A 72,089-nucleotide genomic window follows, 5' to 3' on the forward strand; every position below is an offset into this window, starting at 1 on the left:
GTTTGCGTAGTCATGAAAAAGCATCTCAAAACTATGAACTGCTGCTTGTGCATGGCAAGAAGCGAAATTTGCAGTATTTCAGAACACCTAGAAACATAAACTATCAAAGCAACCCAAACGCTTTACTTGTATGCGTAACCTTTCGTAGAACTCAATTTTCAGAACTATTCAAATTATAGTTTAACAATCAAAAGTGAGCGAAAATAATAATAAGACAGCACAATTATTTTGTTTTTGTATTTTTTAGAACGATTTTCGCTGAAATTTGTTTCTACAATTTTAGCGATTGCTACTTGTTTATTGTTGCGCATATCATACATAATCGATTTCTTCTTACATTTCATTTCAAATTTATTTTTTATATTTATTTATTTTGTGTTTTTTTTGTTTTTGTTTTTTTTTCGCACATTATGCTTATGCTTACAATTGATTATAAGTACAAATACGTGCGTATATTAATTGATTAAAAAATAAAAATAAAAACCAAGTGAAGGAAAAAGTAGTGAATGAGAACTATAATTAAAAAAAAAGAAAAAAGAGCAAAAAGGCGGGGGAAAAAACAAGAAAACGAAAACAATGTTACGCATTGTATTTTGTTAGTATATAAATATTTTGTTTTCTTTGCTTTAACATTAAAACTAATAATTAATTGTTTTCGTTTATTCGTCTTTACATTCTCTGCTATCAAGCTCTGTGTGTGTGTTGTTGCACTTACAAAAACATCATTTTTAACTTTATTCTCCTTAATTATAAAAAATTCAAATATCCTTTCTTCCTTACTTCCTTCTTTAAAACACATCATTTATCATAATCATCATCAAATAAAAAGTGAACTTTAAAGTCAAAAACGAGTTGGCGTTCATTGTCAATGTTAAAGAGTTGTTGTTGTTTTTGTTGTTGGTGTTGTTATTTATATTTCCGCTGTTACAGTTGAAGGTTGATGTAGAAAAGTGTTTTTGGGTGTGTGCGTGTGTGTATGTGTCTGTGTGTTTTAGCGTGCGTGGAAGTACTATTAACAAAGCGCTGACACACATATACACACACACGCGCGCGCGGGACTCACTGTCATGTCCAACAGTTGCGGCGGTTGGAGGAAGAAGAAAAAGCGACAAGCGCGTAGCAAAAGGGTTAGTAAAAATTCCAATCAAGAGCAGAGAAATAGTACAGAAAGGCGTAGTAAGTAGTCGGCGCAAAGTGGCCGAGCGCGCTTTTAGCGATGTTTTGCGCGCCCATTTGTATGCTACAAATTCAAAGCTATCTGCTGCTGTTGCTGTTGCTCTGGTGTTTTTACTGTTGCTGTTAACTCTCAATGGCTCAGTGGCTCATAACTGGCTAACCGAATTCATATTTATATGGTTTAATTGGTTGAATGTTTGCGCTGCTGCCGGCAAGCGGAGAGTTGCGGCGCAGTTACTATTTTCCTCGTTGCTGTTGTTGTGGTTTTTGTTCTTTTTCCGCTGCTTGCTGGTACATATTCTGCTGCTTACTGCCATTAAATGAATTGAATTTATTGCTGATTAGTTGCTGTATTGCATTGTTGCTGTTGCTGGTTGCTGTTTGATGTTGCTGTTGCTGTTGCTGTTGTTTTCATTTATGTATATTTTCACATTTGTTGGTTTTAACTTTTGTTTTGTTTTTCTTCTTTAAAAATGAACACTTTTCATCTGGTGGGAATTTATATGGTTTCGGAAAATCTATTGCACGCAACATGAATTCTTGTGGCCATTTTTGTGCTTTAGCCTTGCCTTGGGCTTATACCGTTCCAAGAATGATAGTTGTTTGGCATTAATGGCGCCTCGTCGTTTGCTGAAAATAAAAATTAAAGAAGTTTAAGTTAATAAGAAATTTACGATATATAAACTGTGCGTCTATAAATATGTATGCATGTATATGCCATTAGAGGTGCCACCTACATATACAGGGTGGCACATACGAGTACAATGTATGTTTTTTAGTCATATGCTATTTTGACAGTTCAGGAAAGGGTTGACCTGCTGGAAATCTTGACAGAAATTCAGCATCATATCTCCACGGTACGAGATGACTTGCTTTACGCTTGAAAAATGCTGAAAAAAATTGCAAACTTAGTTCGGTAGCCAATGTTGGGTGGCCCAAATGCAGTGGAAACTCTCCTAATGGCTTTAGGTTTGAAAAATATTGGAAACAAACGTAAAACATTTCACTGCTGCTTACAGTTAAGGAGAAAAATCAAAATTCAGTAGATATATACGGCTACGGTAATGGTTACGGGGTTATGGGGGGGAATCTATAATCGATTACAGAGATGCCCATATGTTTTATCAGAACAGCTGATTGCTATGGTTACGGTAATGGCTAAGGTACGACACCACTAATCGTAGCTTTGAGCATTTAAAAAAGTACGTATAGCAGTGCAGGTATTCCGCCTTGGCTAAAGCGGTGTAGCAGCAGAGGTAGTACACAACACTATTCACCTACTCCTCGTTGCTGCTGTTATTGTAACAGTATAAATGTTTGGGGAATGCTGCTGGCGGCGTGACAAGTTTTGGCCGGATAAAAATCCGAGTCATTCCGGCAACGTAGAACCGACTGCCGTGGGAACGACTTTCGTTTTTGTTGTTGTAGTAGGTTGCCCAGGGAATGAACACACTTGGACGAAGAAAGATTCGTCCTTTGTGATACCATTATGAAGGAGATGAGGTGAAAGGGAAAGACTGATGGGATGCAGGGAGAGGGCGGGGAGAGGTGGTGCTGGGATGGTTAAGAGCATGAGGATTACGAACGATGACTATGTGTGCGTCAACCGCTTTGTGCTGCTGATGAAATTCATCAGATTTTTAATGTCAGCGCCAGCTATATCAGCAGGCGTGGCAGAGAATTAAGAGCCAAGATGCCTGAATCTTAGCTCCGCCAGAGCAGGGCAGTTAAGGAGGAGGTGCTGAGATGATTCCACCCCATCCTCCATACATCCAGCGCAAAAAGGACTCGAGGTGATTCCAAGTCTCACAGCATGCATTCCTCGCGCATTGTGTCCTGTGAGAGAACCCACTAGATTAGAGAGCTGATATTTTGTCAGCTTCAGAAGCTCGCCCGAGCGCCTCCGGTTCACACGTGGCCAGAAGGATTTCACGACCTTACACGTTTGTGTACTTGCCCAGCGCTCGCTGACTTGGCGCGATGCCCATCTTTCCAGGAGCAGACCGCAGGTAGTCAGGGGGATCCCAATTCTCTCCCTTCGCGGGGAAATCACCTCACATGTCCCTTGTCTGGCTAGCTCATCCGCCTCACAGTTTCCCGCAATGTCGCTGTGACCAGGAACCCAGATGAGGCTGATGTCAAAGAATTCGGACACAGTCGAAAGTGAGGTCAAGCATTCCTTGACCGATTTCGAATGCACCATCATAGACCCGAGGGCCCTTATTGCCGCTTGGCTGCCGGAGTAAATATTTACTTTCTTGACTGTTCGTACGCATTTGAGCAGCCAATCAGCTGCCTCCTTGATTGCAGTAGCTTACTACGACTTTCATATTTGCAGCTGCTGCAGAAATCATTGCATAAAAACCCCTTTATCTTACTGTGTGTATCACTCAGACTCTGCACTACTGATAAAATTTCTACTACCAGCCAAGGAAGTTAGAGTAACGCTCAAGATGTATTCGCGTTTGGGACGCTTTTTCATCAACTTTAATACCCTTAAAATGTAAAGAAATTAAATTTTATTTTAAATGCTATTAAACTTACTCTCTTATCATTTCTACAGCTGCCTCATACTTGAGTCCCAATTCAATCAACGCCAATGCGACCAAAACTGGGGCTCGTCCCAAGCCGGCAACACAGTGTACAGCAACGCAAGCTTCCGGATTTTGTTGGTACCTGCGATGGATGCGAAAAGTTATTTATTTAAATAATAAAAATAAATCAAATGGAATATTAAAAAAAAAAAAAAATTATTTTTTAGTTCGAAAATGTCAATAACTCAAAATAAATTGTGTCCAATTGTGTTTTGCGTTTGCCAAGCGCAGCGCGAATGCTTGCGATAAGTTTTTTTTTCTTCCAAAATTCTTTGCAAATTTTCATGTATGTATGTGTGCATATGTATGTGTATGTATGTATGTATGTTTGTTTGTTTGAGTGTAAAGGCACCTTACCTACAAGTGGCATTTTCATTATCGCATTCATCATTATTAGCATTGGCATTTGCATCGCCTGTCGTAACGGTATCATTATCGTTGGTATTGTTGTTCATTGCATAACAATTATCTAAGTTCTCATAATCATTTCTATGCTTTTGTTTGAGTGAAAACCTCTTATTCTTATAAAATGAAACCGATGCGGATCTAAGCGCCGAAGTACTTGACGAGGGAGTTGCAGTGTTGTTATTGCTAAACCTACACCAGACCATGACCATGTTGTTTTTAGTTGTTGTTGTTGTAGGCGAATATTTTTGTTGATGAATGGAGGGTTACGGATGTGTTTAGCAGATGTGTTTTTCAGTAGTTTATTATTTTTTTTTTTTTTTGATTTTTATTATTTCAAAATTTATGTTTTCAACGTTTCCATGCAATTTTTGCAAATTAAAAAAAAAAGAACGAGAGAAAAAGAAGAAGAACTAGAGTCAACAAAATTGCAACAACTTTTAGTATTTAGTTTGTTAGAGACGCACAACTTAGAGTTGAGAAGTTAGGCAGTTAAGAACACAACGTCATTTTATTGGTAAGAAATAATTGCAGGTAAATTTTTTTTTCTACATAAATACATACAAATGCAGTAATCGTATTAGAGAGTATAAGAAAGTCCAGACAAAAAGCATTTTATAGTATTAAATAATTTCGGGAGCGTAAAGTGTAGCGTGAAATGTTGTTTGCTTGTTATCTTTTGAAATCCAAAATTAAATTCCAAACATTTACCGGATTTTTTTCGATTTCGGACAAATACTGCATCTGCCCCTTTTTGGTTTATGGAACCAGTAAAGAAATAAAATGTGGTTAGTAGAATTGTATTGTGGAAAATTTCATTAAATCGCAAATTCTTTACAAGCGTAGGTTTAGTAGTAGAAGCATTTTTAAGCAAATAAAAGGACGAAGGGGCAACATGCTTTTTTATAAGAATTTGAAATATTAAGCATAAATCGGCTTTATATTTGTGAGAAACGATGAATTTTAAATGAAAATTGTTTTCATGCAAGCTATAGCTGTGTTTTTGTATGAATGAATTGATTAATGTGTTGTGTTTTATTATTTTTTTTTTAATTTTTCTATGAACGAAGGCCGTAGAGTAGTGGAAACTCTATGCGGTTTTAGATGCTAATTGATATGATTATTATAACGTGTGATTTTTTAGCTATTATCTTTTTAAACAGTTGGTTTACACAGCTGACGCACGTTTCGTGTTTTCTTTCACTGTCAAAAATCTTCAGTTTGGTCTATAATTTAACCATGAATCGTCTTACTGACGAACAACTATTGCAAATCATTGAATTTTGTGATAAAAATGCGTGTTCTGTTAAGAAAGTTTATCGCGCGCTTCTTCCATTTTATGGTCAGTTTAATCGACCCACTGAAGCGGCTATTCGAGGAGCTATTGTGACTAAATTTAGAACCAAATTTACATTATTGGACATCAAACCACCAACACGCTTACGTAGAGTGCGTAAGTGCGAACTGAAGAAAATATCGCAGCTGTATCGGCCAGTGTTAATGATGACCATCAATTATCGATTCGTCGCCGTTCGCAGCAATTGGGCCTCTGTTACTCAACAACGTGGAAAATATTGCGAACGGATTTAGGTGTGAAACCTTTCAAAATGCAGTTGGTGCAACAATTGAAGCCGAACGACTTATCGCAACGCAGAATTTTTGGTGAATGGGCTCTTGGAAAGTTGGCCGAAGATCCACTTTTTTATCGAAAAATTGTGTTCAGCGACGAAGCTCATTTATGGTTCAATAGGTACGTAAATAAGCAGAATTGTCGATTTTGGAGTGAAGATCAGCCAGAAGAATTCCAAGAGCTATCAATGTATCCAGAAAAGGTCACAGTTTGGTGCGGTTTATGGGCTGGAGGTATCATTGGACCGTACTTCTTCAAAGATGCTGCGAATCGTAACGTAACTGTGAATGGTGAGCGCTACTGTGAAATGATATCCCACATTTTTTTGCCCAAAATACAAGAGCTTGACATGCATGACATGTGCTTTCAGCAAGACGGTGTCACATGCCACACAGCACGCGTAACAATGGACTTGTGTTCGAGGCGAGTTCGGTGAACATTTTATTTCACGTTCGGGACCTGCCAATTGGCCACCCAGATCGTGCGATATAACGCCTTTAGATTATTTTTTGTGGGGCTATGTTAAAGCTCATGTCTATTCAGACAAGCCTGCTTCAATTAACGCATTGGAAGACAACATTAAAGGATTTATATGTGAGATACCGGCCGAAACATTGGAAAGAGTATGCCAAAATTGGACTAAGCGGATGGACCATTTGAAGCGCAGTCGCGGTCGACATTTGCATGAAATAATCTTCAAACATTAAATTATATAAGGACTGTACTATCGATTTAAATAAAAATTTCATGCATTTTTCTGAATTTTACGTGCGGTTTTTTTGAAAAACTTTCCTATAGCTATTAAAAAATCACCCTTTATATATAAAAGTATGTAATGTGAGAGCGTTTTGTGTTACTTACAGGCACTTGAACAAAAAAAGAAAGTGTGTGGTAGTTCACGGAACCCGCACGATTGAAGTGAAACTTCTTTTATCAACAAATCAATAATTTAATTATTATTTCAATATAATGCATGCAGAAGTCATGGAAAGCATGGAATGGAATTTTATTAAACAGAATTATTTATTTATTTTAATATAAAAAGAAATGAATTTATTGTACTCAATTACATTTGGTTCTCGGCATTGTCATTATCATTATTGGATTCGTTTTCCAAAAATGAAACAAGGGCTTTATGGTAACTGAAATACGTAAAAAATGATCTACATTCTAATCTATCAAGGTATCGATGAAATACTGCATCAATGGTAGTTCCGCATCTTGTTGTTGGTACTACAAATTATCACTTATCGTACAACCGGAGGATTCACTGTCACGGTGTTCAACAGTAGCTCTTAATTTTTTACGCTCCAAATACTCACGTTGCCGTTCAGCACCTGTTTTCGGTTTCCGTTTTTGTTGATTTGATGCCATATTTAACAGAAATCAATCAACAAAACAAAATATGTTTGTAAGATTTGCTCAAAACTACACACACACTCTATGACGCGTCTCGCGTTACTAATAATATTGTGTTTGGGATAACTGTCAACTGTTTCCACCGAAATGCGTTCGCAAAGTGTATGGTCTTTGGTATGGTAAACAGATTTATGATACATTATTTTGCGGCGACAGCACAGCGCGATAGCCCAGCGGCTAGCAATGTGGGCTTCCGATCCGAAATCCTTGGTTCGAATCACAAGAAAATTTTTTTTTTTTTTTTTTTATACATTTATTTCAATTTGTTTTATGATATGTTTATGAGCAGATTTTTTTCATGGCAGAAATACACTCGGAGGTTTGCCATTGCCTGCCGAGGGGCGACCGCTATTAGAAAAATGTTTTCATTAATTTTGCTTTCACCGAGATTCGAACCAACGACCTCTCTGTGAATTCCGAATGGTGATCACGCACCAACCCACTCGGCTACGGCGGCCATCAATCAAATGTCATATTTACAAATTACATTCGATAAGACGACACGCCACGCCAGTCTTTTAACAGATGGCGCTGGCATAGCGTGAGTTTTACGTAGTTTAGCGTAGTTTTACTCCTCACAGCGTTTCATCCACGCCACGCTTTTAACAGATGGCGCTGGCGTAGCGTCACATATCGATGAAACGCTATGGTTTTACTCCTCACAGCGTTTCATCCTTCGAGACAAAAGAAGTTTCACTTCAAAAAAAATCATTATTATTCATATCGAGAATGCGCACAATTCATTTTACTAACTATTTGAAGGAATCAAAATGAAGGCACTAAAGATGACCGAAAAATCGTGATCGGCGAGTCTCTCACAGCGATGGGAAATACTAAATTGCCTTCGTAAACGAAACGAACCGGGTTTTTGTTCGGCCAAGGACTGTGACTTCAGCAAATTTCCCTGTATATATGTATATGGGTAATGTTTATGACACTACGACAACAACAAGAACAACAACTAAATGGCCTTTTCTGAGGTTTACTCAATCTACCTAATGAATCAATACTTGTAAACAATTCTCCCGCAATGTTTTAAATTAAAATCTTCCTAAAGGTGGTGGCCGCCGTAGCCGAATGGGTTGGTGCGTGACTACCATTCGGAATTCACAGAGAAAACGTAGGTTCGAATCTCGGTGAAACACCAAAATTAAGAAAAAGATTTTTCTAATAGCGGTCGCCCCTCGGCAGGCAATGGCAAACCTCCGAGTGTATTTCTGCCATGAAAAAGCTTCTCATAAAAATATCCGCCGTTCGGAGTCGGCTTGAAACTGTAGGTCCCTCCATTTGTGCAATAACACCAAGACGCACGCCACAAATAGGAGGAGGAGCTCGGCAAAACACCCAAAAAGGGTGTACGCGCCAATTATATTATATATAAAGTAGTTCTACATGTTACGTAAAAGTAGTTCTACATGTTACGTATTGGCGTCTGTAGATATTCACTTTTTGCATATCGAAGGCAGTAAACATTGTGTCACAAGGAACAACTACGTCGGAAACAATTATAGAGATGCATAGATATTCGGAAAATAAGAATAATTTCTAGAAAATCGAATTCTCTCCATTAATAACGTGAAATGGTTTAAGTTTTAGTTTGTGACGTAAAACTCAGTGATCTTTGCATGGTGAAAATATGTTTAAAGGTGTCTAATTTAGCAGACCATTATTCGGCTCTCAGCGAATTTGACAGAGACAGCTGATGGGTTGACGTCACTTGGGGTTGGTTTACAAAAAAACTGAGATTAAATTGGTGATATATGAAAAAAATCAACCAATGACATCCCCTGAGTTGCGTTTACAAAAAAACTGAGATTAAATTGGTGATATGAAAAAAATCAACCAATAACAGTTCGATGTCGTCTGAACAACGACTGATTGGACGAGTATGTGAATACATGTGAAATGATCATGTAGTATTCGGCTGAATACCCCTAAGTGACGTGACGCCGAAGTTCCCCTCACACTTCGTTTTCACCATAGTTAAAGAGCAAACCTGGAAAATCTCTAATTATTGCGCTCTTTGCACATCTGTTTTATGTGCAAAATACTCATTTATATAATTTGTGTTTACATTTTCAGCCACAAAAAACTGTAGTTGTTACTTTTCACTTAGAAATGTAATAATGAGACTATTAGAATATTTCCAAGGAGTTGTATTCTCGCGCATTTAGTTTTTCTCGAGAACAAATCCTCAAATTCTAAACTCCAAGAGAGAAAATTTCCTCAAAATTTTAAAAATTAGGAAATTCGAATTTCAAAACAGCTGCATTCTGCATTCTTGACAGTTCCAAGTGGAGTGAGTTGTTTGCAAATTTAAGTTATTTCAAGAAAAGTTGACAAAATAATGGAAAAAAGTAAATATTATTAAGCAAAGCATAGTACGGATTTCTGAATAGTAACAGACGAAGAAATGGCTGAGTTGGGCACAGAAGTAGACACAAAAAAGTTGAAGAAACCAAATTCGCAATCCCTGTGAGTACTAAAACAATATTTTATTAAAGTATCCATTAATGGTCGTCACATGGTGTAACAAAAACCTGTCACAATCGGCTGCAACATCTTTAAACGAAACTGAAGTATTCGACGACTTCGAAGGCGATAAGAAGTAAGAAAGTAAGGTAAATGTTTTTTATATTACATCGACCCGAGTGGTATAGTTAGCTATCGCATACTAAAATATGTCGTGTCTGTGCTTTGATTGGCACCTAAGAGGCTACTTAGGAAAGTATCAAACATCTGGGCGAGATTAACAGTCCCACAGAGAGTTGAAAAGCCATAAGGCAAAGGCTTAAAACTCACTACACCTCCCAGAAAAGAACATCAAAATACGTATTCATGCTTCAAAGGTTATGTTGTGCTTCTGGTGAGATCAGAAGGGTGTCATCTATTATGAACTCCTTAAAACATCGGAAACCATCACTGACGATCGACCGACTGCAGTTAATGCGTTTGAATCGCGCTCTCAAAGACAAACGGTCGGTAAACATTGCAAACTGATTTTGCTGCATGACAACGCCAGACCAAACGTTGCTAAATCGGTCCACAAATCTTTAGACGGACTGAATTGCGAAATCTTGCCCCACTCGCCGTGTTCCCCAGACGTTGCACCTTCGGATTACCATCTGTTCCGATCAATGCAGTCAGCCCTTATTGGAGAGCGGTTCACTTCTTACGAGAGCATCGCAAACTGGTTCAATGCATGGATCAAGTCAAAAGAACTAGAATTTTTCGTCAGAGGAATTCGTTTGCTGCCTGAAAGATGGAGTAAAGTTGTAGTTTTCAATGGCACACGAAGGGATTTCAAATAACAGGTGTTACAGGTGAATGGAGTGAGCTATCGAGAGATGATTAACGATTTTTTATGGCCGGAATTGGATGGTATTGATCTGGACAATGTTTATTTTCAACAAGACGGCGCTACGTGCCACACAAGCAACGAAACCATTGATCTTTTACGGGAAATGTTTCCGGACCGCCTTATTTCTCGAAGAGGTGATCACAATTGGCCACCAATATCTTGTGATTCAACACCTTTTGACTTTTTTCTTTGGGGCCAACAGCCCAGTGTCGATTCAAGACCTCAAAGATGGAATTCGTGAGGCTATCGAGGTCATAGGGCAGCCGCTTTGCAATTCGGTTATGGAAAATCTCATGAAAAGGATATTGTCCTGTAAGCGTGGTCGTGGAGGTCATTTGCCTGATGTTTCTTTTCACTATTAACGGCATATCTTCCTCTTTATAATGAAATAAACATCCGATTATTTATATTAAAAAATAGCATTTTTCATTGAATATCAAAATAACACCTCTTATTGGAAAACCCTTTACTTCACAGAATATCATGTATTATTTAATTGTTCAAACAATTCGCACCTTTGGCTAAGAAAGGACGGAAACTTATTCCCATACCTAATAGTAATAGTCAATATCACAAAGATTCTAACATCCCCCTCCACTTCCAACAGCTCGTTGTTTTCAGGGTCTACCTTAGATGACGTCGATGGCAATACTACGACTGGACTAAGAACCTACAAAATAAAGCTGCTACTACAACATTAATAATAGATAAACCAAATGCGCCCTCTGGGCGTTAAATGAATTCCAATTGCGAACTAATTTTTATTTATTTATTTATTATTTTTTGATTGATTGATTGAAATACTTATATGTATGTATGTATGTACGTAGACTTGTGAATTTTCTTGAATTCTCCCAAATTGATCGCACTTCGTAAAGCACCAATACTTTTAAGATGAATATGCGATGTGATTTTGCGTTTTCGTGCAAATGATTTGCGGCGCATTTAAGCCATTATCACAATGATTAACCACTTGCAGGCAAGCAAAACGAGACAACAAAAATAAGTAGACAAAAATTCAATAGAATATAATAAATAATTAAAAAAAAAAGAAAAAAATGGAAATTACTCACTTTTGCTTCAAAATCTCGAACCACTCATCGACAACTTGCGGTGGCGGAAAAGTGCCATCCTCGAATGCCAAATCCTTAACTGTTATACCCTGAGCCTCCAGCTCATCGGTATTGTAACTGGGCTCACATACACGCACCACCGTGCTAACGTTGTTCTTCTTGAGCTCCTACAGCGGCAGCGGAAAAAAGGGCAATAAATTTATTAAAAGAGTGAAAAAATAAAATTTACTTTCAAAAATTTCTTGACTAACCGTTATGTAATGTTGAATGGTTATATCGGATGGCCGATCGGTGATTAGGAACTTCATGCCCTTGAACTCGATAAGAGCAGGTGCTGGGCGCAAATCCTTTTGACGCATGTTGCTCATTAATTTACGACGCTTAAAAAAAATTTATATATAAAATATTTAAGTATGTGTGTGTGGTTGTGGTTTCTAGTGCGCTTTTAAAGACAGTTGCACGCACACAGGACAGTTGAGTTGTTTTTCTTGGTTTTTGTTTTGTTTTTGTTTTAAGAATTCAAGAGAATATTCTGCTCTTCGGTTTTAAATCGCTGAGGTGTTTTGTTGTTTTTGTGTATGTTTTCTTTACTCTTTTCGACTTGCTGCTGTATCAGTTATTTCACTTTAGAATCTGTTCTTCACCTACTGACGTTTATAATTTTTACAGTGTGTGTGGAAATTTTTCTCCAAATTTCAGAACTTATGAAATTGAGCTTGAGTTTGTTTTTGTTTTTTGCTTTTTCTTTTCTTTTTTGGTTTTTCTTCTCAAATTCAAATATGGGAAGATGTGTTAATAACACTTTCAGCAGTTTATGCTAATTTGCTTGTTGTGTAAATATTTTGTATAAATATTATTTAAGTTCTTAAAGTGCAAATTGAAGCTTATATACGGAAATGGTTTTGTAATTACCGCAAATTTTAAAATTAAGTACAATATTTTTTTTTTTTGTTTTTACTGTTGAAAGTTAATGAGTTTTTGTTAGTTGTGTGTGTGTGATTTTTTTATCTTAAAAATTATCACAAAAAAGTAATTAGAAAAAAGTTTTTCAAAAATAGTATTTCTTGCAGCTTACGCTTTGCTTTGTTTTTGTGTTTTTTTTTTTTCTTGCACAAAACCTACTTGCTTTTCTTCTCCTGGAAATCCCTGTTGATGTTTTTAATTCCTCTTTAACTTTTTTTTTTGATAAATCAACTTTATGATAATTCTTATTAGCCGACTTGGCTTTTCTTCGCTTTCGTTGCTTTTGTTTTTGTTTCTGTTTTAGCTTTAGATTCAAATTCAAATATATCTATTCCTCTGATATGCGCGCTTTTTGCGGTTATTCCCTCTTTCTTTACTCCAGGCAACACTTTCTTTAAAATCCAATTAGAAAGTCGTTAAGGCTTTTGATTTATGTTTCAAAATTTACAAAAATTTTCTCTACAATATTTCTCTTGCTTCCACGTCCCGCGCTATCTCTGCTTTCTCCTGTCTAACTGTCTCCCAACTGGACACGCTGCCAACAAGATCCAACTCCCGGCTTTTTTACGTTTCTTTCGCTGTTTAGCAAACTTTTTTCCCTGTAAAAGAGAAAAAAACTATTAAATGTTTTATTTAGATGGCGATTGTGGAACAAATATTAAGATTTAGAAATGTGTATATTCATAAGTATATCTAATAAAATAAAGGACCAAAAGATGTACACCTGTCTAAAAATAAAAAACTTGAGCGCCTCTTGTTGTATGCTGCATGATTTTGGCATTTTTAATTTTTTTAAATTAAATTTGAAGCAATTTTCAATAAAAATATAACTCATTCTTTAACTAAAGTTATATGAACCACACTTCCCAACTTTATTCGAAATTTATTAAAATTCAGAAAATATTCAACTTTTTAATCATAACTTTTAAAATACTTTTGGGTATGCGTTGTTTTTGAAGCACTTTTTTATTCTTTTTTTTTTGCTTCGGGTGTTGAATTTTTCCATATTTTCCTATATAAAAATTGAGTATACTTCAAACTAGGACCTTAGTAGAGGCCCTCACAGTACATTGTCTCATAGGAAATCACGAAAGGACATTAGGCTTCTAAATGCATGATTTCTCTCGTAGCTGTGGAATGCGGAGGAGTTGGAAACAATTCAACATCTTTTTTTGGACATACCTGGCTCTAGCCAGAAGCAGGAACCGATATTTAAGAACCTAATTCTTAATCCATATGGATGATCTTTACACTTTAGGTATCAACAACCTTTTACGCTTTGTCAAAAGCTCAGGAAGGTTCAATATGGAAGTGGAAGTGTAGCCCAGCCCCTGCGGCTCATAACGGACCCATTTCGTGGTCTAAGTGGCATCACTATCTCTATGTTCGATGCGGCTGCTAAACCTAACCTAACCTAACCTGTATCCCTCCAATTAATGCAATACCTAAAAACATTCACGTGCATGGAGCAACAATAACTCGTATTAAAAAAATTAACAGTACATAAAGCAGTTTGTTGCGCGATCTGAATCCGGTCCAAGTAAAAGAAAACTCTTAAGATTTCAGAGTTTCCAAAAGTGGAGAAGGTGTTGTTCAAATGGTTTGCGAATCAGAGAAACAAAAGCTTACCAACTACAAGATATTTGCTAAAAGAGAAAGCCAAGTTATTACATGGAAAAATTCAGGAAAGGCCAGGAGGTTTGCACGCTGCTATCAAATAAGTGTGACTCCAGCCACCCATTTTTCCACAAATTTAACAAAACAATTATGGATTTAAGTTTGACAAAAGAGCAGATATACAATGCCAATGAGTTTGGTTTATTCTGGAAGCTCTTACCCGATAAAACTCTTGTGCGAAACTTCGGCTTCAGGGCATAAGATCAGTAAGGAGGAAATAACGTTCCTCCTCGTTCGGCGAATCCGCGTTCATTAAAAATTGTGACTGATGTGCCTTTTGTCTACAAAGGAAATAAAAGTGCTTGGATGACTTTAGCTTTATTTGAAGAATGGTTTCACAACAGAACATTTATTCCAGAGGTATGTTCAGTTCTTACCAAAACAAAGAATCTTGTTTTAATCAAAAATTGCTTAAATAAACAGGTAAAAAGAGTGTATTTAATTAATATAATAAAAACAAATAAACTTGAATTTCTACCAGTAAAAAAAAAACTATTTTAGTTTGTATGGAAAAAAATCTCAATACTTGCGACAATTTCGAAACTTGCACCGTGCCCGGCTTTCATTACGTGCAAGCACGATTGCATCCATTTTACGATTGCGTCAAATTTACCTTATTTGTCATTTTATGCGTATATAAAAAAAATTATACTTATGGAATTTATATAAAAATAACCTAAAAGTAAAAATTATTACTACCATCCTAAAATCACATGCGCAAAAAACGACCCAGTGAACGTCTACCTCACCGATCTTTCTTGCTTTTTCACTGCAAAAGAATCTCCAACTATCCCCCAAAAAATGCAACGGCCACCCTCTTTACCACCTAGGCAAAGGAGGTCAAACTGCAACTCAAGGAAAAGTCGATGACACACCAATTCCGACTGTAAACAATCCCAAAATTTTGAATGTAACTTTTGACAGTTTGCTCTCCTTCTCTGCGCACACAACCCCAATCGACACTAAAGTCCAAAAACGTAACAAGGTCTTCAAACCGCCTACCGGCAGCAGTTGGGGCAAAGGGAAAGAAATGTTGCTATCGACATTTAAGGCAATTGGCCGGCCGGTTCTAAACTACGCTGTGCCTGTCTTGTCGCCTGGAACTAGTGACACGCAGTGGATAGAGCTCCAGACTTTCCCGAAACACTGCTATTCGGACAGCGACAGGTTGCCTCCTCCTGACAGATGCTTCCGGTAAAGGAGCACAATAAACTACTTAGCAAACATTTTCTGCTTGGGTACTAGCGCAGGTTTCACCCTTGCAGACACCTGCTTGAGGCAGAACTACCTTCCAGGCACGTCAGGAGACACCTCCTCAATTACGCCGACGAGATCCAGGACAAAACGAACATACATCTACTGGACCAGACAGTGTTTAGACAGACAATAAACGACATTCATCCGAAGACCATCACCACCTTCTTAAGCTCCCGACCACCGATCCGTAATCGGAGTCCAACCAACACAGAGCTCCAGCTTCCCTGTGAGAAACGCGTAACACTAGCACAATTACGTTCTTGATATTGTAGCAGGTTAAACTCCTGCTTATCTAAAATTGACCCCGACCTACTAAACATGTGTCCTACGTGTGAAGGCACCCCGCACGACACTAAGCACCTTTTCACATGGCCCTCCCTCTCCCTCTGGACCCAACCTGTCGAAAGAGCAAGTTTCCTGGGCCTACCTTTACATGAGTTAGACGAAGACGACCGGTGATATACATTACACTGACAGGGCTTAGTATTGCTGCTACAACAACAACAACAACAACCCAGTTTCTCACAATTAAACCAAAGTGGTAAGCCTGAACAAGCGTAACCCACGTATACAACGACTATTCGAGTTTGTGAGAGAGAAAACGGAAAAGTTAGAGTTCGTGAGAGAGAAAAGTAATTCTCTCCATCGTTGAATTTATTTATTTTAAGTCTAAGAGGCATTTTATTATGCAAAAGGTAGCAAGTACTCATAATTTCCTTTTTACACGAATTTTTTGGGAACATATCTATCGTGTAAAAAGAGGTGCATGTATGTTGGATCCCGAGACTTCGGTATGTTAGAGTCTCAAAAACCCAGGAATTATTGATGCAATTATTTTGAGATAAGTTATTGCAAAATAATGAACGCCTCAATTTCGGTATCCCGAAAAATTTCTGATCGTAACAACGCGAAAAAATTAACCTTATAAAATATATTTAAAATTAAGATAAAATATTTCAGATTATCATTCTACAGGGTTTTCCAATAAGCGGTGTTATTTTGATATTCAAAGAAAAATGCTATTTTTTAATATAAATGATCGGATGTTTGTTTCATTATAAAGAGGAAGGTATGCCGTTAATAGTGGAAAATAACATCACGCAAATGACCACCACGATCACGCTTACAGGACAATGTCCTTTTCATGAAATTTTCCATAACCGAATTGCAAGTGGCTGCCCTATGACCTCGATAGCCTCACGAATTCCATCTTTGAGGTCTTGAATCGACACTGGGCTGTTGGCCCCAAAGAAAAAAGTCAAAAGGTGTTGAATCACAAGATATTGGTGGCCAATTGTGATCACCTCTTCGAGAAATAAGGCGGTCCGGAAACATTTCCCGTAAAAGATCAATGGTTTCGTTGATTGTGTGGCACGTAGCGCTGTCTTGTTGAAAATAAACGTTGTCCAGATCAATACCATCCAATTCCGGCCATAAAAAATCGTTAATCATCTCTCGATAGCGCAATCCATACACTTGTTATTGGAAAACCCTTTAGTTATTTCATAGCCACACCTGGTATTTACCGTTTTGGCTTTACTCTAGCTGCGATACTATTAATTTGACTGCTTAGTGCCTTTACTACGCACATTTTTTTCTCGTCACTTCTCTCGGGAGCATAGAATTTTGATAAGACTTGTCTTGAGTTAATTTCGTTAATCTATTTGATTTCTGACAGGGAAGGTGATTAGCCTGTTGCTATGTAGTAAATGCATATATCATTTAGAAGCAGGCAAATTTACGAAAAACTTAAATAAAATCAAAAAATTAAATTTCAGACGAACACCTCAATTAACGACTTCTGGAACAAAGCAGTTTATTAAGATAATAAAACATTTAAATAAACATTTCAACAACTTTTTTTAAATGCCTCTGCATAGATTAAGAATTAAATGTTTAGTGCTTGAGATTATTAACAGGCAATTTAAATTTTTGTTTAAATGCTGAATGACGAAAACCATCTTCACTTTAAATTAGTCAAGAAGAGTAATTTAAATTGTTTGTACGAAGCAATTTGCACTTTGCCTAAAACGTATAAAACCGTTCTAGCAAAAAGTGTTTTGTATGCACCTATTAAAGAATTTTCTTGCAGGCCAGCGCCGAATATACCGCCATAAATTGCAATAACAATAATAAACTGTAATTTTATAGCAATGTGTCAATTGAGTTATTCCCCTTTTGAAGAATTGCATGCGCTGAAATATTCATTAAAATTATAATACACACAATAGTATGAGCGAAATAAAACGAAAGCCTTTCCATTTATATAGAAACAAAAAAAAAAAACAAAGACAAAACAGTAAAAAAAAAACCAAAAAAAAAACCAAAAAAAAAACAATAAAATGCATTATGTAAATGAAAATAGATTATCACAAACGCTTCCACTGTCCGTCGAACGAAATTTCTAATGAATAGTTTTTAGTGTAAATAAATTTCAGCCTTAAATAGTGCATAATAAATTTTGTTCAAATGCTACGCTACGGTACACAAGACTGGCGAAAAGTGAAAATTCTGAAAAATTATGAAAATTTAAGAATATTAATTGAAGCAATATTAAATTGCACTTTGTGCCACAAAATTTACGACTTTGCGAAGCGCTGTAAAATGAAGTGATTTGGCATGTTTTTGGCAAGGATATGAGTCGACATAAATAGTATGAAATAAAAATATATTTAAGTTAATTTTGTCATTCATGTCTTGTCACACGTTTTGCGATGTCTTGGCTCTTAGCTGCCTTTGTTTTCAGCTCAATTTGATTCTGGTGCCATCCCGAGCAATAAACAATTTTTTGTAGTAGGTGTGCAGACTTTCATACAAATGTGTATAAGTATGTGCGGTGAAAAGTTACACTTCGCAGCACAAATTCTAGTAGGTGAAGAGGTATTTCATGGGAAAATGCGTACTAGTTCAAAAATAACTAGTATCGTACTAGTCACAAAATGGGCAATTAGAGGTGGCTGTTAAATAAATAGTATTCTATTATGTTTGTTGCTTTTATTTTGGAAAATAAATGAAATATATGATAATGGAAAAATGCATACTAGTTCAAAAGTAACTAGTATCGTACTAGTTCCAAATTGAGCAATTAGAGTTGGATGCAAAATAAATAGTATTCAATTATTTTTGCTGCTTTTAGTTTAGAAAATAAATGAAATATGTGATAAATAAAAAATCAAAAAACAAAAAAAAATTAAATATTTCAAGTCGAGTAAGAAGTTTGAAGATAACAAAAAAATTGTGTTGTTTTTTATTTCATAGTAAAATATTTTCTAAAAGTTCAATCATCAATTTTTATTTTAACTAGTCCGAAACTGGTGATTTTCGTCACAAATTGGACTAGTTCCTCGAGTGGTATAAGACTAGTGATGTCACTAGTTACTAGTTGGTTAGCAGCTTTCCTGCTGACGCAGCGGCTGAGTTGTACATTAACTGTCATGATGTTGATGCATACTTGCAGGCTGATAATTGACATTTTTGTCAGGTTAAAAATCCTAGCGGCTTGCATTGAAAAAAGTTAAAGGACGAACTACTTCAGCTGATATGCAAACTAGTAGAAAAGTATGTAGTTCAGAGCTACCTCTGTCTGTCTTTTGACTGCTTTCTTACTAATATGTTTTATTTGATTTCCTTTGAGTTGCTGCTGTTCTTTTTTTAGTTTTCGCTTAATTTTTTGCGCATCTATTTTTAAGCTCACGATTTCTTTCAAGTAATCTCCCAATGCGCATTTCATTAGCGATTTTTCCTACAATTTCGCTATCTTACATTTAGCGTTGATAGTTCCTGTCCACTAGCGCACATGAGCCATATAAATACAATATTTATGTATGATTTTATGTATAATGAGACAGCGAAGCTTTGGCGCTCCCACATAATTAGTTCAGAAAAAACATTTTCATATCGTATGCGAAATACACAGCTTCCCAGATTTCAGAAAAATGGTTCAGGTATCTCACCTCTGTATATTATAGAAGTGGGTATTGGTCTAGTATTAGGAACTAGCAGAATTCTCAAATCTAGTACTATAAACGATGTAAGAAACTATAGCCCTATATCTAAACTCCCCACTGACTACGATTAATATCTTCTCGGATAGCCAAGCGACCATCAAATTAATGGAGGCAGTTAAACTAAGATCAAAGGTTACTCAGGAATGCCTGACAGCTCTAAATGATGTTAGCCTCGCCTTCAAATTCAGTCTTATATGGGTTGCGGGGTATTGAAGAAAATTGCAAGACCGATGAGCCAGCCAGAAAGGGTACTAGGAATTGGAATTCCTATGGCAACATGCAAATTAAAGATAGACAAAATAGTACTCTGACGAAAACCAATAGGTCATATGGAAAGAAGAAAATACTTGTGTTACAACCAGCCCAATTTGGCCACAAATAGAAAAGAAAAGGCCAGAAGAATTGCTCAACCTCTCAAGAGAGAACATTTCCAGGTCGTGGCTTGTGCTACCGGTCATTGGATGTTAGGTAGGTACTCTTCTAGGCTACGAGTATTTTCTCATGAATACTGCAGAAGTTGTCGAGACAATATTTTTTTTTTTTTTTTGTGGAAGCTTGAAAAGTTAGGTTTCCATTAATATTTCCTGTTTTTTTTTTGGTCAAGGTCCTACCTCTCTAATCGAACTTCATACGTCGGAACTGACCACTTAATAAGCCGCTTCGATTCACCAAGCGATAGAAGGGTGGCGAATGGATAAAGTCATTGGCATAAATAAACATAAACTGGTATACAACTTACTTTTGTTAGGAAACACTTAATGAGTATTGGAAAGGCCGAGTTCATATAAGGAAACATTTGTTGCTTCAATTCGTTACTTGTGACGCTCGTGCTCTGCCAACACACTTTGTGCTCTCGTTCTTCTAAATGTTTTTGTTGACTGTAGACTAAAATTTATCAATTGCGCAAAGTGTGTGAACACGACGGGAGCATCAAAAAAGAATTCGGAAAGTTGAAGCAATCAAATTGCCACAGTATGAGCGCGGTCTAAAAAATACCGGGAGTTGGCAGCATTGAAAATAGTGAATTACACTATACGAGTTTTATGAGGCATAACCATGATGGAAAGAATAATGAGATAATAATCGTGGTACCGTTATTTTGCTCTCAGCGAATTTGACGATGAGCACAATTGGTGCTCATATGGTGCCAATAAGGCCAGATTACAATTTTCGTAACATGAATTAGAATTTGTTTTGTTATTTAGTCTCGGAGTTTTAGTTCTCTCTTCATGACATTTTTCTAGCCTGTTTTAATTAAAATGTAATTTTTTTATTTTTGTAATAACGCACTCTCTAATGGGCGCAATCTTCTTTCTTTCATTCTTAAGGCATAACCATACTCCCTCGCGACGAATCGTGCTCGATGACTTTGTTATTGCTTTCACATGCAAATCTTTCGTCAAGTGAGCAAAGTCCAGAGATAGCGAGCAGAGAAGTGACGAATCGAAGGCGTCTAATATTAAGTTGCACTTTTTCGTTGCCACATCTGGAGTGGCTCAGAGTTTCATTCCGACATACTAACATTCCTGTCTATTTTTACCATGCCAAATTTCTGCATGCCATGCAAATTAGTTGAAAATTTTCATCAGAATTACTTGGATCTCAAATATTTCGACATTACTTTGAATGCAGTATGAGAAACAAATTGTCGCTTAATATCAGTAAATATTTCCACATGAACTTCGCTTAAGAGCTAAATCCGATTGTCTTCACTTATACCATGTGTAATGTGCGTCTTTCCGCTGTAAATGAATTTTCGGGTATAAGTAGGTCTTGTTTTTGACTTAGGACTTTCCTCTGTTAATCACATTGGTTTCATTATTACTTAGGCCTATTCCAACTTTGGCTTTATGTGACGTTATGCATGAGATTTAAATAATCCTGACACTAGGAAAAACGCTTTATATTTAGAGCACGCCTCAGTCATTTCGAACCCAATTAAAAAAAAAATCCCATAAAATTTCCAAAGGATTGAAAGAGTTCAACGCAGCTTTGTACGGTTTACTCTGCAAACTCTTCATTTTAACGTGACACTTCCGTCTTATGGGGACCGTAGTATGTTTTGATCCTAGATTCTCTTTTTAAAGACAATAAATTGGCAAATCGATATTCTTTACTTCACTCTATTCGACGTTTCAGTCCATTTTGATCCATATACTTTCCTCTCTTGTGCGTCGGAAGCTAGAATATGGTGCCTTTATTTTATTATCATGCATGTCATATTAGAAGGCTTCATCAGCATGTCCAGGAGGTCTTTATCCATTACGCTCTGCATTCCTTGTATTTCACTGACCCTATTCCATTCTCTCTCTCATTCTCGTTATCAATTTGATATGTGGAGCGATTGACTACCCATCGTAGTGGTGGTGGTGGTGGAAGTATTGTCAAAGTGACAAAGCCCAGACCCGATTCGCACAAAAGGTGTATTTTCGATACACCCCAGCCAATGCTTTTTATTAGTTGAACCATCTTGATTTGACTTTGAATTTGCATGTCGTCTATTTCCTTTGTGCAATTTCTTTCACTACAAAAACGTTAGTTAGTATTTTGCAGGTATCCGTGTTAGTCCATCCGTAAACGGCCTACTTCTGGGATAGCGAGAAGATCTCCCTCTTGTGCACGCCTGGGCAACAGCCTACTTCTACCACTTTCTCATTTTGTTCTATGCTCTTATGGCCAGCTACCCAGATGAGAGTGAGATCTGCATTAAGTTCTTTTTGCATTATCAGCCTATTTTTGAATTAGTTATAAGTGACTTCAAAGCTGCTTGACTATACGAAAAAATACATATTTGCGATAGGTGTTGCGGATGGTTTCTATTTATATTAAACTTTATTCTAAAGTCTAGGGTGGCGCCAGTAAACCCTGACGAGTTGTAAGTAAGCAGTTGGCTGTCCGTCGTTACTCGAGAAAATTCATTTGAATACTTCTCAGCGCCCCTGGTTGGCGCAAAAGTTAAATTATGGGATTTTCAATTAATTCTTTTCTAAGAAAAATTATCAAAGCAGACAAATATTTCACTGCAAAAAAGCAATGAAAGCAAGAATCAATTTAAAATTCATCGACTATTCCATTCAACGATTAATTTAAAATAAATTTCAACAGTGAAGAATTTTTGGTTTTTTTTTTTAATTGTCCACAAAATATTACACGCCTAATGAACTTAATTAATAAAAATAGGCGAAAACATAGCGTTTGAAAAAAAAATCATTTTACAAATTAATTGATTTCAGCTACAAAATTACCAGCAAATTTGAAATTTTATTGTAAATTGCCCATTTTAACGTACGGAAATCAAGCACGAAAAAACAAAATCAAAAAATATGAGCGCGTGTCTAACAGCTGCTGTCAAAAACCATCGCTCAACTCAACTGGTTCGACGCGTCAATTTCCATTAACCAAACTCGGCTGGCTGCTTCGCTGGGGGCTGGCTAGAGGTTTAGTTGGGCTAGCAACCAGAAGCTAAACGATTGATGCGAATTGATGTGTTGATCAGCACTCTAGAGAGTTCGACATTTGCTTTTGCTGTTTTGCATGTGTGCGTGCATGTACCATATGTACTATATACATACAAATACACGAATATAGCGAAATATTCGATGGCGACAAATGGCAAATATTCAATTATTTGTCAATTTGCCAAAAAAAGTGATTATCAAAAAATATTTATTAGACTAAATGTAATAAACAAAAAAGAGCGCAAGACTTGAGTGGGAAATTGCGTTTTGTAAATTGCAAATAAAAATATTAAACGAAATGGAGGCAGATCCTATCGTAGGTGAACGCTTTACATATTCGCATCAGTTGACTTTTGTTGACCTCTGGGCAAACTATTTAAAACTTTTATGAATGGTCAAGTGTTATAAATCGAAGACACGAGTAAGTGCTATTAAAATATTGATACCATAGAGCAGACATTAGGTACTGGGCAATTAAATGAAATTAAGATATGGTGCAATAAACAGCAGACATGGTAAAAATACATACCGCAAAACTACTAAAATATGAAATAAAACGATTTAGAAATTTTTCAAAAATTATTTGAAAAAGTATCCAAAAATATTTTAGAGCACGTTGTAATGAAAAGTGAAATGTAGCAAAACAAATAACAATTGCATGTAAATAAAATTTTCAAAATCACAATTTGCATTTATGCACCTTGAATTTAATGCACCCAAAGGTATTTACAGTTGAGCGGCAAACATTTTTGGTAGCCAAAAAATTTCCTGAGATCTTTTTAAGGGTAGGCCAATGATTGATTTTTTTTAAATATGCTTTATTGAAAGAGTAAAATTGGCGATTAATGGTGGAATATAGTAATATAATACTAACCGAACTTAACTAAATCACATAAAATAAATAACGCCCTGAGATCCTAAGAACCAACTAACATTACAAAAACAGCTAATTGCACTATTTTTGAAGAAAAGTGGCGAAAAGTTCAATTATCATGCATAAAACACTACAAATGAAAATTCGAACCAAACAAAAAAAAAATAATTAAAAAAAAAAATACCTAATTAAACAAAAATAATATAAGAATAAATGTATAAAAATAATCAATAAATAAATTTTTAGAAATTATTAAAACATAGTATTAAAAATAGTTAAAAAAGTTATAAAAAATTGTATAAAAAATGAATAAAAAAAAATAATATAAAAAAATTAAATAAAAAATTTTAATATCAAAAATAACATGAAAAACTTATACGACAAAAAAAATTTTAAATAAAAAAAACAAAGGTTCCCACAATGACTTATGATAAGGTGTCAAATTAAGGCGAATTAATATAAAGTGGCTTTACTAGAACAGCTTATGTAGAATAAAAACTTAAAAAAATATACAATATAAAAAAAATAAATGATATAAAAAAATAATTAATTATTAAAAACAAGAGCATAAAAATAAATATATAAAAATAAATAATAATTAAAAAAAAACTAAAAAACAAAAAAAAAATTAAAAATTATTTAAAATATAATAAGTAAAAAACAAGTCAAAATAAAAGAGGGTAAATAAAAATTGTATAAAACATAGTTTTAAAAAATTAATAAATAAAAATTGTATACAAATAGTGCACACAAATTAAAAAAGCTAAATTTTAAAGAAAAAAATTATTAAACAAAATTAATATAAAAAAAATAATATTAAAAAAGTAATATAAAAAAAATAAATACTATAAAAAAGTAATATTAAAAACATTATAACAAAAAATAAAAAAAATTTTAATTAAAAAATTAAAATCAAGGTTCCTTCAATGTATTATGTTAAAGGAGCGAAACAAGGCGAATTATTATAGGGTGGGCCATGTAAAATTTGCTTTTTGAATCGGCTATAAAAACAAACTAATCAATATTTTTCAAACATTTTTTTTTATTTTGAAGATTGAACATTGTCATTTATAAATGAAAAATAATATCGTTCAAATGATTGCCACGACTGGCTTTACAGTAGGCCATTCGATCAACCCAATTTTTAAGCACATTTTCGATTGTTTGGGCTCCAATTTCATGAATGTCAACTTCGATTTCGTGTTTTAAAGCATCAATCGCCTCTGGATGGTTCGCATAGCATTTGTCCCTAACGACTCCCCACAAAAAATAGTCCAACGGGCTTAAATCACAGCTCCGAGGCGTCCAATTGATATCGGAATTTCGGCTGATTATTCGGTTTTCAAAAACGGTAGCAAAAAGTTCGAGTGTAACGCATTGGATGGTCACTAGGCTTCAGTTCTTGCACCAATTGAACTTTGTAAGCCTTCATACCGAGGTCTTTATGCAAAATTCTCCTCAAAGAAGTGCGTGAAATGTTCAATTCTTGAGAACGATGACGAGTTGAGGTTGTTGGATGTTCACGCACATTTTCGGCTACAGCAGCAATGTTTTCGGGTGTACGCACTGTAGGAGCACGTTCACGTGTTGTTTTATCCCTTAACGATCCACTTTCACGAACACGATTAACAAATTCATCCACAAACTGTCTTGTTGGCAAATCTTTTTTTTTTGGAATTTTTATTTTCAAATTTCTCACAGTTTAAGTAGAAGACTCACTACTTTGGAAATAGGTTTGCAATATTTCCCAATTTTGTTCAAGCGTATAGCGTCCCATTTCGTAAATGTCCAACCTTTAAGTAAATTATGAACACATTTGCCATGTCATTTGTGTTACCATTCTCAAAAAAATAGGTGGCTCAAAAAGCAAACGCTATATGGCCCGCCCTGTATAAGGTGGTATTACTACAACTTATTTGTTTATTGTAATTTTTAAGTGTAATTTTTTTATCTCGCTTTGATGGTTTCAAGGTCAAATATATCTGCTTTACTTTCTGATTGAAATTCGTCGAATGTAATCAGCTGATTTTGACATTGAAACCATCAAATTGCAAAAACATAATAGAAGTACATTTTTTTTTATACTACGGCTATCACCTTATATATATTCGCCTTGGAAACAAGAAATAATATCTCCCAAACGCCATTTACATAGCTAATGCTTTAAAGAAGTTTTACTAGCAAGTTTTTACTTCCTTTGATGAAAATATTGTGGCTGATACGATTATGCAACTATGTTATAATACATCCCCGAAATTATTATAAATGTGCCAGGAATTGTAAAGTCAATTGGTCGAACTACTTATTTCGTTTCAATTATTTTTTTATAGAAACGTAATTCATTCCATAAAAAGACCATAAGAATCCGAGTTTCGAACTAACGATTTATAAAAACTCGACACATTTTCTTAAATATTTGGAAATTTTTTAATAGAAAAAAATAAAATAAATATTTTTTATTAGAAAAAAATTAGACAAATTTTTTTTAGTAGAAAAAAATTTATTATTAAAAAATAATAAAACCAATATTTTTTATTAGAAAAAAATAGAAGTAAAAATTTGGGTACCCAGTTTTATAGCCCATTAAATTTTGGTATAATAAAGTGCAAGTTTGAAGTCGCTCAATGTTTTCGTTGACTTTTGTTATTTTTTTGCTTTGCAGGTGTTTCTTCATATTTTGTCTACTCGAAAAAAAATGCGAAACATCGTTAGAGAAAAAGTTACCAAAAATCAACGAAAATTATGGATTTTTATGGCAAATTTGGAAAAATATCTGTCCTTTGCCATTTCAAATTTGTGAAACTTTGATATGTTGAAAAAAGGTTGAATTATACAACGCACTATTTTTGCTGAAACCAGAACTCGCCCACATCCGATTTCATACGATTAAGATACATTGGTTTTTCTAGCACTAGGTATGGGTTTTCTCACCAAGTCCTAGATGCCGAAAATGTTGCTTTCTAATGTGGCCAAAATATGGCTCACTCACAAACTTTTTTTCACTCACTTAAAATCGCAGCCATTTTCCGAGTTGTGCCAAAGCTCAGGCAGAGAACCGATATCAAAGTGGATGGTTGGTTATTTGCTTTCAGTTTCTGAGTTAATTAAATATCAAAAATGAATCAGCTGATTTTTTTACGCTGAACTATTGTAAGCAACGCAATAGTTGTCTGTGTCAAAATGACGTGTTATTATGCATTATCCTTACCCAACGGCTCCAAAAAATAGTGTTGTGCAACAGCGTCAATGCTCAAATACTACGAGAGAAACCTTAATCTCAATCGTGGCGAAAAAGTGTGATATGCCTCGTAGACCACTTTTAAGTGCACATGTGAACGCTGAAGCATTGGCGTTGCTTCAACCAAGTACTCAGCATCTGAAACGCAAAACAATTTTAGACCAGATAGCCACCCAGTAGCAGCCGTACCTTATATGGTATATTTACACATTCATGTTGAATTTAAAACATTCAGGCATATCAGAGTTCTATTATTTTATTTGCTCGTTGAAAATTTCCTGATAGTATTTTTAATTCTAAAAAGTATACATATCTATTAAGAATAGACAAGTCGTTGGCCTACCCTTTATGCCCGCATTGCATTACTCACTTATTGAATCCAAAACAATTGTCTGTTGGATGCCAAAGCTCTTATTTACTTAGATGCATTAGATGGGCTGATAGTCAGATGTTAGTACCAACCCAGTAAACCTTTTGGTTTGATATCAAATTGAGATGCATTTGATAACAAATAATTTTCTTAAACCTCAAACGTTAGTTCTCAGCAGCATCTCAACAAGCTGATTAAAGCGTTTTCTACTTCAAATGTGTTTTATTTTTTTTACGTGGATATTTTTTAAGATATCGAGTTGAGGAACTACAATAGTAAATCACCACTTGACCTCAAAGATATTTCTCCAATTGGTATCAAATGAAATATTTTATTTATTTTATAAATTTAATTGATTCCTTATTTTATTAAATATTTTCAGTATATAATTATATACCATACAACTTTTTAAATAAAAGTTTTGTATATAAAATAAAACGGCAAAGAAAACATAAGTGCTGCCAGAAAGTTCTTAATGATTATTCAAGCATTTTTCTACTCCTGCACCAGTTGATGAATAAGGCTTGAGAAAATTATTAATATCAATCGATGAGGAAGGCTGAAACTCAACTTGAGAACTAAATGTTTATCAAACGTTGAAGAATATTTCTTCCTGTGTTCGCTGGGTATATTTGTGCACATGCCATTGCATATAGTGGATTGAAGTAAATTTAGTTTATAGTATTTTTGTTAAATTATTTTCATTTAATTGCTGCTTTTCGCTCAGTTGACTGCTTAACGAGTATAACGACACGTGAACAAGTGCAAAGTAAGGCATTATTTTAATAAATTTAATATTTAATTGAGGATGTCAGATCTGATATTAACTTGCCAGAAATCGGCACACATGGATACATAGATTTTTGCCTGCCAAGACCTTTGTGTTAAATTTATATTTTATTCAATTTGGATGAGACGTCTTAATATGCGAGAGCTCCAAGGAAAAAAGGCAATAAAATTAAATTTCAAATATTGCTAAGTTCGAAGAAAAAGGGGAAATGAAAAAGTAAGTATCACAACACTTTGGATGCAGAGACGACATGAAAACATGACATAATTATGCTCACCGATTACCTGACAAGTCATAATGCACTATGTTGTTGTGATCTCCAGCGCATAGAACTTTCTATTGAGACAGAAGACGAACTACCATAACTCCCTATACAATAAAACTCCCTTTCAGGTATAAGAAAATTGATTGCCATTGACCATTTAACGGTCAAAAGAGAGTCTTGAAGGCATAGGATACGATTGTCTGTTGCCCCAGAATGCAAATTATGCCCCGAGACTTTACCTTTCAATTTTAAGGAATTCGTCAGACTCTCCATGATCATTGATCCGTCAAGAGAATATGAAGCTATTTGCGTTTCCAGAGTCAATACAAATTTACGATACAAAATAGTTTCCGACTTTATAGTCGCGTTAGCCATTCTTAGCTTCTATTTTTCGGTACTCAAAACTTAGTCATATCACAGCTCAGTTTGATGTGGAGTGCTGAGTGGTTTGATTAGGGATTTAAGTGCACTTTTGAGTAAGCGCCACTATATCTGGGTTGAGGTTAGTTCATGGAGAAAAGGCGGCTAGGAAGTCTTGATGTATTGTATCAAATGGCTGATTTTTATGATGAAATTTTTTCCTAGAAAAATCTGCAGTTGAAGAGAAAACCACTGACTGTTCACGTACCAGCTTCCGTTGCATATCGTTTTTTAAAACCTTCGGTTGGGCACCCAGGTTTGGCCTTTTTACGTCCTGTTCAGATATCTCTTTCACGTCGAAAGCCAAAAAAATCTGACCAGACCCAGGTGTCAAACGGAGGGTTATATGCAAACAAGTGACAATTTTTATGAAAATGTTTTCGTCAATAAAGTGGTGCAAAGGTCAACTAATATATTCAGTATATGGCCACCGCAGACATCAAGGACGATCCTCTGTGTACATTTTGTTAGGTGAATGAGAATAGTACAGAGCTTTTTCTAGGCCACTGTCCGACTTTCGCCCGACATTTTTGGGTTGGATACCTGAGGTTATTTTCATTTTCTTTCCATTGTCAAAATGCTAAATTCTAAAAATTCTTGAGAAAATTTGGGAAGTTTGCACAGGAAAAATTAATCCCCAGTCTACCCGTCTTTGCCTATCCTACAAATATTTTTTAGGTCTTAAGTTGACTGGGTGCTAGGAGAATTTCATACTTTGCTCCATTCCAAGCTCTGTTTAGTGGAATAGGAGTTTCAAAACTAGGAGCAAGTGGCACTCCAATATAAGCGTTACAAAAAAAATCCCCAGCTTTTGTATATTTGTTGAAGATAACCGAACGATGAATGGTGTTAGCCGCTTCGTACTACTGATAAAATTCATCAGGTTTTTAATATCAATGCCTGCTATATCAGCGGGCGTGGTAAAGAAATGAAAGTCAAGATGCTTGAATCTTAACCCTGTGAAAGCAGATCAATTAAGGAGAAGGCGCTAAGATGATTCCACCTCATTCTCCATGCAACTGACGCAAAAAGGAGTCTCACGGCATGTATACCACACGGCGGCCACGGCCTTGTAAGGACACCTACGAAATTCGAGAGCTGAGATTTTGTTAACATCAGCAGATCCCTCGAACGCCTACGATTCACTTGTGGCCAGAACGATTTCGAAACCTTAAAAGTTTGTGTACTTGCCCAGCACTCGCTGAGTTGACGCGAAAGATCCCAATCCTCTCGTTTCGTGGCGTAACTACCTCACAGATCCCCTATCTAGCCAGGTCATCTACCTCGCAGTTTTCTGTGGCATCGCTATGACCAGGTACCCAAATGAGCTTTATATTGAAAATTCGGATGCAATCGAAAGTGATGTCAGGCATTCCTCAATCAGTTTTGAGTGCACCACCATCGAGCCAAGGACCCTGATTGCCGCTTGGCTGTCGGAGTAGATATTAACTTCATGACAGTTATTACACAAGTGAACAGTCGATCAGCTGCTTCTTCAATTGCAGCAACCTCTGCTTGGAATACACTGCAGTGGTCCGGTAACCTGAACCTGAGTCTGATGTGGGGCTCCTTGCAGAATATCTATCATGTAAGTGAATAACCATAAAAAATTCGTTGTATAAAACCCAGTGTCCAGAAAATCCATTTATTTGTAGCTTTATTAAATAGTTTACCGCGAACGTATCGATAATTTAGCGCCATCCAGAAAACATCGGGGATACCAAAAAAATCAAAGGAAATCCGCAAAAATGTATTATTTTGCTCACCATACCCTTGGCAAAAGACAAAAAATGAGATGATTTTTTATATGATACTTTTCTTTTAGATTGATTGATTTTTTTTATAATTCATTGTACATTAGAGTTTTATTTCCGAACACGACAATCGGTATTGAACGGCCGAATAGGTTAACTGGCGAAAATTAAGATTTTAATACAATTTTTTGCATTGCAATACATTACTATAGACATATTTATTTATAGTTAATGCTGCCAAAATAATACTAAAATTTTTTTAATTTTTTGTTAATTATTTTTTTATTTTTTTTAATATTTTGAAATTTTTTCTTAATTTTTTTTAATTATTCTTAGTTTTTTTAATCTTTATTATGTATTTTTTGTATAAAGTGTACTCACTTTTTATTTGTGCTGTGCTTGGCAGTATTCTGCACTGTCTAGGTGAAACTCCATAGATGTAGGAACAGGTCTAGCCAGCTGCAATGGAAGATGGAAAATAAAAACAATTAGAAAAATTGGCACCTTGCAAAACACCTTGCGAAATAAAATTTGATGACCTATTCTACTCGTAAAATAAAATAAGCGTACTTGTATATACCATATATGTACACTTGTGTTCACAATAATAGTAGCGCGAAGTATATTGCAAAATTTTGAATATTTATTTATTTTTTGTTTATTTTTTTTATTTAATTTTTTTATAGATTTTTTTTTTTTAATTTTTTTTATAGATTTTTTTTTAATTTTTCTTATAGATTTTTTTTTTATTTTTTTTTTTTGTATTATTGTTTTGTTTATTTATTTATTAATTTTTTTTATTAATTAATTATTATTAATATATTATTAATTTTTTTTATTAATTAATTATTATTAATATATTATCAATTTTTTGTTGATTTTTTTATTATTATTTTTTTATTTATCTATTCTATTTTTTTTAATTAAAATTTTTTTTATATTCTACTTAATAAAATAATAATATAATTAATATTAGACATTTTTCAATTTTTTTTTATAAAAGCGTACGCATTTTATACTACAATAAAACAATGTAACTTAAAATTTTAAGCTTTGTACAAAATTACAAAAAAGAAAAAAAAATTTTTTTTAATGTTCCTCAGAATTCAAACTTTTTAGTAACAATTTTTCTGGGTATGCAGTTTTGCAACCCATTGAATTCTAGTACAACAAGGTGCCGGTTTAAAGTGCCTACAAATTCGCGTTGACTTTTAATATTTTTTTTTTATTTAAGGTGTTACGTATTTTCTTGCATACAACCAATGCTCGAAAATTTCCTTATGTGGATAAAATGCACAAAAGCACCCGAAAAACAAAAAAAATAAAAAAAAAATATACACGGTTGTCGAGTCACTCAAACTTTGTTGTACCAAAAGTCAAGTGGTTATAAATCTGAATACTGGAAAGTTTTCTAAAATGATTTTTTTTTAATTCTGTACAAAGTTTCAATTTTAAGTTATATGGTTTTATTGTAATATAAAAAGTAACATACAAATGAAATAGAAAATAAATCAATATTAGTATACTTTCGGCGCGCTGCTAATATTGTGCGCACAGGTGTGTATAAAAGGCGCCAATTAGGCAGTAAAAGGTGACCAAATAAGCATAGCCGTAGTAAAGGTGAATTTTGGCAGAAAAATGAAATTAGGTTAATTGTGTGCAATTAAAGTGAAAAAAATTACGACGAAAATGTAGGTAACGAGTAATAAGGAAAAAATTAAAAGGAAGAAGCGAAAGTATGGATTGAGTTCTCTTCTCATTTATTTCGTTTTACTTAGGTAGAGTAAAAAGTTGTGACCATTTTCCACTAAATGTCATTAGAGGGCCATATCTCACTCTCTGCATATACATTGCAACGAGTCACAACACACGGCGATGTAAAAATGGCATTACACTACGAAAGGTTATTCGACAGTTCCAATTGGAAGGGGGAAACAAGAAAATACTACATTGTTCATTATCACTAAGGCCAAAACAAATAGGCAGCGCAAAAAAGCTGGTGTATAGGGAGAATAGAGCAAAGAATGCAAAGAGAACAGCAAAGAGGTGATTCTAACGATTCCGTTCAGGTAATATGAGGATAATTTTTGCGTATTCCAATAGGAAAAATTTCGGCACTTCAAATGAGCAAAAGGCTTTACTTCTTTAGTCAATTTGATATGATGAAGGTGTACGCTGAGAGATTCCGAATGCCTCTGAAAGTTGCACCTATAAGACATTGTTTGGGCTCATTTTCAATTAAACAATGGTTCTGATATTTTCGATACTTGGGACGTTGTTAATGATAAAGGACGGGAATATTTAACCCTCCATTGGTCAGATTTTTTAAAACCTTCAGTTCGGCACCAGTTCAGGCCTTTTTTCGCGCTGTTCGAGGATAAAAGGTTATATCCTTAAATCGATAGAACATTAAATTTTAGGAAGTTGCTTCGAAGCTGAAGTCATTAGCTGTAATAGAAATATGTTAAATTCACGTCCAAAGTCAAAAAAGCCAGTTTGGCCAAACTCGGGTGCCCAGCGGAGGGTTAAAAGTTAATACGTTGCCTTGACACAGGCCATCTTAACTAACTGAATTATAGGGTCGACAGTGACATCCATTCAGAAGTGCTGCAGCTGAGCCCAAGTCTACCTGACTACTGCAGCGTATTTCAAGCTGATTTAATAGCTATAAGAAGCTGCGTTGTGGACCAGGGACTCTTCTGTCTCTAGAGCTATTCTAAATGAGCTGGTTAAGCGGTGCACCACGAATATTGACCGGGTAACTGGACACAGAAAAATTGCTGGAAATTGCATCGCGCATGAGCTCGCTAGAAGAAGAACTGATCTTAAATTAGTCAATTCTGCCAAGTCTGTGGGCATTTCATTATCCTCAAGTAAGTTCAGGTTGGCCTACATCGCGCAAACCAACAGTAGACGAACCATTGAGCCCACTTTATAAGGTAACTAGACAATTCTGGCCTAGTAGGAAAAAATACAGAGCCAGGTCCGTTATATATTTAGACCGACCTTACATTAGTACAGTAGCTAGCACCATAACCAAGTACTTGGGAGAGGTATTGGGTTTCCCTCTAATGACTTCTGTCGAAGCTGTAGGAACGAAGAGGAAATGGACAGCGTTGAAAACTTTCTTTGCCAATATCCCGCCCTTGTCGAACGCATCATCGGACCTGGAATCCGCAACCACTCAAAAATTTGCATCGTTTACCAGAGAGCCGAAGTGCAAACTTGAGCCAACTATACGATGGGTCTCAAGGCTTAAGCGAGTTCCTCTACACTTTCATGTGACAGCCATCAAAATACGACCGATTTAAACGACCTAAAGCTGCAATCATTTACTAAGAATTTCAATAGTCAATTCTAATAATTTTCTAACGTTGTAAGTTCGAGAACGTCATCACGGCAAAAATGTAAAACTTGAATGAATTCTTGATATTGCGGACCGTAAGAAAATTTACGGAGTGTTTGTTTCCATATATAAAATCGTTATGCTCGCATTGAAATCTATCTGCTAGAAGCTTCTTTGTTGTTCACTTTTATTACAATTTCTTTTACTTGTCATTCGTTCTTAACTCAAAGCTTTTTGGTGAGTTTAAGCACTTCTTCCGCCTGTACCTTTTGTACCATCTTTCGGATGGATTAAAGTCAAATTGCATAGGCGGACTAATTTTACTTAAATAACCCAAAAACGTCTCCCTTTTTGCACTTTTAATGACCATTGTTACCATGTTGTTTAAACCTCTGCGAGTTTTCTTGGAATCAGCTTGTCACAACAATTCTCTCAATTAACCCCATACCTTCTATTCCGATTATTTTCCAATGAACTCTGCTCTTGCTCGTTGTCCATACCTCATCAAGTTTTTCTTGGACTTGGAACCATACCAGTTTTGATACAGTTATCCTCTCCAGCCCCAAGCCGAGAAGTATTCGTACAGGCAGCAGTGAATATAGTGACCGAAACTTCTGTCTTTTGAGAAAAATTGAAGGCGCTGCCTTGTAAACGGGTCACTAGTTCAGGCTCAATGGGATTAAATTTGAGCCCACACTTGTTTAGCTAACCTGAAAGCTCTGTAAGTGTTTTCACGTAAATATTTGTGATATTTTTTATTTCCAAAATTATTTTTGAATTTATGAATATCCATCACATTTAAAACACTTCTCTCAGCTGACCTCAAATACTAACTAACTTCGGTTAATAATTCCAACAGACTCATTTTCGGTAGATTTCAAAAAGATTATGCGCGTTTTAAAAAGTGTATTTAGGTTTAAAGTGTGGCCGACTCTCAATGCTAAACGCACAGAATTTCTCCTAGGATGAGATAAGCACAGTATCATCACACTGATTTCAATTATAAGATAGCACTGTCTGAATAGACAAACAGGACCAGAGGATGCGCGTGCAAATACATGACTTCTGCAGGAGTTGTCTATATGAGGAAGAGGAAGAGAAGATCACACGCCTTTTGAACCACTGTCCTGCTCTATCCAGACGTACGAGTAGACTCACCATTTTAGGTATACAATTCTTTAATCTTAGCTCTGTAGAAATCAAGGATCTTCTAAAATTTCTGAAAAATACACACAGGTTTTAGAAGAGATAGGGAAAAGTTCCCCACGCGGCATTACAATGGGCTATGAGCCTAACTATGTCCCCATAGTGGATAAACGCTTCAGCCTAACCTAACCTTGGGTTAAAAGTAAGGTGAAATTAATTAAGATTATGTAAACAAAGAACAGCTTCTCACTGCCAAGAAAATATTGGATTTTTACTCCAGTCTTGTCATAGTCAGACAGTTAAAACACGAAAAGGATTAAGGGAGCCTCTTATCAGTGACTTCAAAGAAATGTGTTGTTTCTCAATTTTTTTTTTGAGGCGAAAAAGCGATACACTGGAATAATTTTTTGCATTTATTTGAAGGCATGATTGAAGAGTAATAAATAATTTTTTAACATAAATAAAAAAACAAAATGGCGGGCATATGAGGGATCTCGCACAGCTTCTCGTTGCGCGCTAGTAAAACGGCGTGTACGATTGCGGTCGTAGTTTTCCCCTGAAGAAAAATATTGTCTTATTCAGAAGGCTTTCCCGCATATAATAGACTACTCCTGAGACTAAAAATACGAAAAAATAAACACACAATTAATTATTGAAAAAAGTGTTTTTTTTTCGCTTTTTTTTCAAAAAAGGTGTTAAATAACATTAAAAAATTATTTTTTTATGAGAAAATGTGTTTCAAAGTTTTCAGAAGGTAGACGAGCTCGCCTGACGAGGTACCGTTCCACAGGCCTGTAACTCCGAAATCACTTTGAATTCCGCTATAAAATTTTGAGAGCATATTCTCCTATAATATATCTATCGATTGCAGTAAAAAAAAATCGATTTTTTGAAGCCCCCTTAAGGGGAATAGTTTATCCGTTAGGTAAGTATAGCTCACTTAATTGGTTAGAAGAGAAAATGTCCTTTAAAGAATTAAGTATATTACGGGTTGGGAAGGCATAAAAGCAAATCAAAAAATATAAAATGTGGCGCAAAATTAATCACCCTATCAGAAGATTTATAATTTTTACAAACAACGTCATACAAGTATGTCAATCATATTTGACACTTCTGAAATAGACAGCTACAGCATACAAACAGACGAGCAATGGAGCGCGTAAAGGTCAAAATAAGGATTGACATCACTCAAAATATTTTTCTTTCAATTTAGTAACAAAAACAAGTATTAAAAAAAAATTGGATGATTAGTTTTGCGCCACCCTATCGGAATATTTAGTTTTTTTTTGCTAACGATTTGCAGTTTTCTTAAATATCTAGTAAAAAAAATGATTCAAAAACATAATTGGATGATTAATTTTGCGCCACCCTATCGGAATAGGTTAAGATAAAGATTGCCATCACTCAATATATGGGTTTTTTTTTTTAAATTTAGTAAAAAACGAAGTATTAAAAAAAAATGGATGCTTAATTTTGCACCACCCTATCGGAATATTTAAATTTTTTGCTAATGATTTGCAATTGTTTTTAGTAAAAAAATTATTCAAAAACATAATTGGATGATTAATTTTGCGCCACTAAAAACAAATTAGCGCTACAAAAATACGAAATTTTATTTTTTTAATTCTGCAGCAACTTTTATGCGACTCAGAGATTTCACAATAAAAATGTAAATAATGACTCATAAATAAGAAGTATGAGCATACAAAAAAAACAAACAACAGAGAATACCGCATAATTCACTATAAAGATACGAAAATGTCTATAATAAAATTATCGGCTGTTTAACTACATATTTACGTTGACTTTTTTATGAAAGTGAACGAGTAAAGATAATGAAAGTAAATAAATTATAAATGATATTTTCATAAAATTGTTTTTATTTTTAATAAAATAAATACACAACACGCGCATTGCGGTTAATACGCGCAAAAATGTGCATACACATCCATTATACTATGTACACCTCAGTTCGAAATAGTAGCAGTGACCTATGGGAAATCAAACCCTGATCTGTTTAGATTTTAGAAACGACTATCATTTAAATTTTTGAACTTCGAAACATGGAGCCCAATGGTACTTATCAAGGCACATTAAAAAGGTAGTGGCAGGAGAGCAGCTAATTTGATTGTTTTATTCTCTATTTAGTTGGTCTCTAAATTGTCAAATTTTGTTTAAATTACTCTAAGCTGTGAGTTTTTATTTATAGATTTTGAGGGATCAAAAGCAAACAAAAAAAATATTTATTGATCTTGTTGTTTTGCTGTACTGATGCTACCTATTCAGGGTGCCTTACTACTAACTTAAAAATATATTTATTTCTGAAAGAAAAAAACAAAACAAATCAGCTGTTTAACCCATACCACCTTTTGTAAATTTGCCTTGAGGGGTCCGCTAGTTTTTCTGCTACGCACGATTGCAATATGTTTTATTAAAAAAAAAATTTTTTTTTGTTAACTTTGATCCGAAAATAAAAGGTTAGTTGCTTTTAAAATTTGGTCAAAATTATGCTCAGTAGGAAAGGCATGCAAGCTTTTCAAAGATTCACTCGATTGTTCAGCTTAAAAAAGTTTGTGGCTTTGATGCAAGAAAATTCCATCTTTTCGTTTAAAAAGTTGAAATATGAAATTAATTTCAATGTGGACTCATTTACTATTAAAAAAGAAGTAACTCAAGCTTTTTGGCAAACAAGTTTTTATTATTAAAAAAGAGGTAACTGAAGCTTTTTGGCAAAGAAGTTTTTTGGCAGAAGTCCCCTAAAAGTACCATCCTTGCAGCCGAGGCAGGAGCAAGTTAGACTAAAATTCGCCAACGACGAGTTCAATTGAACAGCCCAAAAATGGCAGAACATTGTATTGCCCAATGAAACAAAAACTATGTTATTAGTCTCTAAGGGACACAGAAAATATGCCGTGCATAGATCTGCTGATGCTCCATTTGATCCAAAGTAAATTTCTAGGTCAGTCAAGCACAGAGGCGCTACCAAAAAAAAAAACGAAAAACGCTTGGAGATGCTTCTCGTATCACGACACTGGCTCGGTTTGTTTGTTTAAAGTCAATGCGAATACGCAGTTGTAGTTGTACGTATATCTGTGGTCAACTATATGTGAATGTGATTCGCCTTGCTGATTGGAAAATTCCGTTAAACTGCGTTTATCAGTAAGACAACGAACGGGTAGTAGTATAGGATTTTGTATTGACAGTCAAGCTGCACTAAAAGTCTTTGCTAACCCACGCTGCTCTTCGAAATTATACGGTGAGACAAAACTGAGCAGTGTTGCAAAGCATAACAAAATTTGCCTTATTTGGGCGCCTGGACATTGTGGTATTACAGAGAACGAGTTGGCTGTTAAACTGGGTTGGCTGAAGGCTCTGCAAGCATATCATGAAGCCCTTTCTAGGTGTCAATTCTGCATCGATTCAACTATGAATTGACTTCATGAGGTTTACCCATAGAAGACGTTGGCTCTGAGTAGCCAAGTGCTTTGTGAAAGAACCAAACAGGAAACTAGCGAACTTTCTCCTAAAACTTAGTAGAAAGGACCTAAGAATACTGGTGGGTGTTATCACAGAGCACAACGCCTGTGATCAGCATATGGCTGCCATGGGACTTTATAGGTAAATAGAACCCCTCAATTGTAAAAGATTTGTGAGATACAATAAGAAGAGCGTGGTGAGTAATTTCTGGCTAGAAATGCAGACGTTTAGTGCTATCAGTAACTGGTGCTCGGTAGTCACTTTGTTTATTTCTATGGCTTTCGTAATATTATTGTATAATAATTTTATTTCTTTTAATAATTGGTATAGCTAACAGAAATTTTCTGCGTGGAATTATCATCCGAACGGTAGGTTCATACTAGGTTTTTTCGTGGTAGAGAAAGTGTTGAATAAATGTAACTATACGTTTTTTTAATAAAATTTTTTATTTATTCATTTTGTTTTGTTGTTTTTATTTATTTTATTTATTTATTTTTAGTTACTTTTTTCTTTATTTGATTTAATTTTTGTTTTTTATTAATTTTTATTTTATTTAATTATTATTATTTTCTTTTTATTTATTAATTTTATCTTTTTATTTAGTTTTAAATTTTTTTGCTTACTTATTTTTGTTTATTAATTAATTTTTTTTATTTGTTTACTAGGTTTTTCTTGAATTATTTATTTTGACTAATTTATTTACTAATTTTTTTGTTTTTATTTTATTAATTTTATTAATTTTTTTTTATCAATTTTTTTTAATTATTTATTTTGATTTATCTATCACTAAATTCGCTAAAGACTTATTTATTTATTAAATTTTTATTATTTATTTTTTTTTTATTGTTTTATTTTTTTTTTATTTTTTTTTGTTCTAATATATTTTTTTCTTAATTTTTTTTATCTATTGTTTTTTTGTTATATTAATTTCTTTTTTTTAATTAGCTATTTTAATTTTCTACCACTAAATTAGCTAAAAAGTTTAATTTCAAACACTTATATTTAATTAAAAAGTGATTATTTATTTTTATTCATTAAAGCATTAATAAAGACGAAAATAATGCATGCAAAAAAAAATTTTGTATTGTATATTTTCCTGGGTTTTATTTAGTTATTTTTGTTGTTTTTATTTATTTAATTTTACTACTTATTTTTGGTTGCTTTTTCGTTATTTATCCATTTTTATTTTTGTTTTTGTATCTACATATTTTCTATCATTTTTATTTTATTTATTTTGATCTATCGCTAAATTAGCTAAAATCTTCAATTTCAATTTTTATTTATTTAAGAAGTGAAGATTTGATTTTATTACTTTAAACATAAATAAACAAGAACGCATTCGTACAAAAATTAAATCATTTTTATTTCAATAATTTTTTCCCAATCAAAATATCGCCACATGTCACTGCTATTATTTCCAACACAGTATTTATACATATATGTAGGGATGTGTGCACATAACTTGCTTCGATCGAAATCGCATCGAGGAAGCACAAATAACAAACAAGTGCATTGCCCAGCTGCAAAAGTTATGCACTTTTATAGACATGCACATGTGCATGTATGTGTGTATGTGTATAGATTATCGAGTGTCAATATGAGGCGCATACACTTCACTATATGCATATGACGCGGTTTAATTACATTGCACTCGTTTGACGTCTACGTATGTAGGTAGGATATATGGTATGTACATGCATATATATTAAATACAGTGGCGGTCACAATGATAGAAGTGCGACATGTTGCAAAGTTCTCAGAGTTTTCTGTGTTTTTTGTTTACTCAATTTATTTTATTTTTTATTGTTTTTATTTCTTCAATTTATTGTATTCATTTTTTCTTCAATTCAATTTATGTGTGCTTTTTTGTTTTGGTTTACTAGAATATAATTCATACTAAATACAACAAAATTCATATAACTCAAAGTTTTAAATTAAAACAAAAAAAAATTATTTCGAAATTTCACTGTTTAGTGAAGTAAATAAAGAATTTTTTATTTACTAAATTTTTTTTTAATAAAATTTTTTTTTATTAAATTTTTTTTATAAAACTTTTTTTATTAATTTGTTTTTTTTTTTTTGATAAATTCTTTTTATTATAAAATTTTTTTTATAAAATTTTTTTCTTATAACATTTTTTTTTGTTATTAAATTTTCTTTATTTATTAAATTTTTTCATTTTTTTTTTCATTAAATTGATTTATATTTCTATTCAATTTATTTATTGGTCGTTATAAGAATATATTGTATGTAGTTGATACTACAACGAAACTCAAAGTTTCAAATTGAAAAAAAAAAGTCTTTGAAGATTCAGGAATTTTCATGCGATTCAAACAAATTTTCATTAAATTTTTCAACTTTGTAGTCAGAATGTTTGCAAAAACCTTTGTCTTAAATATAACGAATGCGCGAAAGTTTTTCTTAGCAGAAAAACCACAACATTGTGCAAAATAACAAAAAATCAAAAATCAATTGCCTATCCATAATTTCTCTAAAAAAAAATCTGTCTAAATCTTTAAAATATTGATGTAAATTTGTAAAACTTTGTATTTTTTTTTTAATATTTGATACTTGTTTTTATATGGTTTTTTTGTAGTATAAACAACGTTTATGCAGTTGCCTATCCCGAAGTTCTCTAAAAAAAATCTGTCTAAATCTTTAAAATTTTGTTGTAAATTTGTTAACTTTTATTATTTTGAAATAAAAAAATTGAAACTTCGAGTTATATGGTTTTTGTTGTAGTATTAGCTATATTTTATAAAAAAAAATAAAATAAATTGAATAAAGAACAAAAAAAGACAAAACTTTAAAATATGTCGTGCGGCTATTACTGTGACCGCCACCGTTATATTTACGCAAATGTTGGCAGGCAAACGCACGCGCATGTTTCCTATCGAATTACCGCAATGCCTGCTTCACATTCTAATTTTACTCATATTTTTTATATTCACATAGGTTGGTATGCACATAAATATGTACACTTGTGCTAACATCAATAATACAGGCATTTTATCTTTTTACAATATTCGAAAAAATTTTCGTGCTAATTTTTCTTGTTTCATTCATTTTTTATAAAATTACAGTTTGTTGTATGAAAAACAAAACCTTAAAACCCAAAGTTCCGAACTTTGTACAAAATTCATAAAAATTTCATATATTTAAAAAATTTCCCACAAAATGTTGAACTTTTTAAACAAAATCTTCGGAAAACTTAGAGATATACAGTTAACCTATTAAATTTAAGACAAGGCGGCGCAAAAATTATTATCAAATATTGCTTCTGAATAACTTTTTCAGTTAAAAAAAAGAACTGATTTTGGTTGACGAAAATATTTATTTTGGCCTTTACGCTTTTCATTGTTTATCTGTGTGAGTACTGCAACTGTCTAGTTCACAAGTGTCAAATATTATATATATTATTGACGTACGTCGCTATTTTGCAGGATGCTCACAGAGAAAATGTTCAGTGCTATCCGGCTCCTCTAAGCAAGATACTCAAATCGAGTCCGCAATGATGCCAACGGTGGTCGTATGCTGACGCCGTGGGTTGTCTTTTCTTCCAAGTTTTAGAAGAAAGTTCGACAGTTATCTGTTCGCGCTTAGCACAAAAAACTTTGCCGTTCTGCAGAGTTTTATATTGTGGATCATTGCTCTTTATGTAAATTACGTACATAATCGTTGATCCACTTCTTGATTCCTACAGAACTGATTCCGATTATTGGCTCTGGCCCTTATGGGGGAACCGCTGATCCACAGTTGGCCAATTCATCGGCAATTTCATTCCCTTGAACCCCGCAGTGACCAGGAACCTATATAAGTGAAAGCTTATTCTGTCTTGTAACAAAATTAAGCTTCTACTAACATTCTTGAACAATCTTTGAGATTTCCTTTGCGTTCTACAGAGCCTTTAGTACAGCATGACTGCCACTAAAGACTTCAAACAGTTTCCCGCGCCATCTCCTCTCAATTATCTATTCTACTACTTTCAGATTGGTAAAAATTTTCGTTTGGAAAACAGTTGCCATTCCTCTCATAGCATAGTGATACCTATTACTATTGTTTAAGTACCATCCGGCTTCAGAACCTATTTCATTCTTGGACTCATTGGTAAAGAAACTATCCGTCAAATTACTTTGAATGCACTCGGGATTACTCATTGCTCACACAACCAAACATCAAATTTCCTTCCAAATAAAACTATGGATATGAGGTCGCCCTTAGGTGCCAAAAACAGTGGATACTACTCAGATATCATCCTTAAGATTGCTGTGTGTTCCGAAGTTCAGTATAGTGGGCAAAGAGGGTTTAGTATACTGAACTGTTTGAGCGATTTCACATCAAGTGTTCAAAGTGGTTTGGATATTGACATGAATTTTTCTAAAATCTGGAAGGAAACTGAAAACATTGAGATTTATTCAGTAATGAAAATTATTTTAAAGTTTGTCGTGACTATAATAAGAAGGAAACTTTAAAAAATTTTGAGATTTATTCAATGATGAAAATTATCTTAGTTTTTTGTAGTAGAATATTGTTTTTTTTTATTTTTTTTTGTTTTTGACGAGTTTTAATATATATACTTTTTTCATATTTTTTTATTGCATAAAACATATTAAAAAATACTTTTATATTAAAAATACATTATATGTGCATTAATAAAATATATTAAAAAAAATATATAGTTTTATTTTTTGTTCAAATTTAAAAAAACAAAAATTGTTTGTAAATTTTGAAAAACACTCCACCTTAGATATTTTCTTTGTTTTTGTTTCAGTAATAGCTTAGACTACGCGCAGTAATCACTGCAAGTTTCATAAGGAATCTCCTCACTTCGAGTTATATTCGAATACGCACAGCGATTCAGTGAACAAAACTGATGTTACCTGTAGTGGCCGACCAACTGTTGCAGACCCCCCTGTCATTAAGCAGAAGGGACTGGAGGCGGCTGGTTGGACTGATGACATACTTTCTGTTTGTCTGCCCGGCCTTTGCACAAATCAGCCTTGAAGTCTTTGGCACTGATGTGTTGAAAAGCAATCATCTTGGCTCTTTGGTATCACAAGTTCAAGTACTCAGACTTCTTCGGATGTCGGGTAGATTTAAAGAAAATTAGAAATGGAACCCGAGTGCAGTACAATGGACTTAATGGTGTATTGCTAGTGCCGAGTGCTGTACTTGCTAGTGCAAAAAAAAAAAAAAAAAAAAAACTAGGTGGTGCAAAATTAATCACCGCATTGGAAGATTTTAAACTTTTGTAATCGTACGTCACTGATGTTTGACAGCTGCAAAGGTCAAAAAAAGATGTCTACCGCTGAAATTTTTTTTTCTTTAATTAGTGAAAAAGTTATTCAAAAATAAAATTATCCCACCATATCCAAAATATTTGGGTCACTTGACATGGCATCGCGTTATTATATAAGAAAAATATTTTTTCTACGTACCACAAATAATAAAAAAAATTCAAAAATATATGTACTTATGTATGTATTATTTGTTAGTAGAAGTGAAGGTATTAAAAACTCTCTCACCAACTACGGCTACTCTTCTGTCACAAAATTGATTTGCATGTGCAAGGATGATTCCAAATAATGAGGTGTATGCGAGGCGTGGCGTGGTGCTGTTTATGGACGTTGTCGTTTTTGCGTGCTGTGCACAAGCGAAGCCAGTAAAAGATGTTCAAAAAATATGTGTTTATTCAAAAATGTGGTCTATGATATTTACACTGTATGTATTAGTACAACAACAATATGTTCACGGAGGAAAACACTGATTTCTTTGTCTAGCAAGTCAGGCGGTACTACGGTGTTACTTGCCAAAAATATATGCATATATGTATGTATATACTCGTATGTGTGTGTATATTATATACTTAAGTGTACACTTATCGTTTCTGTGCTTTTTTTATATATATATTTTTTGTGTTATGTCAACAAAATTAGCCCGAAAGATTATGCTTTTCTTTCCGCTCTTGCACTTGCTGCTTTAGAAGCGCTATTTTTTGTATGGGTTTTTCTTTGTTTTTTTTGTATTTTACTTTTTCAGTCTTTTTTAGCTTCTCTCCCACTAAATATTTTTTATGCTTTCTTTGTTGTAGTTTTTATTTAATTTTTGTTTGTTATCACCAATCCTTAAGCTGCTGGCTATTGAAAGGAAACGGAAAATAATTCAGAATTTTCAGCTTTTTCAGTGTCACAATGAAATTTAAAAATTTTTTGTGGAAAATATTTTTGAGTTAACAGAAAAAGAAAAAAGAAAACGCACAACAACACAAAAAATGGTGCAAAAAAATTTGAAACAAACAATCGGTTAACTCAAAATGAACTGCCTTCTTTGTATTTTGTGAATGTTCTTTGGCGCTTGAGTGCAATTACGACGAATTGCGTCGATTTGGATTCCGTTTGTAAATAAGAAAATTTCCCCGCCATCAATAAGAAAAACAATATACATATATACATATAAATGTGTACGAATCAAAACGCCGATCAAGGTAAATAAACAAACAAATATTTAATGTGCAATGAATTGACAAAAATTTGAATAATCAGCTTGCAAGTTAAGAACGACAGATTGCAGTAGTGGCATAAGGGAGCTAATGGAAGTTGCTGGGGGAAGCAAAAAGTACTCATCAATGACTTTAATGTAATAAAACGATGTTACTGCTGAAATGGGTGAGTAAGTTATTAAATAATAAATTTATGTATTTTTTCTTTCTTGTTTTCTTCTCGAGAATATAACGTGAAATGACCAAGGCGGCATCGCGCGGTTATACGCATTCGAGAGACGCAATTTTCAAAGGCTGCTGCATAGATCCGAACGAGATTAGGCAATGGTCTGCGCAAAAAAAATTTTACCGCCACAGTTTGTCAACAACGACCCGTGCCTATTAGAAAACTTTATACGAGTATTGGTTTAGATGTATCTGCTCATCGTATAAGTAACGTCTGCACACAAGTAAAATCCTCCAATATTAGTATCCATCCAAAAATTTTCCTAATTCTCAACAAGAGTATCGACCCACATCGGGGATTTCCATATGTCTGCCTGGGACCACATCTTACACACCGACGTTTTCAACATGTATGCTTAGAGCGGCGCATTTCCCCCGATTATCTTTGGCAATAAGATCCCGCAATCTGCCTGATTTTTCTACCTTTGCAGAAAGAAGTGTTCGCTATCTCCAGACGCTGCCGCCTTTTGGAGACTTGTAAGTAATGATGCCTCCGAGACAAACGTATCGCCACGTTTTAAGATAGTCAGCTTCTACTTGACCTTTCGCGGCTTTTAATACCAAAATGAGACCATCTGAATATTATAGAACTAATCTGAATATCGCCTGCATGCAGCTTCAATTTGGGTTCTTGGCATAGAAAGGTTCCCCGAAACGGGGCTGCCAATCAGCTAACCAACTTATTTTATTGATGAGCTTAAATGAAGTTTTTATTCCAGCTCCAGTGGGATTATGAAATGAGAGTATCTACCTTCAACGGCCGCCGTAGCCGAATAGGTTGGTGCGTGATCACCATTCGGAATTCACTGAGAGGTCGTTGGTTCGAATCTCTTTAAAAGCAAAATTAATAAAAAACATTTTTCTAATAGCGGTCGCCCCTCGGCAGGCAATGGCAAACCTCCGAGTGTATTTCTGCCATGAAAAAGCTCCTCATAAAAATATCTGCCGTTCGGAGTCGGCTTGAAACTGTAGGTCCCTCCATTTGTGGAACAACATCAAGACGCACACCACAAATAGGAGGAGGAGCTCGGCCAAACACCTAACAGAAGTGTACGCGCCAATTATTTATTTTTTTTTTTTATCTAACTTCAACTGGCTGCTGCCGCCGTAGCTGAATGGATTGGTGTGTGACCACATAATGATGGAATAGGTTTTTTTTCTAATAGCGATAGCTCGTCGGGAGGTAATGGCAAACCTACGAGTGTATTTTTGTTAAGAAAAAGCTCCTCATAAAAAACCATCTGACGTTCGGGCACGGCATTAAACTTTAGATACTCCCATTTGTGGGAAAATATCAAAACACACACCACAAATAGGAGGAGGAGCAGGAACTCGGCCAGACGCTCAATAAAGGGTGTGAGCGCCAATTATTATTATTATTATCTATCGTTCATTGCACTACTCAAAACGCTCAGTCTCTAAACATCGCAGGATTCCATAAGACGTAATAGAAGTTTTCCTACCCCTTTTCTTAAGAGTCACATCCCAATATAGCCCTGAAATATTTCGATATTCCAACCTACTAAAATTTGTTAACTCTTTTCCGAGCAGCACAGACCGACATGCTCTGATCAAACTACCTTAAAGTACTGTTAGCACACGAATTTCAAGTACGATACAAAAAATGTTGGAAAATGACTACACCCTAGTTTGTTTTGTAGCCATCCAAAGGATAAGAAAAGGGAGTGGGGACAGTATCTTCTAGCAAATCTCAGCCTTGAACCTCGCCTTTCAGTTACTTACATCAGTTTATTGGAGTTGATGGTTCACCGATCATGGACGCTATAGAGCAGCTTGGGGCCGAGAAAGAAAGAAATGTCGTAATCTTTAGCCATAGTCAAGCGACAATTCGAAGTTGGTTTTATCGTCAAGTTCAATTCTGAATCTGAGCTAAACGCTCACCGATCGAAGCTGGTTTTTTCTTCAAGTTTAATCGTGAACCTGAGCTAAGCGCTCACCGATGGCTACGCACGACAAATTCTACTTTAATTGGGGTTTTCATTTCAAAGGAATACAGAAATTGATTGTAGTTTGAACTTTTTTTATTTCTGTAATTTAAATGTATTTAATTAAAATTTTTTTTATTTAAATTTAAATTTCTTAGTTTTTTTTTAATATTTTTGTTTTTTATATTCATTTAAATTTATTTTTAATTTTTTTTTTTAATTTTTATTTATTTATTTGTTTTTTACTTGTATTTATTTTTTTTTTTAACTTTTTTTTTGTTAACAATTTTTTTCATTTCTTTTTTTTCATTTATTTTTTTTTTTTAATTTTGTTTTATTAAGGCAGTAGTCTGCTTTAGAAGCCGAAAAAAGCGTTTTTTTAGCAATTTTTTTTGAAAGGGAAGGAAATGATTGCGGTAAACGGAATTTTAAGACGATAGTGTACTATATTTAAGGTTTAAAAAACAATATTTATTTTTAAAAAATATTGAAATTTTTTAAAGTTGTAAGTATTTTTCTGGAGCGCCTGGAGTCTGCACTTGTAAATCGGTGCCGGTGATGGAGGTCGTGCGATGCATCTGAAACAGTCGAACCAAATTTTTTTTTAATTTTTATAAGTTTCTTTTCTTTATGAACTAAAAAAATACCGAAGAAGTTATAAAATTCCAAATTTTTTCGAAGTTTGAAAAAAAAATTCACTTTTTTAAGAAAAAAAATTGGCTTTAAGTTGCAAAACAAGTAGTTTAAATAATACTTTTGTCCAACTTTTTTAGTTCAAATAGAAGATAATTTAATACTGAAGCTAGATCACTTTGGTTTTTTTCGATCGGACATATATTCTTTTTGCTATCGCCGGCACCGTTTTCTAACACTTGTGAAAATGAAAACTCGAGAAAACGCGCTTTAAAGTTCTGCCTGAGCATTCGCACCTGCTCGACGCTCGGCCACCAAAACTGCTCTAGCTTCGAAAATATGTCGAATTGGCCTCTGGAATTTTAAAGACATATTCTTGGATAGTTTTGGAAGAGATTTAAAACAAAACAAAAAAATCGATTTTTTGAAGCCTGTAAAGCAGACTACTGCCTTAAGGGGGAAGTCTACTGTGACAAGGGGAAAAACAGGCTTATTTTCCGGATTTTATTTCTAACAAAATATTGCTCGTACATAAAATCTATTTAAACTCTTATCTTTATTATATATTTAAATTTTTGAAAAAAAAAATTTTTAAGTCAAAATATTCAAAATGGCCGCTGTGGCACTTCTGCAAGCGCAGGTCCGCTTTTCTTAGGTGCCTAAACGGTGTACATGAAATCTTACGTTTCGGTGATCTAAAACAAAAAAACAAAATATTGTTATCATATACATAGTATTGACTCTCGTCTGACGTAGGATTATGTCGATAAAAAATTTTGGCGTTGAAAAAAAAAATTCTTGAAATTTTTTTCTTTTTTTTTTGCCTAAAATTGATGTTACTATTGTTTATAACAATTTAACAAATAACGATATCAAAAAAATCCTATGTCAGACGAGAGACACTATTACAGAGAATATATAATTAAATTTTTAAGCTGATTCATTTATCAGAACTCGAGATATCGTGTACACCGTATAGAAAAGCGGACCTGCGCTTGCAGAAGTGCCACAGCGCCCATTTTGAATATTTTGACTTAAAATTTTTTTTCAAAAACTTAAATATATAATAAAGATAAGAATTTAAATAGATTTTATGTACGAGCAATATTTTGTTAGAAATAAAATCCGGAAAATAAGCCTGTTTTTTCCCTTGTCACAGTAGACTTCCCCCTTAACAATTTTTTTCATTTCATTTTTTTTTCCATTTATTTTTTTTTCATTTATTTTTGTTTTTCATTTTTTTTTTTCATTTATTTTTTTTTTCATTAATTTTTTATTTCATTTATTTTTTTTTCATTTATTTTTATTTTTCATTTATTTATTGTTTTTGTTTTTATTTTTTGTTTTTGAACAACCCAATTATTGCTGGAAAACAACGCATTGACACTAAAGTTGTTAAAAATAAAAATTTAACAGCTTCGGCTAGGCTAACGCACTGCTTCCACCAAGAACTGAACTGCAATTATAAGCTCTGTTAAGTTTCAGAACTATCAAGCATTTCCACTACAATGCATTTAAATCAAGTAGCTTTGTTTTTTTAACATTGAGGTTTGCTGACAACAGATGGCTAAGAACAGAATTTGGTTTCTATGTAAAGAAGGTAGGTAGAGTCTGCAAGTCTCATGCTGATTATCATTAGCTCTTTTTTTTATATAATGGCGATATTTACTTCGTTTATTACAGGAAATCTACATCGCTGTAAGAAATGAAAAGAAAAATAAATTTTTTGTACAAAAATTCAAGCATACATAACGTGATTAGTGATCTCCCAGTTACTTAGTGAATGATCTGCCTCTTACGGTTCTAGCTACGCTTCTAACTACTCTGCAAACAGTTACAGTTGTGAGCACGGCTACCTAACATTAACATATTGTAACATTTTCTGTTAGTTAGGCCAGTAAAGTTGCGCTAATGGAAGTAAAAACGAGCGTTTACGTGCTTCGATAAAAAAAAAAACAATTTTTGGTAATTTTTCTTTGGCTCAAATTTTTAGATTTCATTATTATTTTAAATACTTTCACTCATAATTTCGTAATTTTTTTTTTGTGATAATTAATATATTTAATCGACCAAACGCTGTTTAAGATAAACAAGGCCTCGTTTAAACAATGGACAATTAGTTTTTCTTTAATATAAAAGTAGTTTTTGAAGCTCAAAAACCAGCTACATATAGACAATGGCCAATTCAAGTCACGTCACGCCAACGCCAACGTCAAGTCAAACGGCCAACCAACCTTACCAAAGAGTCAATTACATAGAGTAGATGCTCAGACAACAATCGTCGGTAAAAGAGCAAACAAGGCAAGTATTTATGTCGATGCTTAAATAAAAACAAATTTAAGTGAGTAGACATGTAGCCAGACAGACACAAAAGCATAGCAGCATCGAAATAAATTTTCAAGTTCAATGTTATTTACTACAGAGGAGGTTCGTTGGCATTTGTGAAGGTGGAATACGTTTGTGTGCATATGTATGCATGTCTGATTGAACAAAGAAAAATTAACAAAGATAAAATGCATAAAAAATTTAAGTAATAAAATAAAAAAAAATATGTAGATGGACACACAGTAGCTTTCAAGTATTGACATCAACGACTGGCTAATATTCTTTAATTTATTTAGATATGCACAAATTCCATCGTTGATAAGGAATATAAAAAACCTAGAAACCATTTCCAAGCAAAATAATTATTGTCTCATTGCTCTGTTCACAAGAAAAATAACGACAAGTCCTAGTAAATATAAAAAATATATATGCAAGTAAAGTAAAGCAAGCTGATTAATATTTATTTCGCTTCAATACTCAACGAATTAGTTACACAGACAATACGCGCAAAAAATTTAATGCACTTTGTCTGCCTTCAGCTGATATACTCGTACATATTTACATGTGTGCGTACATACATACATATATATATACATACATACACATAGCATAAGCAAGCACAAAAGTATATTGCAGTAAAAAGCTGCTCTCCACTTACAGTATCTATACATAAAAATAGAGACCAGCTCGAAAGTCGTAGCCAACAGAATTAAGGCGACAAACGCGCATATTTTGGGCACAAGAGGGCAATCCAACATATTGCAGCTGGCAAGCAAACTTTAAAGGCTCTTGTATCAACAAAAATTGTTCCTTTTAAAAGCTATCTTTAGCAAGGAATGCCGCTTGAACGAATCTTTGATAAAGGTCGAGAGGTAGAAGAGAAAAGGCGTAAAACTGCTTGTGTTCTTCCAATAGAAAAACATCCTTTTTGAGTGATAATTTAGAGCTGTATTTCTAGTGAAAGACTTGGCCCAGTACTTATCGTTGAAGGAACAATGCTCAGAAATCAATATATTTTGGTTCAGTACAATGTTCTGGTACCATAGCTATTCACACCGTACCAAAATGTTTGTTTTATGAGTGGATACTTTCCCCAATTTGGCTCCGCTCAAATTCTAAGAAGACCTAACGAGGTGGCACACATCTTAAAAGCTATGGCAAATCTATTCCAATTAAAGAAAATTCCACCAAATAACTTATCCTCAACCTTTTGAGATTTCATGAAGGTAAACAAAAATTTAAAAGACTACAAAGACAACAATTCGTCATTATCTTTTGGCACTACAGCTCTTTTTGAGCTTTGTCTTGCTGCACGTGGAACCTCCTTCATCTCGATTGCGTGAGACTTTTTTACAATCCCCTCTTCTTGTTCTTGATTGGCGCAATAACCGTTTAAGCGATTTTGGCCGAGTTTAACAAAGCGCGCCAAACGTTTCTTTCTTGAGCTCACCGGCGCCAGTTGGACACACCAAGTGAAACCAAGTCCTTATCGACCTGATCTTTCCAACGTAGACAAGGCCTTTCTCTTCCTCTGCTACCACCAGCTGGTACCGAATCAAATAATTTCAGAGTCGGGGCGTTTGTATCTATTCGAACGATATGACCCAGCCAGCGTAGCCGTTGGATCTTTATTCGCTGCGCTATGTCTATGTTGTCGTGAAGCTCATTGTTCCATCGTCTGCGATGCTCGCCGTCACCGACGTGCAAAGGTCCAGAAATCTTCCGCAGAATCTTTCTATCTTCCTCTCAAACACTCCGAAGGATGCTCATCGAATGTTGCCACCGTCTAAACTTCTTCGCCATACGTTAAGACGGGCAAGATGTAGAATGTTAATGCCTTGTAGAATGTTAATTTTGTTCGTCGAGAGAGGACTTTACTACTCAATTGCCTACTTAGTCCAAAGTAGAACTTGATAGCAAACTAGATTCTCCATTGGATTTCAAGGGATTTCCAATTCTTTATCCCAAGTTTATTGATGCCCTCCTTTAGTTTGTCAGCCCATCTTGTTCTCTGTCTTCGGCTTGCTCTAGTGTTAACTGCTCTGGCTTCAACAATTTTCTTCTGCGCCCTCGTACCGTCCATTCTTGTTATATGACGCAACCGTTTTAATCGGGGCGCTTTGATGAAAAGTGGTCTAGCTCATCGTTTCACTTTATACGCCACTCCACATAATATTTGATTGCTCCAAAAAATTTTCTGAGTATTTCTCGTTCAAAGGTTTGCAGATTTACTCTATCTGTTTCAATTAGCGTCCACCATTCAGCTCCATAGCTTTAGACTGGTTTTATGATGGTTTTGTAGACAAATCAATTTGCATTGTATGTTCAATATTTACGATTTGAAGAGTTTCGTTAGTGACGCGTACGATCGATTCTCTCATCCATGGCGAGAACAAAAAAGGCAATTAATAGTGTAAATAATGCGAACTCACTAATCGTGAATTCGCAATAATAGAGATATATGAGGCACAGAAATACAAAATGAGCTCAGTGTAAATACAGCATTACTGCCTAAACTTATAGATTTTTAAGTAGCCAACTTGTGCTAATGACTGGTCACAGTAGATTACTTATTTATGATTCACAGATGAGTGCTAATTAGCTCGATTTTTATATAATTTTTTCGTGCATTAGATACGCCATATGTACATAAGAATATATGTATGACGAGAAGTTTTACTAGAAACCAGAATATCGACTCAAAACGATGTTTTCCAAAACAGGTAATGTACTTTAAGAAGCTGTGATTTTTTTTTTTTCACTTGTGTTACATAACCTCATATACATATCCAAAATCGCTTTCTTTGCACTTTTAGGTTTAAATATTTTGGAGACCTGTGCCAGCAGAGCAATTTTATCCGGAATTTGGATTCAGCACATCGAAAACCTTTAGAAAAGCAGTATCTGTTATGAAGACCTGATTGTCCAAGTTGGACTGCAGCAAACTTCTGGGAGTGCATAATCTGGTTAAATTTAACCGATTTGAATCGCTTTCAATTTGAAGTTAAGCAGCACTGCTGGCGTCACCCCGGAGATATCGAATAACACAAGGCTACTACCCCATCCCCATTTGCACCTCCCATTGTTCGCGTCTGTTAATCCGCCTTTCATCTTAATTTGGTTTCATTTCCTGCATTTTTTCATGTATCTTAAGATGGCAAATGGTTTTAGCACTTAATTTTCAAAATATCACCAATCATATCAATTCGTTGAGTTTGTATAGAAAAACTGTTAAATCCAGTTGTTAATCTACAGTTCATGTTAAGGCGGCCATGTTAAGGTATACTGTAGACAGAGATGAATTAGCAGTGGAAATTTTCAGTCTGTGACTAACATTTTCGTGTTAACATTATCTATGGGAGGCATACAAGTGCGGTTAAAGAAACTTAAACACGATGGGGTGGCTCCATACGGGTGTTATGGCCTAATTGACCATTGACAAAAAAAAAAAAAAATGAAATTATGAGACAAGCCCACTTTACAGACTTCTTTTGCCGGTTTAGTGCTTAGATCACTGCAAAGTTTTGTGATTAGTCGCGCGAAAACACGCTGCGGACCATCATACAGACCTGATGAACCTGAACGAGCTGTGGCGGAATCGTAAGTGTTTCAATATAGTGAAATTGGTGGAAAATATGCCAAAATATATAAAGAATCATAATCATAAATTCCTAGAGTTCCAGTGTGGAACATAGAGCGACAATGAATTTCTTCCATTCGGGTCTGTTTTGCGCCAATCTTTTCACTTCATTCCAGCTAAGCTGCATGGCACGGGTTGCTGACTCCATCAGTAGTTTCCCGATATTCGCTGGTCTTCCACGTCTGGGCTTCCGTCAATGGCGGTCCCAGTTAAGTCACCATTTCCTCTGCCAATCCAGCGTCATTTTCTCTTTCGAATCTCTAGTAGTATTGGCTTCTGCTGGGTTCTGGCCCATAAAGTCAGCATTTGAGATTATATTTGGCCTGAATATTTTGAGAGTTTTTCGGGGGCATCTTTTTAGAAATCCTTGTAGTTGAGTTTTTTTTAATTTTGTACAATGTAAGAAACTTTGATTTGAATGGGTTAGTTGAGAATGAAATGTATTTCTGAAAAAAATTATTGAAAATTAAATAACAAAAAAAAAAAAATTATTCTAGATTTTGCACAAAGTTTGAATTTTTGAGATATGTTATGTGTTTAAATGATCGAACCCCTTTTCAGATAGAAGAAATCCCCCAATGCGGTCTGCAAAAAATACTTTTAAAAAAAATCAATGGAAATGTTTAGCCACCTCAACGTTGCAATTTTTTATACTAGAATTGAATGGACTATAAAACTGCTCGAGATTTTTCTACAAATTCTGAATACAAATTTTGAAATTATCTTGAATTTTTTTTTTATTTTGCACAAAGTTTGAAGCTTTGATTTGTATGGTTTTGGTTGTAGAATGAAATGTACTTTTATAAGAAATTAGTTGAAATTAAATAAGAAAAAAAAAATATTAAAAAATTGTTTATCAAATCTCCCCATCTAACACGCTCCTATTATTTTGATCACAGGTATATGTACACATAAAAATGTTTATATTATTATTATATAAAAAAAAAATAAAATAAAATAAAATAAAATAAAATAAAATAAAATAAAATATATATAAATATATATATATATATATAAATATGTATGTAACTACACTGTGGGATTTTATAGAACTAAAGCACTAACTGAATATAGTTAGATAACAATTACACGTTGAACTATTTGCAGTGTCCAGATAAGAATATCAAAATAACTGTTTTTTAGTTTCTGTTATTCTTTATACCAGTCTTATACCCAAGAAGTTGAGAACCTCACTAATCTCACTATAGAAATTCTTTCTTTCCGTGAAAATCTTATCTAGAGAGCATAAAACATTTCACATAAATTTTTGTAAACGCTGCTGAAGTGACAGTGCATGGCTGGGTATAAATTCGACTGAATTGCTCCGTTAAAGTAGCAGCGACAGTCATGGCAACGTTATTCAAGGCTTCACTACTGTCTGAGTCTATGAATATCGGCATCGAAACGAATCAAAACTAATTGCAATGGCGCTTCTGAAAATAATCAAAACCTTAAAAAAAACACGATAAAGTAGGTACAAAATCAAGGTTTGATTGTCCCTTTTTTTGTTTTCTGTTTTGTATTGCAATGATTCTCGGTTTGCCTTATTCGCTGTGTACTTCTTTGTAAATTCTGTGAGTAAACTGTAAGTATAAGTCCACGTACTGAACCATTTGGAGAGAACAATCATTGCATGAGACCGAAATTAACAATAAACAACTAATGATTGCTTTACCAAGACACAAGACACTGCATAAGGTAAAAGCCGTTAATGTCGAAGTGGAAATCTCATTTTCATTGAAGGCAATGCATAGGCGCCGATATCTCATCTTGAATGCGAAAATTTTACTTAAAAAAAAATAATAATTGGCGCGTACACTTCTATGAGGTGTTTGGCCGAGCTCCTCCTCCTATTTGTGGCGCTCGCTTTGATGTTGTTCCACAATTGGGGGACCTACAGTTTGGGGGACCGACTCCGAACGCCAGATATTTTTTATGAGGAGCTTTTGTATGGCAGGAAAATTTGACTTAGAGCGATATTAATACGGTTCCGCGAGCTTAGTATTCAACTGGTTTTTCCTGTTCCCCTGACTGAAATTTCGACTGAACGAAAGACATTTTGAGACGATTGCAGCACCAAAAGAGCATTCACAGAAGTAACTGAAGGCCATTTCAAAATCGACCCGAATCGAAGTTAAATGTATTTTGAAGATTGGAAGAAGCATTGAAGTGTGTTAACTGATTGACTAATAATGCAGACCTTTGTTCCAAAAAACGGGTGTCTTTATTCACAAGCGAATTTACAGAAGTAACTGAAAGCCATTTAAAAATTGGCCTTTCAAAAGTATTTTGAAGATTGGAAGAAACGTTGAAGTACGTGAACTGAGTGACTATTTCGCAAATTTCTAGGTTTGCTCCAAAGCACAGGTGACTCTATTTTTTTCGAAAAATATTTATTCATTTCAATTTTTCCCTTTCAAAGCAATTCACTCAGATATAATACACTTGCGCCAGGGGTTTTTTTTTTTTAATTTTCCAAGCAATTCTGGTCCGGAGCTCTCTTTATCATTTAAATTGTGACAATCTCCGACCTTTCATTGGTCCTCTCGGTTTTGGGAAAAGAAAAATGCCTAAGTATGTTGGTTAAGGCATGATTACGTTGTTTGGTCACAAAAAAAAAAAAAAAAAAAAAACTTGAAGGCTGACTGGTATAGCCAAAACATTTCAGGCATTTTAGGCATTTTCATTTTTTAACAATGGATCAAAAAATTAAATACTGCAAACAAAAATAAAAAATCACTTTGCATTTCCGCTTTACACGCTTTTAAAGAAACACCCAAAAAAAACTTCCATTTCAAATGAGACCAGGGCCTTGAGAAAACAAAAAATTTCAGTTAAAATAATTGACTTAAAAAAAAAAAAAATTACATGTGCATTAAAGGGTTAAGTGCACATTTTTAAGGGAGAAGTGATGCCTTGATCTTCTTAAATGAGCGATGCAAAGTTTTCAAACGTATGAAAATAAGGAAAAATCTTAAGAAATTCAAGCAGAAATAGTAATGTCGTATTTTGTCAATTGAGCGCGACATTTAAACACATCTTGCGTTGTACTTATTGCATCGGGTCACACTAAACGGCGATTTGAAGACGACAATCTGTACTACAAGTGTCTCTTTGACAGTGTTGTGATCGTACGTTTCAGTCTTAAGTTATAGCGCGTCAAAGATGGAGTCCACCAAGCAAGAGATTCGTCATATTTTAAATTTTTACTACCTTAGAGGTAAAAATGCAACGAAGGCGGCGGCAAAAATTTGTGAAGTTTATAGGCCTGATACTGTAACGATTCGCACAGCACACCGTTGATTCGATCGATTTCGTTCTGGTGTAGTAGATGTCGAAGATGCATCCCGTACTGGTAGGCCAATCGTCGTAGAGACTGATAAAATCGTTGAAATTATCCAAAGAGACCGGCATGTGAGCATTCGCTCGATTAGTCAGGAACTAGGTGTAGACCACAAAACCGTTTGGAACCATTTGCAGAAGATTGGATTCCAAAAAAAGCTGGATGTTTGGGTGCCACACGTGTTGATGCAAAAAAATCTCTTGGACCGAATCAACGCTTGTGATTGCCAAGCGAAAAAGATCGTGGTCGAGAAGCGGCGAGCCGGCCCAAACCATCGCCAAGCACGGATTGACCGCCAGGAAGGTTTTGCTGTGTGTTTGGTAGGATTGGAAGCGAATTATCCACTATGAGCTGCTCAACTATGGCCGGACCCTTAATTCGGACCTCTACTGTGAGCAACTTGACCGTTTGAAGCAGGCGATTGACCAGAAGCGGCCAGAATTGGTCAATAGGAATGGTGTTGTCTTCCACCAGGACAACGCTCGTCCTCACACATCTTCGATGACCCGCCAGAAGCAACGGGAGCTCGGATGGGATGGATGTCCTATCGCACCCACCACATAGTCCGGACCTGGCACCAAGTGACTATCATCTCTTCCGATCCATGCAAAACGCCCTTGGTGATACCAAGTTGGCCTCAAAAGAGGCTTGCGAAAACTGGTTGTCTGAGTTTTTTGCAAATAAGGAGAGGGGGTTTTATAAAGGGGGGATAATGAAGTTGCCTTCTAAATGGCAACAAGGTTGCGAACCGGTATGGTACGTTAAATAAAGCGTCAAATTTCGATCACAAATACGACATTTCTTTTTCCCCAACCCAATATTTAATTTAAAAAATCATCATTTTGATTCTTTTAAATTAAAAATATAATTTCTAACTAAATTGGAAAAAAAAATTGAAATTAAATTAAAAAAAATATATATTATTTATGATATATAATTAAATTAAAAAATAAAATAAAATCTTTTGCACTAATTATTTTAAAAACAATAATTTCTATAATCACTAGACGAAATAACAATCTTAAAAAAAATTTTTCACTTTACAGGCATCTTAGCCATTGCAAAAAAAAAAAAAAAATATGTATAAGTACATATGTATGTATTTATTTTTTAAAAGGTTTTTATTGTACTTTTCTTTTAATTTATTTTTTGTATTTATTTTGAAGCGCAATTGCTATTTTTGAAATATTTACTTATTTTGCCAAAATGTGTGTGTGATTTGGATTTTTCGCAATTACCTTTTTAACTTTCAAGTGGTTTTTCGTTTAGAAAATTTCAATAACACGGCTTTGCACAATTCGTTCGTTTTCTTTTTGGAACTTTTCGTATGGCTACGCAAGTGACAATTTTTTTATGCTTTGTTTAGTTGCTGTGCTTATAATTTTCACCGGATGCCCATGCACTAAAAATAGCTAACTTTTTTTTACTTTTTCTTAATTCACACTTACACTTATTCGCCTATATTTCTTTGTTTGTTTTGTTCCAATTTTTACTTATTTATCGCTTTTTAGTTGTTTTTTTTCTCAATTTTTGTTATGCTAAGCGTTTTGCTCTAATTTTTTGTTTTTTTGTTTTGTTAATATCTATTCAATTTTATGCGAGGTTAACGCTGACGTCAATTGACATACATACATACACATAGAATATTTGGAAATATATTTTTCGCAAAATTTAAGCGATATTCTCGCAAATTCAAATTTTTTCCTAACCCAACATTTGATGGTGGAAAAATCCGAAATTAAAAATTTTGTTTTTCGTTGCTTTTTATGCACTTGGAACTCTTTTGCTGATGCCTCTTTTTTTTTCTTTATCAATGCGCGCTGCTGGTGTGTTTGCTCACTATTTCCGGCGCTTCACAGCTGCGGCGCTTTGTTCTTGACGATTTAAGCTTTATTTATTTGATTTTTAGTTTTATTTCTTTGTATGCGAAATTTCGCTTTTATTTGTTGGTATTTTCTATTCTCCCGCTAGACGACGCGATTGAATTTCCATTAGATATCGACAGGTGTCAATTCTAAGTCGTTGATCGATCACAACATTCAACAGAGTGGAGTTGGTGCGAGATGAGCACAGTTTCATCATTTGATGGCGACTGATGCGGCCGGTGACGTTCACTTTTAGTTGCTGCCTGCCGTTTTGGCAAACTTGGTAGATTTGCTTGACGACGACCGTCGTGTCTTATCACGTTGTTGGCGCATACATGCGCATGTGTTAGATGTGTGCCGATGAGCGCCACTCAGTGTAGATGTGAGTAAGTATTTGTTCATGAGCGCGCACGTCGGGTGTTGGGTGGTGGTGCCGTGCGTTAAGCTGCGTGCATGTGCGCGTGTATGTGTGCCTTTAGCAATTTAGCAGACAGTAACCGGTTAAATGACAACAACTATAACAAAAGCAAGCGCCGTTTATTGGGTGTGCCGTTTATTGTACAAGTTTGCGTTGCGAGAGCACAAAAATGTGAGCACATCGGCCATATGGAAAGTATTGGTTGCGAAAATACCTCAAATTTGGCAAATAGGAAATGTGGTGACAAGATAAAAAAAAGAACAAAAAGGTGGATTTTGAGTGAAAAGTCTCCCAACACTCTGAAGTGTTGTATTTTGCTTAAACTATTAATTTTGCATTCACTGAATGCAGGAAATTTTTCCCGGTTAGTGTAAGTGAAAATTTAGTCTACTTTTTATTGGATTTTTTAAATCCATTAAAAAATGGATTTTAATGGCATACGTAGAAAAAAAAATTATGTCTTGCCAGAATGTCGTTCATACCATATTTTCATAGGTAAAGTTGAAGATTTAGTTCAATTAAGAAAAATAAATACAAAAATAAATTCAGCAGTTATTTGGTGGTCTAACATAGTTATGGATTTTGATACTGTACAGTTTGCTTTATTGTCTACCTACTATCAAAGGCTTTTAAAATTTTCTGTTTTTCAAAATTTTTACTGAGTTTCGTGTTTATTTTCTGCAAAAATAAGCCATGGGATGGCAACTCAACTGCAATAACCTGATTGGTCGGGCGGTGAGTGGTACTTTCTTCATTTATTCACTTGGTATTACATTTTTCTAGACCCCATAAATTATTGATAAATCTTGCAATAAGAAATTTAATGATACTTTTTCAATTAATGATATTTTTTCATAGCATTGTGGTTCGGCTCCAACAATTTCGTTTTGTTGGCCCAATAATCGAACATGTTGATAAAAAAATAGAATTTATCGAGTCAGACGGGTATATAGGCACTTATTCAACTGCGCAGAAATTAGAGATTAGTCCAAAGTCTGTTTGGAGCCATTTGTGGAAGCAGCAGATACAAATTCCGATACTTTCTTTGAAACCTATGTACTGTGTAAATTTTAAATATCAAACAAGAACTCAATTAATAAATTGCTTGATTAGTATTTAGTTGCTATGAAGTGTATACAATCAGAGCAAAGTCCGTTAAATGAGAAAATGAAGTGTCATGAAAACAAATAAAAGCAAGTAACAGCAAGTTGAAACGCTCCGTAGCCGAAGAAAAAATGGTTGCATTTACATATAGGCTACCTTTTACATTTTGAGCGTTTGCAAAACTATGTGTGGTGAGCTGTAATTCGCTATTTTTATCGAAAGTTTGGTATTTTTTAGCATAAACTTAAATACATAAAACGACACTTACTTGTTCTTTTTTGAGTGAGTGGAAAAATTCACCTCGCCCGAAAGATGGAACGAGCTCGTGAAAATGTTTGTGCGTTGATTTATTACGTTTTTCGGCGTAGATCATCGCGAAAGGAATGTATTGAGCAACTTACTTCGACTTTTGCGCTGCACTTAGCTATTGGTATAGAGGGTTCCAATGTGGACATCGATCCTTGCAGGATGAATTTCGTCAAGGCCGTTTAAAAACATTTGTTGTGACAGAAACAATGGATGGTATGCGTTAATTGATAATACGAAACCGTTATGTGACGTATCGCGAGATAAAGGCATCCTTGAACGTTAGTGTGGCCAGCATACATTCAATATTGCATGATTAGTTGGTCGAAAAAAGATTTGTTCTCATTCCGTACCGCATAATTTGACCATTTCCCAAAAAAAAGGACTCGTTTCGATTGGTGTAAAGAAATATTGAAGAAATTCAGCCGCGGCTATAGCGGGTGACTAATCTTGGATCTACTCATATGAGCCGAAAGCAAAACAGCAATCGATAGTATGGGTGTTCCAGACGTGCGTAATGCAAAAAAAATTGTTTGCGGAAGAAGCACCTCGAAGCAAATGATCGGCTGATTTTTCGGAAAATTTGTTCATGTCACTACTGTACCACTAAAGAAACTTAATATAATTAATTCACAGTAAAACACATCTACACTCAAAAAATCGAATTATGGGGTCATCCGCCTTACATCCCTGATTTGGCACCTGCTGATTTCTTTTTGCTTCCGAACATCAAAAATAAAGTGCGAGGTCAACGTTTCTCAACACTTGAAGAAGCTGTTGAAGCTTTTAAATTGCTCGTTTTGGTGTTTGGTGTTTACTTCTGAGAGGCGGAAGTGTTTGGAAAATTGGTGCAAACGAATGCAAAAGCGTCTTGACTTCCAAGGAGAATATTTTCAAAAACAATAAACCCATTTTTTTTATTATTGGAATGTGCTTTCATTTATCAACATCATTTCGCACTACAGCTGGGTGTGAGCTTGTGCCTGCTGCACAAAATGTCCCTATTTGTCCGATTCTTGGTCGATTCCTTCCAGTTCTTGACCGTGAGTTTCCCCCATGTCGTCTTTTAGTTCGTCAATACATTTTGATCTTGGTCTGCCTCTTGCTTTCGTTGCGTTAGCGTCAATTATTTTTCGTTGAGCTCTCGTGGGGTCCATTGTCATGGTATGACCTTAGTCTTTGAGCTTATAAGTTGGTCCAGTTCATGGTTCCATCTTATACGCCACTCGCCTTTGTCTTTGACTGCACCGAGGATTAGGCTCAACATTTTCTCTCGAATACTTGGAGTTTGTTTTTGTCCGTTTCACTTATTGTCCCAAACTCCGATCCGTAGCAAAGAACTGGTCGGACTGGACTATAGATTTATACAGCGAAATTTTGCAAGGTCTGTTCAGCAGCTACGATTTAAAAAGTTTAACAAGTGAGTAGAATGCTCTATATGCTGCTGTGTGCTTTGGGTGAAAAATTTGAAAGACAACCCCCGTATACGCAGGGATGGCAAGTGCTCTCTCAAAGCTCAATGTCAAATCGCTAAATTTCTTTCACAGCTGAATGACGAAAAGCACAATTTTTTCATAATTCTTTTTATCGCACTAAAAACAATTATACAGATTTTAGGAAAAGCTTTTCAAGACAACAGATTGGAGAAAAAAAGAATCATTATCAGAAATTCCAAGTTAATACACTTAAAAGTATTTAAGGGGACCCGGTGGTCAAGAAATTTCAAAAAATCGATTTTTGTTTTTTTCGATATTTCGAAAGTAAAGTATATTAAGAATATTCTCTGAAATTTTCATGCGGAAATTCCCAATATTATAGCTTCTACAGCCTATTTACTAGGTAGAGAGTGGTACGCGCGCTCCTGTACCTCAAACTTTAATCTCATTTATCTCGAAACGACTTTTTTTGGCCTGGTGTTGTTACAAAAAAAAAAAAAAAAACTATTCAACCGAATCGTCCGAAACTTTAATATGTTAACAACATCAATGGCTATCGCCCGTACTAGAATCACATTATTATTTCAATTATTTCGTATTTTTTTATTAAAAAACTGAAAAAAAACAGATTTTTATTTTCAAATTCAAAACCGCGCCATTTTGTCAATTTTTTTAATTCTAGTAGCGGGACATAGCTACAGTCGTACTGATTAAAATTTGTTTTGATTTTTGTGTTTCAGATAAATAGAAGAGCCAAAATGGATAACACCGTCCAGGTGCAATTTTTCGGGAGGGTTAACTTTAGCGCCAATTTTCAAATTATTAAAATTACAAAAAAAAAATTTCATTTTGTTATGTAAAAGAAGTTAAATAAAAAGCGTAAAAAATTAAAATATCGTTTTTCACTTTTTTTTTTTTTTTGTAAAAAAAAAATCATGAAAATACCTTAAATTTCCTTAAATTTTCGAGCTCTAGGCCCCTTAATGAAATTTCGTGCAAAAACAAATAAAAAATATTATAAATTCCAAGTCAATACACTTAAAAGTATGTATATAATGAAATTTCTTGTTAGCGCAGACATTTGTGAATATGGCAACCACATATTTTTGTAGACATGGAGCAATGCAGCAATACCTACTAAACGCCAAACGGGAGAGAGAGAGTGAGCGTGAGAGATGGTGAGTGTCTGTAAATTACATTTGCAAAATAGCACAATCAAGCACATGCATAAATAAATGGCCGCTCCCGTCCTTCTGCATGTGTGTGTGTGTGTGTGAATAAAAAGTATGGAAGAGGTTTATTCAACTCGAACTTGAACTGCAAAGTGAAAAAGTCGAAAAAATGGAATAAAAAAAACAACAAGAACCAAGCAAACACGAGGGACCAAAAGCGAAAACAAGCACATACACACATACATACATATGGCAGACAAAGGACGAAAAAGTAATGGGAACAAATACAAATACAAGAATTAACCAACGTATGCATGTGTGCATGAACAAATTAAAAGCAAATTTCTGGCCACAAAAACGTGTTTACACTTTGCTGAGAAGGAAGGCAGCCGCTCTGTTAAGTGGAGGTAAAGTTGTTGCAGTAGACTGAGCAACAGACATCGCAGCCGACGAGCGGGCTGATGGACGATAAAAGAGTAATCTGATTGAAGTGCACAGCAAGCAGGAATTTAAAAAAGTTAATGAATTAAAAACAAAAAAAAAAAAATTGCATGACAGCAAATAAATAAAACAAAACACAAAAGCAATTTCGGGACAGAAAAAAATTTCATGGCAGAAAAAAAAATTGCATGACAAAAAAAAAATCATAAAAAACTACAACCGAAAATATAATATGAAACGCCCAAGAGCCTTTGCAGTCACTTAATGAAATGTCCTTGACGGATAAATGGCGTAACTTCCACTCTTCCCTTGCACACACACACACACACATGCAAATGGAAAAGCCCGCAGCAAACACGCAAACTATCGATTGTAATCGTAGACGACAATTTCTAGGAAATTATTAGGTACGCCAGTGTAAACTAATAAAAAACTAATTTCAACAGCAAACACTTCTAAAGAAACGTAGCAAAACAAAAAAACCAAAAAAATATTTACTACAAAATCGCAGATGACAGAGGAAAAGAAACAATTTTGGAAAGACAGAAAATGGTGACCAACCCAAGCACAGAGCAGCGAGCAAGCAGTGAAGGACACGCTTCCGCAGGAAGTTAGTCAGAATTAAGTTTGCTGTGTGGTTGGAAATGCAGCCGCCGAAGGATGACTTCAAATACTTGGTGACAAGGTCCTTGCAACTAACAAATATTACAGTGCATTTGCTATAATAGAAAATAATAGAACTTATAAATACTCGCTCAGGGACAGCGAAGTGACATTGAAAGTAAAGCATAAGGATGGCTTATGCGATGGGAGCTATTAGTGCGGGCGAATATATCAGCTGAGCGGGCTAGTAGCCTTCAATTTAAAGCGTATTGACGAGCATGTAATTTTACCAAAGCATTTTGCTTTTATTTATATAAATAAAAATACATAATTGGCGCGCACACTTCTGTTAGGTGTTTGGACGAGCTCCTCCTCGTATTTGTGGTGTTAATGTTGTTTCACAAATGGAGTGAGCGACAGTTTAAAGCCTTTTAAAGATTTTTTATGAGGAGCTTTTTCATGGCAGAATTACGCTTCGAGGTTTGCCATACCCTACCGAGGTTATGAAAAAACCAGTGTTAGAAAAAACGTTTTTATCATTTAGGGATGCATCATACTTTTCTCTATTTCTACTATCGTCTCTCAATAGCCAACTGTCAAATTTTGAGCAGACCGCGTCATTTAAATGGTTTTTTACAGTTATTCAAAACAGACGACGTAGTGAATTACAAAGACAATGGAAACAAAGTGAAGGCCCATTAAGCATTACTTTTTGAGTACAAAACAAAACAAACAGCACCGAAACCAACGAAAAACTTGGTATTGGAAACTGGTATTGTCCTCTTTACCAGAAGGAGAAGCTTGATGGACTTGTTCTGCCCAAGCTAAAAGAAGTCACAATCCAGCTACCCAAAAAAATCTATATCTTGGAGTAATCCTTGATAGTAAGCTTCTCTGGATATCACATGTTGAAACAAAAACATCCAAAGCACTGACAGCCTTCTGGCAGAAAACCTGGGGTCTCTCTCCTAGCAAGGTCCTATGGATCTACACGGCTATGATAAGACCTATTATCACCTATGCATCAGTGGTCTAGATGAGTAGACTCTCTCTCGTGGGAGCCAGGGGGACCTTATCGAGACTACAACGCACTGTGGCCATCTGTTGCACCGGAGCTTTTCCGACTACTTCAGGCCCGGCATTAGATGCTCTGATTCGTTTGCCTCCACTTGATGCTTTCATCCAAGGAGAGGCCTTGAAGGCATCTACAGGCTGAAATACAATGGGAACTGGTACGGCTCGTGTCCGGCATTGGAACACAGAGAAGGCATGGACTCGATTCAATGATTCTCTGCCCCATGCCCCTTGACTCCATGCCATTCAGAGTCGTGCTTGAGAAGAGATACAGTGTAGTGCTGCCAGAGGCTCAACTGTGGTCAAACTCAGAAAATGAGCCCGGCAAACACTGTTTTCGCATTTTCACGGATGGCTCCAGGACCGAGCATGGCTCCGGCTCTGGGGTCTTCATGGAATCCAGCAGGACAAAACTGCACTTTGCTCTTGGAATGCTGCGGAGGTGTATGCAGTTCAAGAAGCGATGAACTTTGTTGTGGAAAACCGATGGAGAGGCAGAGTTATATGTGCCTGCAGCGACAGTCAAGTTGCGCTCATGGCCTTAGACAGACAGCCCCCAACCACATCAGGGGTAGTCGAGCCCTGTAAATCTAGGCTGAACTATGTCGGTAGACATAATTGCCTGATGCTAACATGGGTCCCGAGACACGTGGGAAACGAGACCTCTGACTCCTTAGCCAAGATGGGCTCTAAGGCCAACTTTTTTGGCCCAGAGGCCGTTTTGCCACTCCCTTCTGCGGCCATCAAAGCCACGGTTGGCAAATGGGTTACTAGAACGCACAAGCGAGCTTGGCAGGCTGAGAGGCGCTGCAGATGAACTAAACTGATGTTACATGTCATGCCCGATTGGCTGTCGCAAGCCCTCCTGTCATTAAGCACATGTAAAAGGTAGGCATCTCAGACAGTGCACTCTGCACAGCTTGTTAAGAGGAGGATGAGGCGGCGGACCACTTCCTGTTCGTCTGCCCCACTTTCGCTCCAATCAGGTTTGAGGTCTTTGGCACTGATGTGTTAAGAAGCGACCACCTTGGCTCCTTGGCACCGCAAGATCTAGTCAGTCTAGTGTTGTCTAGTCAGATTTCTTCGGAGATCAGGTAGATTTAAAGAAAATTAAAAGGGAATCCAAGTGTAGTACAATGGACTTAATTAATATCTGAATGGTGCACTTCCTAGTTGTCTCGACAAAAAAAAAAAAAAAAAAATGAAAAAGTTGGTAAATATTATCATCAATTCAAATGGCTAAAAATTTCAAGCCATCCAAATCATCACCCCAGATATTGTCTATAAGTGTACATGGAATGTTATTGGACAAAAGGATAAACAAAGTGCATGAGTAAGGTGAAGCTATATACATAAATATTTGGACATGAAGGAATCTATGTGAATAACAGCGCGTGGAAAATCGCATAACAACATAAAATTACCACCTTCGAATATAATGAATTTAGAGCTTTTTGATAGATTTGACTATGGTTTTAAGCAAACATTTGACGGAGGGCAAAAAGCGCCTGTTTCATCAAGTCAGCAGACCTGCACCGTCAGCCTACTTCATCCAACACATTCTTCAGATTTAGCCCCCCTGCGAGTATTTTGTATTTTCCAAGCTGAGGAAACGGCTGGATGGTAAAAGATTTGGGTCAAATCAAGCGGTCATCACTAAAACAAACGAACTTAAGAAAACCTATCATTTGGGGACGATGAATTTAGCCATTAGGTTAAGCAAAATTTAAGGAAACGCTGAGCTAAAACGAAATTACCTTAAAAAAGTGCGCATTTTGACTAAAACATTACCTGTTTGGACGCGTCCCATTTTCGGTCTCTGCGGTCATGCCAATTGGCCGCTGCAATCGTGAGACTTTACAACCCTCGGCTATTTTCTCTAAGGCCAAGTCAAGTCCTTAATGTACACTAATAATATAACAAATGCTTGCAAGCTCAAGGCCAACATTCGAGACGCTAGTGCCAGATGAACGTTGCAGGTAGCGGACCGAGTCATAAAAAATTGAGCCGGCCAATTGAAATAAACTTATTCCAACGAGATTCCATCCCTGAAGTGAGAATATGAAAGAGCTGCAAAATACGCTCCGCAGCTGTTATGTATGACCTCATCATTTGATGAAAAACGCGTTCCTCGCATGAATCTTTTTAGGTTTGGAAATAGATGGAAGTCGCTAGGGGCCAAATCTGGTGGATACGGTGATGCTCCAACAATTCGAATTTTAATTTATGGATTTTAGCCATTGTCATAACGGTCGTGTGCCACCGCGCATTGTCCTGATGAATAATATATTTTTTTTCTTTATGAAATTGGGTATTTTTTCACGAATTTTTTCCTTCAGCTGATCAAAAAGGTTAGAATAATATTCAGAATTTATTGTTTTACCAGTTTGCAAGTAAACCACAAACAAAATTCCTTTCGTATCCCAAACAACTGATGCTAAAACCTTCTTGGCTGATTTCTGGACATCAACTCGTTTCGGAGCCGAAGAACCAGGTTCACACCACACTTTAACCTCTTGTTTTGATTTAGGATCATAGTGATAGACTCAAGGCTCATCCATGGTGATGAATCTACGCACAAAATCCATCTTATCCGTTCAAAAATGCCCAAAATGTTGCTGAGAAAGTCACATTCGAATGTGTTTTTGTTCCATTGTTAGCGAATGCGGCACTCAGCTCTGCACACAGCATTCTGAAACCAAATACTTCAGGTAAAATATTGCTTACACTGTCCAATGAGATGCCTAGGACTTCTACTAAATCTCTTTCAGTCACTCGACGATTTTCCGATACGATATTCTGTATTTGTTCTTCGATTTCTGGTGTTGTTGCTGTTTTTGGATACTCTTGACGCCCACCTTTAAAGTCAGCTGCCCATCTTTCTACTGCACTAATTGATGGCGAAAAGTCCTTATATACTTTCGCCAAATTCGTTATTTTGTCGGTGGTAATAATTCTCAGAAGCAGTCGACAATACAAAGGTTGAGGAAAAATTTCAAGAAGCTGGTTCTCTCGAGCATAGAACTTGGGCTGACAAACCAAAATTTTATTTAAAACAACATCTAGGCGCGTCGATTGAAACACACTTTATGTAAAAGGTGAAGTCCAAAATAAACAAGGTTGGCGTCATAAAAATGTTTTTGATAGCGTCATCTTTTTTTCTCAAATTACAGTTACAAAAACCATTTGAAATTTCAACACAGTTTTGTTTGTTTGTTTTTTTTTTTATTATTTATTTATTTAGTTTATTAATTTTAGTTATTTCTTAATTTTATATTATATATATATATTTTTTTTCATTTTATTTAATTTAATGTATTTTTTATTTAATTTGTTAATTATTTATTTATTGTATTTATTTTTTCCTTTTTTTATATTATTTTATTTTACTTTTTTTTGTTTTATTTCATTAAATTAATTTTTTATTTTATTTTTGTTTTGTTTTATTTTATTAACTTAAATTTTTTTAAATTTAATTTTTTTATGTTTTTATTTATTTATTTTTATATTTTTGTAAATTAATTTTTTTTGATGTTTTTTTTTAATATTTTTTTGTAGCGCAAAATTTTATTTAAAACAACATCTAGGCGCGTCGATTGAAACACACTTTATGTAAAAGGTGAAGTCCAAAATAAACAAGGTTGGTGTCATAAAAATGTTTTTGATAGCGCCATCTTTTTAATGAGTTAGAGCGTTGGAAGTTACATCACTAACTGACTTCCAGTGAAAGTTTGGTGACATTCGGTTCAGTGGAAGCAAAGTTATTGCGTCTAAAGTGTTAGTAGGTTTTTGTCGTCGCTACAAAAATGAGTTTCGAACAAAGAGCTAATATCAAATTTTGATTTCAAATCGGTAAAACGTTTACCGAAACATTTGAATTGATGAAATCAGTTTAAGGCGCTGATTGTCTATCTCGTGTCAGAGTGTATGAGTGGTTTACACGTTTCAGAGATGGTTTGTGTGCCCAAAATCAGTAATTACCAAAAACTCCATTGAAATTGTTCGTAAATTTATTATATTCATGGTTGAAATTCATGGAATCGCAGTTGAATATCTCCAAAACATCGATTTATCGCATTTTAACTGACCATTTGGGCTTGCGAAAGGTCTGTGCACATTTCATTCCGTACAAGTTAACTGAGGACAAAAATTGCTCAGAATTCAACAGTCGAAACACTTCATTGAAGAGGTGAGAAAAGACGAGAACTTCCTTTGCAACATTGAACTTGAAACTAAGCGTCCGAATGGAAGGCCCCAGACGAACCACCACCCAAAAAATCGCGTTTGCGAAAGTCAATAATCAAGTCGATGCACATTTGTTTGTACGATTCCAAGGGAATTGTCCACGAGGAGTTCGTGCCAATGAGCCAAACAGTCAATGCAATTTTCTATCCTCACATTTTGAAGCGTTTGTTGCATCGCATTCATCAAATTCGCCATGAATACCGCGAAGGAGGAAGCTGTCGCTTATTGCATGATTATGCAACATCTCATCGATCCCCTTTTGTGACTGGTTTTTTGACTACAAATCGCATTTTAACTATCAATTTCCCACCGTATTCGCCTGATATGGCTCCTTGTGATTTCTACTTATTCGGAAAATTGCAATTGACCATGAAACGAAAACGTTTTGTGTCCATAGAGGTCATCAAAAAGGCTTGTTCCGACATTCTGAAGGACATTCCAGTCAATGAACTGAAACACACTTTTAAAAACCTTTAACATCGCGCAAAACAGTGTATCGAGACCAGAGGGGACTATTTTGAATAAAAAAAATTGAAGTCATCAGAACAAAGCTCCTGTCGTTTCTATTTTAGCTCAATCTTGTTTATTTTGGACTTCACCTTGTATAAATCAAGTCACCCGCATACATCGATACCTTGTTGTACCCTCCAAAAGTCTTATCTTGTAACTCGTTAACGTATTCCAGGCGGAGAAAGAGTCATCAGCTGTAAATCGCTGGTAGTAAATTCTAGTTTGCAATGCTTGAAACAGATAGCGATCCATTTATCTGATTGCAATAAAGCAGATTGCAAACTGAGGTTATTTAGCACTTTTTATTATTGTACTAAATTTAGTTTACAGCAAAAAAGTTTACATTATTTTGAATATATTCCAAGGATTTTGTTAAATTGGATTACGCCTGTTGTTTAATCCAATTTGTTGCGGCAGATAAATTTAATAGATAAATTAAAGTCTGTATACAAAAATAAATTTCTGTAAACTGTAAATCGTTTGACGTTGACAGCGCGCATAATTGTTTACACGAATTTGATAAAAACGGAGTATTTTATTTATTTTATGAAGGTAACAGCAATGACGTTCGCAAAAGTTCTTGGAAAATGCCGTGCTGTCAAGCGAATTATTGTGAACAAATAAACACGAGTAGTGCAATAAAAGTTCGAAAGTTGTAAAAAAATATACATATACACACACATACATGGTGGTGTGGACTCCCACAAATTGTCGTGACAAGTAAATGCCATACGCGAATCATCTCCGGTCGACGTTTATGCATAACAAACAATTGCTACGGCTAAAAATAAAATAAATTATCATGCATACATGCATATGTATGTATGTAAGCGAGCTCAGCCCAAGCGAATGTAGTTATTTGTGCTTTCCGATTTTTTATTTAATTAATTTGCCATTGGCATGCAATACTAAAATGCTGGTGTGTGTGTGTGCGTGTGGGTGGGTGCGGGGCGACGAAGTGACAATTTGTTACATTGCAAATTATAGGGGGAATACGGAGTGTTTGTCAAATGCACTTGTGCGCACTCAAAAATGTCTGTTTGCTTTGCAAGTTGTCAAGAAAGCGAGCGCTGAAGCGCGGACTCTGTTGGCGCAGTTGAGGAGCAAATCAAGCTCCTCCGGCTTATGTGAGCACTATCGAATGTTAGGCAAGTCGTTATTGTATAAGAATTGTCAATAAATGTAAATACGTGCATAGCAATGTACATACCCGGCAGTAAATTGTACTACTTCACGTCATATGCAGAACTAGTTCATTTAGGTTGAGTACTAGCCCTTTTTTAAGTGGCTATTTTCGCACTTTGCAGCCATTTTGCGCTCATTTGGAGGCATTTACGGTCATATAAACTTCGCTGCTGATGCACTAACCGCATTTGAAGTATACATTTTGTATCCTTGTTGGGGTAATTTTTTCCGTGGTAAGCTTTTTAAGCGATTTATGCTGTTTGTCCATTATTTCATGCTTTCAATTTACTTCATAGCTTAAAACTTCGAGATAACGTGTTACAAGTCGTTACAATTTACTTACTTTGCCTCTTTAAGTAAAAGTGAATACACATTTTGCGGAAAGCTTCCTTTGCGTTGGTAAGATCAGGTGCAGAAGA

General features: G+C 34.9%; 2 protein-coding genes across 2 annotated transcripts; both read right to left on the minus strand.

The window, feature by feature from the left end:
* Nucleotides 1-1,449: 1,449 nt before the first annotated feature.
* LOC129249047 (PRL-1 phosphatase) lies at nucleotides 1,450-12,267 on the minus strand. The gene is made up of 4 exons (XM_054888670.1): nucleotides 11,910-12,267; nucleotides 11,659-11,825; nucleotides 3,721-3,852; nucleotides 1,450-1,806 (listed from the first exon to the last, which is right to left on the minus strand). Exons 1-4 carry the CDS (start codon nucleotides 12,024-12,026, stop codon nucleotides 1,695-1,697), a joined length of 528 nt encoding a protein of 175 aa, XP_054744645.1. The 5' UTR covers nucleotides 12,027-12,267; the 3' UTR covers nucleotides 1,450-1,694.
* Nucleotides 12,268-12,383: 116 nt separating this feature from the next.
* On the minus strand, nucleotides 12,384-59,478 carry LOC129249048 (uncharacterized). The gene is made up of 3 exons (XM_054888671.1): nucleotides 58,550-59,478; nucleotides 31,113-31,190; nucleotides 12,384-13,220 (listed from the first exon to the last, which is right to left on the minus strand). The coding sequence occupies exon 1, from the start codon at nucleotides 59,391-59,393 to the stop codon at nucleotides 59,268-59,270; it is 126 nt and encodes a 41-aa protein (XP_054744646.1). The 5' UTR covers nucleotides 59,394-59,478; the 3' UTR covers nucleotides 12,384-13,220; nucleotides 31,113-31,190; nucleotides 58,550-59,267.
* Between the last annotated feature and the right edge of the window lie 12,611 nt (nucleotides 59,479-72,089).

Source organism: Anastrepha obliqua, chromosome 5 (genome assembly GCF_027943255.1).
Source record: "Anastrepha obliqua isolate idAnaObli1 chromosome 5, idAnaObli1_1.0, whole genome shotgun sequence".
NCBI lineage: Eukaryota > Metazoa > Arthropoda > Insecta > Diptera > Tephritidae > Anastrepha > Anastrepha obliqua.

Bases quoted from the DNA above. Each gene is read 5' to 3' on its own strand.
- LOC129249048 (XM_054888671.1), bottom strand. From the start codon at position 59,393: ATGATGAAACTGTGCTCATCTCGCACCAACTCCACTCTGTTGAATGTT.
- LOC129249047 (XM_054888670.1), bottom strand. From the start codon at position 12,026: ATGAGCAACATGCGTCAAAAGGATTTGCGCCCAGCACCTGCTCTTATC. The intron at 3,853-11,658 runs GTGAGTAATTTC...CATCCATCGCAG, and splicing joins TTCGAGATTTTGAAGCAAAA to GTACCAACAAAATCCGGAAG. The intron at 1,807-3,720 runs GTAAGTTTAATA...TTTTATTTTCAG, and splicing joins GCTGTAGAAATGATAAGAGA to CAAACGACGAGGCGCCATTA.